We start from the raw sequence: 72,089 nt of genomic DNA on the forward strand, positions 1-72,089 counted from the left end.
CAGATTACAGGCCTGGCAGCAGCAATGGGAGGCCCGTAATCTGCCAGCACCCTATGACAAAAAATTCAACACACCAGCAGTGTGTGAGGAGACCTGAAAGTGGCACATGGCAGAGTGTGGCGATGGAGACAGCAGCAATGGGAGGCCGTACAGGGACCCATGACAGACTCTGGACTTGGCAGCAGCATGAGGAGGCGGTATATAGGGGCCCATGGCAGATTAGGGGCCTGGCAGCAGCTATGGGAGGCCCGTAATCTGCCAGCACCCTATGTCAAAAAATTCAACACACCAGCAGTGTGTGAGGAGACCTGAAAGTGGCACATGGCAGAGTGTGGCGATGGAGACAGCAGCAATGGGAGGCCGTACAGGGACCCATGAGAGACTCTGGACCTGGCAGCAGCATGAGGAGGCGGTATATAGGGGCCTATGGCAGATTAGGGGCCTGGCAGCAGCTATAGGAGGCCCGTAATCTGCCAGCACCCTATGTCAAAAAATTCAACACACCAGCAGTGTGAGGAGACCTGAAAGTGGCACATGTTTGGGGCATGATTCATGGCGGATTTAGTCAGTTGTGTCAGGAACTGGTGGTTTGAAATCCAGACTAATCCACGCCTGATTCATTTTCACAAACGTGAGTCTCTCCACACTTTGGGTGGACAGTCGTGTCCTCCGCGGAGTTGCAATACCTCCTGCCGCACTAAACACGCGCTCCGATGCCACGCTACTGGCCGGGCATGACAGCCTTTCAAGGACAAATTCATCTAGTTGGGGCCAAAGGTCAAGTTTCGTTGCCCAGTAGTCAAGGGGATTGTCTACCTCGGTTGGCAGGGTGCTGTCCAAGTAGGCCTAAGCCTGTTGTTTGAGGTCCTGCTCCAGGTCCACCTGATGCTGCTGCTGCTGCTGCTGCTGCGGCTGGTTATTAGTTTCCTCACTGCGCTGGTGAAGAAAGCTACTCATCATCGACTGCAGACTGAGGCAGCTGCTGCTGGTGGAGCTGCCACTGCTCCTACCACCCCACCCCTCCCCTGCTGCCATGGCAGCGTAACGCGAGCGCACAGGGCCCACAGTGTCTGAGGATGGACGTTGGCGCAGACAGGCAGAGACCAGCTGACTACATAGGTGGTTTTTATAGTACGTTATTTTGGCCTCCCTCTCAGCAGGTGTGAAAAAGGCCACCATTTTGGAACGGTAGCGAGGGTCCAACAAGGTGGACAGCCAAAAGTCATCCCTCTGTCTGATGGTTATTATTCGGCTGTCGGTACGCAAGCAAGCGAGCATGCTATGGGCCATTTGTGCCAAGGAATGCGAGGGACTCCCTGCCTCCATCTCCACAGCATACTGCCACGGTGCGTCTGGGTCCTCTGTCTCCTCTTCCTCCTCCTCTACCAGATGCTCCTGCTCCTCCACTCCTGTCCGCTGAGTGGAAAAACCACCCATTTCACTCAATAATTCCTGAGCACCAATGTCCTCCTCTACCTCCTCCTCTTCTTCTTGTCCTGCCCCCACAGGGGTCATGTGGCGTTGAGATCTGTGCGCCACGTCTACCGCACCCTGACCAGCCATTATTAACAGCATTTGTTCCAGGACGTGCAACAGAGGAATGACGTCGTTCATCCCATAGTCCTGCCGACTCACGAATAGCGTGGCCTCCTCAAAGGGCCTGAGCAAGCGCAGGTGTCACGCAGGAGCTGCCAATGGCTGACATCTAAGTTACACAGGGAGTACCTTTATCCGCTTTTAACATCAGGAAATCTGTGATGGCCTTTTGCTGTTCGTAAAGGCGGTCTAACATATGTAGGGTTGAATTACACCTTGTTGCAACGTCACAGCATGAGGAGTCGGTACGGGGGCCCATGGCAGATTACGGGCCTGGCAGCAGCAATGGGAGGCCCGTAATCTGCCAGCACCCTATGTCAAAAAATTCAACACACCAGCAGTGTGAGGAGACCTGAAAGTGGCACATGGCAGAGTGTGGCGATGGAGACAGCGGCAATGGGAGGCCGTACAGGGACCCATGACAGACTCTGGACTTGGCAGCAGCATGAGGAGACGGTATATAGGGGCCCATGGCAGATTAGGGGCCTGGCAGCAGCTATGGGAGGCCCGTAATCTGCCAGCACCCTATGTCAAAAAATTCAACACACCAGCAGTGTGAGGAGACCTGAAAGTGGCACATGGCAGAGTGTGGCGATGGAGACAGCAGCAATGGGAGGCCGTACAGGGACCCATGAGAGACTCTGGACCTGGCAGCAGCATGAGGAGGCGGTATATAGGGGCCTATGGCAGATTAGGGGCCTGGCAGCAGCTATAGGAGGCCCGTAATCTGCCAGCACCCTATGTCAAAAAATTCAACACACCAGCAGTGTGAGGAGACCTGAAAGTGGCACATGGCAGAGTGTGGCGATGGAGACAGCAGCAATGGGAGGCCGTACAGGGACCCATGACAGACTCTGGACTTGGCAGCAGCATGAGGAGGCGGTATATAGGGGCCCATGGCAGATTAGGGGCCTGGCAGCAGCTATGGGAGGCCCGTAATCTGCCAGCACCCTATGTCAAAAAATTCAACACACCAGCAGTGTGAGGAGACCTGAAAGTGGCACATGGCATGAGAGACTGTGGACCTGGCAGCAGCATGAGGAGGCGGTATATAGGGGCCCATGGCAGATTAGGGGCCTGGCAGCAGCTATGGGAGGCCCGTAATCTGCCAGCACCCTATGTCAAAAAATTCAACACACCAGCAGTGTGAGGAGACCTGAAAGTGGCACATGGCAGAGTGTGGCGATGGAGACAGCAGCAATGGGAGGCCGTACAGGGACCCATGAGAGACTCTGGACCTGGCAGCAGCATGAGGAGGCGGTATATAGGGGCCTATGGCAGATTAGGGGCCTGGCAGCAGCTATAGGAGGCCCGAAATCTGCCAGCACCCTATGTCAAAAAATTCAACACACCAGCAGTGTGAGGAGACCTGAAAGTGGCACATGGCAGAGTGTGGCGATGGAGACAGCAGCAATGGGAGGCCGTACAGGGACCCATGAGAGACTCTGGACCTGGCAGCAGCATGAGGAGGCGGTATATAGGGGCCTATGGCAGATTAGGGGCCTGGCAGCAGCTATAGGAGGCCCGTAATCTGCCAGCACCCTATGTCAAAAAATTCAACACACCAGCAGTGTGAGGAGACCTGAAAGTGGCACATGGCAGAGTGTGGCGATGGAGACAGCAGCAATGGGAGGCCGTACAGGGACCCATGACAGACTCTGGACTTGGCAGCAGCATGAGGAGGCGGTATATAGGGGCCCATGGCAGATTAGGGGCCTGGCAGCAGCTATGGGAGGCCCGTAATCTGCCAGCACCCTATGTCAAAAAATTCAACACACCAGCAGTGTGAGGAGACCTGAAAGTGGCACATGGCATGAGAGACTGTGGACCTGGCAGCAGCATGAGGAGGCGGTATAGGGGCCCATGGCAGATTAGGGGCCTGGCAGCAGCTATGGGAGGCCCGTAATCTGCCAGCACCCTATGTCAAAAAATTCAACACACCAGCAGTGTGAGGAGACCTGAAAGTGGCACATGGCAGAGTGTGGCGATGGAGACAGCAGCAATGGGAGGCCGTACAGGGATCCATGACAGACTCTGGACTTGGCAGCAGCATGAGGAGGCGGTATAGGGGCCCATGGCAGATTAGGGGCCTGGCAGCAGCTATGGGAGGCCCGTAATCTGCCAGCACCCTATGTCAAAAAATTCAACACACCAGCAGTGTGAGGAGACCTGAAAGTGGCACATGGCAGAGTGTGGCGATGGAGACAGCAGCAATGGGAGGCCGTACAGGGACCCATGAGAGACTCTGGACTTGGCAGCAGCATGAGGAGGCGGTATATAGGGGCCCATGGCAGATTAGGGGCCTGGCAGCAGCTATGGGAGGCCCGTAATCTGCCAGCACCCTATGTCAAAAAATTGAACACACCAGCAGTGTGAGGAGACCTGAAAGTGGCACATGGCATGAGAGACTGTGGACCTGGCAGCAGCATGAGGAGGCGGTATAGGGGCCCATGGCAGATTAGGGGCCTGGCAGCAGCTATGGGAGGCCCGTAATCTGCCAGCACCCTATGTCAAAAAATTCAACACACCAGCAGTGTGTGAGGAGACCTGAAAGTGGCACATGGCAGAGTGTGGCGATGGAGACAGCAGCAATGGGAGGCCGTACAGGGACCCATGACAGACTCTGGACCTGGCAGCAGCATGAGGAGGCGGTACAGGGGCCCATGGCAGATTAAGGCCTGGCAGCAGCAATGGGATGCCCGTAATCTGCCAGCACCCTATGACAAAATGGAACCCTGGGCTGGGGCAGGTAGAACCGCCGTATCTTTATCACGGTTTTCCCAGGCCACCGAATGGCGACGCTGCATATGCTGACGCAACGCTGTTGTCCCAACATGGGCCCCCTGGCCACGCTTGACTTTCTGGCCACATAGTCGACATACGGCTACGTTTACTTCCTCGGGCGGCTTGACGAAAAATTGCCACACCGCCGAGTAGGAAACTTTGCCCCCGCTACTCCTCACTGGCTGACTGCTACTTCCTCCGTGCACACCGGCACCACTACTGGCCGTGGTGGTAGGCTGCAGTGGAGCTGGTGCTCTACTCCGTGGCCGTTTGCCTCCACTGACACTGCTGCGACCCTGCTGCCTCCTGGCAGCAGCAATGGGAGGCAACAGGGACCCATGACACACTCTGGACCTGGCAGCAGCATGAAGAGGCGGTACAGGGGCCCATGGCAGATTACGGGCCTGGCAGCAGCAATGGGAGGCCCGTAATCTGCCAGCACCCTATGACAAAAAATGGAACACACCAGCAGTGTGAGGAGACCTGAAAGTGGCACATAGCAGAGTGTGGCGATGGAGACAGCAGCAATGGGAGGCCGTACAGGGACCCATGAGAGACTCTGGACCTGGCAGCAGCATGAGGAGGCGGTACGGGGGCCCATGGCAGATTAGGGGCCTGGCAGCAGCAATGGGAGGCCCGTAATCTGGCAGCAGCATGAGGAGGCGGTATATAGGGGCCTATGGCAGATTAGGGGCCTGGCAGCAGCTATAGGAGGCCCGTAATCTGCCAGCACCCTATGTCAAAAAATTGAACACACCAGCAGTGTGAGGAGACCTGAAAGTGGCACATGGCAGAGTGTGGCGATGGAGACAGCAGCAATGGGAGGCCGTACAGGGACCCATGACAGACTCTGGACTTGGCAGCAGCATGAGGAGGCGGTATAGGGGCCCATGGCAGATTAGGGGCCTGGCAGCAGCTATGGGAGGCCCGTAATCTTCCAGCACCCTATGTCAAAAAATTCAACACACCAGCAGTGTGAGGAGACCTGAAAGTGGCACATGGCAGAGTGTGGCGATGGAGACAGCAGCAATGGGAGACCGTACAGGGACCCATGACAGACTCTGGACTTGGCAGCAGCATGAGGAGGCGGTATATAGGGGCCCATGGCAGATTAGGGGCCTGGCAGCAGCTATGGGAGGCCCGTAATCTGCCAGCACCCTATGTCAAAAAATTCAACACACCAGCAGTGTGAGGAGACCTGAAAGTGGCACATGGCAGAGTGTGGCGATGGAGACAGCAGCAATGGGAGCCCGTACAGGGACCCATGACAGACTCTGGACTTGGCAGCAGCATGAGGAGGCGGTATATAGGGGCCCATGGCAGATTAGGGGCCTGGCAGCAGCTATGGGAGGCCCGTAATCTGCCAGCACCCTATGTCAAAAAATTGAACACACCAGCAGTGTGAGGAGACCTGAAAGTGGCACATGGCAGAGTGTGGCGATGGAGACAGCAGCAATGGGAGGCCGTACAGGGACCCATGACAGACTCTGGACTTGGCAGCAGCATGAGGAGGCGGTATATAGGGGCCCATGGCAGATTAGGGGCCTGGCAGCAGCTATGGGAGGCCCGTAATCTGCCAGCACCCTATGTCAAAAAATTCAACACACCAGCAGTGTGTGAGGTGACCTGAAAGTGGCACATGGCAGAGTGTGGAGATGGAGACAGCAGCAATGGGAGGCCGTACAGGGACCCATGAGAGACTCTGGACCTGGCAGCAGCATGAGGAGGCGGTATATAGGGGCCTATGGCAGATTAGGGGCCTTGCAGCAGCTATAGGAGGCCCGTAATCTGCCAGCACCCTATGTCAAAAAATTCAACACACCAGCAGTGTGAGGAGACCTGAAAGTGGCACATGTTTGGGGCATGATTCATGGCGGATTTAGTCAGTTGTGTCAGGAACTGGTGGTTTGAAATCCAGACTAATCCACGCCTGATTCATTTTCACAAACGTGAGTCTCTCCACACTTTGGGTGGACAGTCGTGTCCTCCGCGGAGTTACAATACCTCCTGCCGCACTAAACACGCGCTCCGATGTCACGCTACTGGCCGGGCATGGCAGCCTTTCAAGGGCAAATTCAGCTAGTTGGGGCCAAAGGTCAAGTTTCGTTGCCCAGTAGTCAAGGGGATTGTCTACCTCGGTTGGCAGGGTGCTGTCCAAGTAGGCCCAAGCCTGTATTTTGAGCTCCTGCTCCAGGTCCACCTGATGCTGCTGCGGCTGGTTAGTAGTTTCCTCACTGCGCTGGTGAAGAAAGCTACTCATCATCGACTGCAGACTGAGGCAGCCGCTGCTGGTGGAGCTGCCACTGCTCCTACCACCCCACCCCTCCCCTGCTGCCATGGCAGCGTAACGCGAGCGCACAGGGCCCACAGTGTCTGAGGATGGACGTTGGCGCAGAAAGGCAGAGACCAACTGACTACATAGGTGGTTTTTATAGTACGTTATTTTGGCCTCCCTCTCAGCAGGTGTGAAAAAGGACACCATTTTTGAACGGTAGCGAGGGTCCAACAAGGTGGACAGCCAAAAGTCATCCCTCTGTCTGATGGTTATTATTCGGCTGTCGGTACGCAAGCAAGCGAGCATGCTATGGGCCATTTGTGCCAAGGAATGCGAGGGACTCCCTGCCTCCATCTCCACAGCATACTGCCACGGTGCGTCTGGGTCCTCTGTCTCCTCCTCCTCCTCCTCTACCAGATGCTCCTGCTCCTCCACTCCTGTCCGCTGAGTGGAAAAACCACCCATTTCACTCAATAATTCCTGAGCACAAATGTCCTCCTCTACCTCCTGCTCTTCTTCCTGTCCTGCCCCCACAGGGGTCATGTGGCGTTGAGATCTGTGCGCCACGTCTACCGCACCCTGACCAGCCATTGTTAACAGCATTTGTTCCAGGACGTGCAACAGAGGAATGACGTCGTTCATCCCATAGTCCTGCCGACTCACGAATAGCGTGGCCTCCTCAAAGGGCCTGAGCAAGCGGCAGGTGTCACGCATGAGCTGCCAATGGCTGACATCGAAGTTACACAGGGGAGTACCTTTATCCGCTTGTAACATCAGGAAATCGGTGATGGCCTTTTGCTGTTCGTAAAGGCGGTCTAACATGTGTAGGGTTGAATTCCACCTTGTTGCAACGTCGCAGATCAGGCGATGCTGTGCAATTCCGTTCTGCCGCTGCAGCTCAAGGAGGGTGTGCTTTGCGGTGTAGGAATGGCTGAAATGCATGCAAAGTTTACGTGACATTTTAAGGATGTCTTGCAGTGGGATGGTGGATTTTAGGAACCGCTTGACAACCATATTGAACACGTGAGCCATGCATGGCGCATGGCACAACCTTACTTGACGCAGAGCAGACACCATGTTCTTTCCGTTGTCGGTCAACATGGTTCCGATTTTCAGTTTGCGCGGAGACAGCCATCTGTCGATTTCTCTGTTCATTACCCTGAGAAGTTCCTCCCCTGTGTGACTACGTTCCCCTGGACCTGGCAGCAGCATGAGGAGGCGGTATAGGGGCCCATGGCAGATTAGGGGCCTGGCAGCAGCTATAGGAGGCCCGTAATCTGCCAGCACCCTATGTCAAAAAATTCAACACACCAGCAGTGTGAGGAGACCTGAAAGTGTCACATGGTAGAGTGTGGCGATGGAGACAGCAGCAATGGGAGGCCGTACAAGTACCCATGACAGACTCTGGACTTGGCAGCAGCATGAGGAGGCGGTATATAGGGGCCCATGGCAGATTAGGGGCCTGGCAGCAGCTATGGGAGGCCCGTAATCTGCCAGCACCCTATGTCAAAAAATTCAACACACCAGCAGTGTGAGGAGACCTGAAAGTGGCACATGGCATGAGAGACTGTGGACCTGGCAGCAGCATGAGGAGGCGGTATAGGGGCCCATGGCAGATTAGGGGCCTGGCAGCAGCTATGGGAGGCCCGTAATCTGCCAGCACCCTATGTCAAAAAATTCAACACACCAGCAGTGTGTGAGGAGACCTGAAAGTGGCACATGGCAGAGTGTGGCGATGGAGACAGCAGCAATGGGAGGCCGTACAGGGACCCATGACAGACTCTGGACCTGGCAGCAGCATGAGGAGGCGGTATATAGGGGCCCATGGCAGATTAGGGGCCTGGCAGCAGCTATGGGAAGCCCGTAATCTGCCAGCACCCTATGTCAAAAAATTGAACACAACAGCAGTGTGTGAGGAGACCTGAAAGTGGCACATGGCAGAGTGTGGCGATGGAGACAGCAGCAATGGGAGGCCGTACAGGGACCCATGACAGACTCTGGACCTGGCAGCAGCATGAGGAGGCGGTATATAGGTGCCTATGGCAGATTAGGGGCCTGGCAGCAGCTATAGGAGGCCCGTAATCTGCCAGCACCCTATGTCAAAAAATTCAACACACCAGCAGTGTGAGGAGACCTGAAAGTGGCACATGGCAGAGTGTGGCGATGAAGACAGCAGCAATGGGAGGCCGTACAGGGACCCATGACAGACTCTGGACTTGGCAGCAGCATGAGGAGGCGGTATATAGGGGCCCATGGCAGATTAGGGGCCTGGCAGCAGCTATGGGAGGCCCGTAATCTGCCAGCACCCTATGTCAAAAAATTCAACACACCAGCAGTGTGAGGAGACCTGAAAGTGGCACATGGCATGAGAGACTGTGGACCTGGCAGCAGCATGAGGAGGCGGTATAGGGGCCCATGGCAGATTAGGGGCCTGGCAGCAGCTATGGGAGGCCCGTAATCTGCCAGCACCCTATGTCAAAAAATTCAACACACCAGCAGTGTGTGAGGAGACCTGAAAGTGGCACATGGCAGAGTGTGGCGATGGAGACAGCAGCAATGGGAGGCCGTACAGGGACCCATGACAGACTCTGGACCTGGCAGCAGCATGAGGAGGCGGTATATAGGGGCCCATGGCAGATTAGGGGCCTGGCAGCAGCTATGGGAGGCCCGTAATCTGCCAGCACCCTATGTCAAACAATTGAACACAACAGCAGTGTGTGAGGAGACCTGAAAGTGGCACATGGCAGAGTGTGGCGATGGAGACAGCAGCAATGGGAGGCCGTACAGGGACCCATGAGAGACTCTGGACTTGGCAGCAGCATGAGGAGGCGGTATATAGGGGCCTATGGCAGATTAGGGGCCTGGCAGCAGCTATAGGAGGCCCGTAATCTGCCAGCACCCTATGTCAAAAAATTCAACACACCAGCAGTGTGTGAGGAGACCTGAAAGTGGCACATGGCAGAGTGTGGCGATGGAGACAGCAGCAATGGGAGGCCGTACAGGGACCCATGAGAGACTCTGGACTTGGCAGCAGCATGAGGAGGCGGTATATAGGGGCCCATGGCAGATTAGGGGCCTGGCAGCAGCTTTGGGAGGCCCGTAATCTGCCAGCACCCTATGTCAAAAAATTGAACACACCAGCAGTGTGAGGAGACCTGAAAGTGGCACATGGCATGAGAGACTGTGGACCTGGCAGCAGCATGAGGAGGCGGTATAGGGGCCCATGGCAGATTAGGGGCCTGGCAGCAGCTATGGGAGGCCCGTAATCTGCCAGCACCCTATGTCAAAAAATTCAACACACCAGCAGTGTGTGAGGAGACCTGAAAGTGGCACATGGCAGATTGTGGCGATGGAGACAACCCACCGACTGTTTTGCTCGCTGCCAAGCTGCCACCCTCTTCTCCTGATGATGCAGAAGCAATAGCCTGATGACGACGAGGCTGCCAAGTGCGATCAGCCTCATCATCATCAATTAGGGTCTCCGCCTCACTACTAGCCCCCTCGGCTGCGTGTGGGTCAGGAGACAGACCTGTCTCTACACCGGCTACCGAGCCACTCTCCTCGCCACTACTTCTTCGCCTGGCTGCTGAAGAGGCGGATGTCTCCCCCCGTTCCTGACCGCCCTCTGTTAGCTCTTCCTCACTGTACTGGATGACACCGGGAGCACTAGCCTCTGGCTGCGAATAGTGCTGCCTCGACCCCTTCCTCTGCTGCCACGTCTGCTCGCTCCTAAAACATTGCCTCCTCTGCCACTCCTCTGCATGTTGTCTGACATACTCTTTAATTAAACGATTCTGTGTCCCTGAGTAACAATTCTGTGTCCCTGAGTAACGTTTCTGTGGCCCTAAGTAACAGTTCTGTGGCCCTAAGTAACAGTTCTGTGGCCCTCAGTAACAATTCTGTGTCTGTCCCTGAGTAACAATTCTGTGTCCCTCAGTAACAATTCTGTGTCCCTCAGTAACAATTCTGTGTCTGTCCCTGAGTAACAATTCTGTGTCCCTCAGTAACAATTCTGTGTCCCTCAGTAACAATTCTGTGTCCCTGAGTAACAATTCTGTGTCCCTGAGTAACGTTTCTGTGGCCCTAAGTAACAGTTCTGTGGCCCTAAGTAACAGTTCTGTGGCCCTCAGTAACAATTTTGTGTCTGTCCCTGAGTAACAATTCTGTGTCCCTCAGTAACAATTATGTGTCCCTCAGTAACAATTCTGTGTCCCTGAGTAACAATTCTGTGGCCCTCAGTAACAATTCTGTGTCCCTCAGTAACAATTCTGTGTCCCTGAGTAACAATTCTGTGTCTGTCCCTGAGTAATAATTCTGTGTCTGTCCCTGAGTAACGTTTCTGTGGCCCTAAGTAACGGTTCTGTGGCCCTCAGTAACAATTCTGTGTCCCTGAGTAACAATTCTGTGTCTGTCCCTGAGTAACAATTCTGTGTCCCTAAGTAACGGTTCTGTGGCCCTCAGTAACAATTCTGTGTCCCTCAGTAACAATTCTGTGTCTGTCCCTGAGTAACAATTCTGTGGCCCTAACTAACGTTTCTGTGGCCCTAAGTAACAGTTCTGTGGCCCTCAGTAACAATTCTGTGTCCCTGAGTAACGTTTCTGTGGCCCTAAGTAACAATTCTGTGGCCCTCAGTAACAATTCTGTGTCTGTCCCTGAGTAACAATTCTTTGGCCCTAAGTAACGGTTCTGTGGCCCTCAGTAACAATTCTGTGTCTCTGAGTAATGTTTCTGTGGCCCTCAGTAACAATTCTGTGGCCCTCAGTAACAATTCTGTGTCTGTCCCTGAGTAACAATTCTGTGGCCCTAAGTAACGGTTCTGTGGCCCTCAGTAACAATTCTGTGTCCCTCAGTAACAATTCTGTGGCCCTCAGTAACAATTCTGTGTCTGTCCCTGAGTAACAATTCTGTGGCCCTAAGTAACGGTTCTGTGGCCCTCAGTAACAATTCTGTGTCCCTCAGTAACAATTCTGTGGCCCTAAGTAACGGTTCTGTGGCCCTCAGTAACAATTCTGTGTCCCTGAGTAACAATTCTGTGGCCCTAAGTAACAGTTCTGTGTCCCTCAGTAACAATTCTGTGTCCCTCAGTAACAATTCTGTGTCTGTCCCTGAGTAACAATTCTGTGGCCCTAACTAACGTTTCTGTGGCCCTAAGTAACAGTTCTGTGGCCCTCAGTAACAATTCTGTGTCCCTGAATAACGTTTATGTTGCCCTAAGTAACGGTTCTGTGGCCCTCAGTAACAATTCTGTGTCCCTGATTAACGTTTCTGTGGCCCTAAGTAACGGTTCTGTGGCCCTCAGTAACAATTCTGTGTCCCTCAGTAACAATTCTGTGTCTGTCCCTGAGTAACAATTCTGTGGCCCTAAGTAACGGTTCTGTGGCCCTCAGTAACAAATCTGTGTCCCTGAGTAACGTTTCTGTGGCCCTAAGTAACGGTTCTGTGGCCCTCAGTAACAATTCTGTGTCCCTGAGTAACGTTTCTGTGGCCCTAAGTAACGGTTCTGTGGCCCTCAGTAACAATTCTGTGTCCCTGAGTAACGTTTCTGTGGCCCTAAGTAACGGTTCTGTGGCCCTCAGTAACAATTCTGTGTCCCTCAGTAACAATTCTGTGTCTGTCCCTGAGTAACAATTCTGTGGCCCTAAGTAACAGTTCTGTGGCCCTCTGTAACAATTCTGTGTCCCTGAGTAACGTTTCTGTGGCCCTAAGTAACAATTCTGCGGCCCTCAGTAACAATTCTGTGTCTGTCCCTGAGTAACAATTCTGTGTCCCTAACTAACGTTTCTGTGGCCCTAAGTAACAGTTATGTGGCCCTCAGTAACAATTCTGTGTCCCTGAGTAACGTTTCTGTGGCCCTAAGTAACAATTCTGTGTCCCTGAGTAACAATTCTGTGGCCCTAAGTAACGGTTCTGTGGCCCTCAGTAACAATTCTGTGTCCCTGAGTAACAATTCTGTGGCCCTAAGTAACGGTTCTGTGGCCCTCAGTAACAATTCTGTGTCCCTGAGTAACAATTCTGTGTCTGTCCCTGAGTAACAATTCTGTGGCCCTAAGTAACGGTTCTGTGGCCCTCAGTAACAATTCTGTGTCCCTGAGTAACAATTCTGTGGCCCTAAGTAACGGTTCTGTGGCCCTCAGTAACAATTCTGTGGCCCTCAGTAACAATTCTGTGTCTATCCGAGTAACAATTCTGTGGCCCTAACTAACGTTTCTGTGGCCCTAAGTAACAGTTCTGTGGCCCTCAGTAACAATTCTGTGTCCCTGAGTAACAATTCTGTGGCCCTAAGTAACAATTCTGTGGCCCTCAGTAACAATTCTGTGTCTGTCCCTGAGTAACAATTCTGTGGCCCTAACTAACGTTTCTGTGGCCCTAAGTAACAGTTCTGTGGCCCTCAGTAACAATTCTGTGTCTGTCCCTGAGTAACAATTCTGTGGCCCTAACTAACGTTTCTGTGGCCCTAAGTAACAATTCTCTGGCACTCAGTAACAATTCTGTCTGTCCCTGAGTAACAATTCTGTGGCCCTAACTAACGTTTCTGTGGCCCTAAGTAACAGTTCTGTTGCCCTCAGTAACAATTCTGTGTCTGTCCCTGAGTAACAATTCTGTGGCCCTAACTAACGTTTCTGTGGCCCTAAGTAACAATTCTCTGGCACTCAGTAACAATTCTGTCTGTCCCTGAGTAACAATTCTGTGGCCCTAATAACGTTTCTGTGGCCCTAAGTAACAGTTCTGTGGCCCTCAGTAACAATTCTGTGTCTGTCCCTGAGTAACAATTCTGTGGCCCTAACTAACGTTTCTGTGGCCCTAAGTAACAATTCTCTGGCACTCAGTAACAATTCTGTCTGTCCCTGAGTAACAATTCTGTGGCCCTAACTAGCATTTCTTTGGCCCTAAGTAACGATTCTGTGGCCCTCATTAACAATTCTGTGTCCCTGAGTAATGTTTCTCTGTCCCTGAGTAATGCTTCTCTGTCCCTAAGTAACGTTTCTCTGTCCCCAAGTAACGTTTCTGTGGCCCTAACTCTGTCCCTAATACAGAGCGGTCTGCCTCTCTTGAATGACTGGAGGCAAATGAAGAATTCTAAAATGGCCGCTATTTATAGCTCGACCATTACACAGTGCTGACTGGCTGGCTGATGATTGGCTAATGCAATCACATGTCATTAAAGAATGCATTATGGGTCAGCGCGCCTTGTCTGCGCGCCTTCCCAGACATCCCCGCTCCGTCGCCGCACATGTCCGCCGCCATTTTAGGAAAAATTTTGATTCGCGCGTCCGAAGTAGGCTATTTTTCGGATTCGACGCGAATCGAAAATTTTCCAATATTCGACTCGAATTCCACTTCGCCTACTTTGATTCGCTCATCTCTAAGTAGGATGTCTATCAGATATTCATTGTGAAGATTCAAGCTAACCTCTGTTCTGGTGTTATGTTTCTCCAGGGCCAGTACGAGAAAGTACGAGAAACCTCCCCAGTGGAGACCCAAAACAAGTATGCAGATCAGAAGTTCCACATTACTTTAAATGTATTTGCTGTGTGCTTGTTCACTGTTGGTAACTCATAAAATACTGTATATAAGCCAGAACAGCCAGTCACTTCAGGATTCCTAGAAGGATGTCTATGATAAAAGTTTTGAATGTTGTTGGTAGGAGATGCTGAATCCACCCTTAGTTCATTTTCAAAGTCTAGCATGGAGTCTATGCTGTAGAATGCAATAGCTCTTGTTAGGTAGTTTTTAAACATAAGGGCTTTAATAAGCACCACAGCCATGCTCCAGATGTTGGAAAAAATAATGATTTTAGAGTCTAGAAACATTTATTTTATAATAAAAACCCAAGGTAAGCAAACCAACTCACTTCTGGAGTTATAAACTATGTCCTTCATTAGGGCTTAAAGTGTTAGTTGGGATGAAAGTGGTGGTCTCAGTTTTGGTGGGTTCCAGTCTTAAATTGCTCCTTTATCTAAGACAGGCACTAGCAGCTGGCTATGCCCCCCAATAACCAGCTGCTAAAACCTGCTGTAAACCTTGCCAAACACAGCCAAATAATGGCTAGCCTTCCTCCTCGATCTAATTTACTAAACAGTTACAATATTAGAAAGTTCATGACTATTACTAATAACACTAATAACCCGGCTACATCCCAACTCCTCCACTTAACCTCTTCTTTTGCGCTAGCACAGTGCATACAGTCCACTGCTCACTCCGACGGGAACACCCTGGATCTTGTTTTCTCTCATCTCTGCACTCCCCACAACCTCACTAACACCCCCTTTCTTCTCTCGGACCACAACCTTATTACCTTTTCCGTTTCCTTGTCCTCACACACCTATTCCCCCAAATGCAAACTATCACCAGCAGAAACCTCAGCAACTTGAACCCTGCCCCTTTCCACTCTGCAACTGACCAACTGTACGACAGTATCCTTCCCCTGTCCTGCCCTGACCGAGTCACTACTTTTTATAACAACTCGCTGTCAGCCGCTCTAGACTCGCTAGCGCCTCTAACCACAAGAAGCATTAGATTCCGACCGCTTCAACCCTGGCAGACTGACCATACCAAAAATCTCAAATGACGCAGTCGTGCGCAGGAGTGACTATGGCGCAAAACCAGATCCCAACAAACGTTCACCCGATATAAATCCACCTTCCTCACTTACACCTCCTCCCTCCAAGCTGCCAAGCAAGCCTACTTTGTGGCCCTCATCAATACCCTCTCCTCCAGTTCTCGCCGGCTCATCTCTACTTTTAACTCCCCCACCTCCACCCAGTACTTCACTCACCGCCCACGAGATTGCCAATCACTTCAAAAACAAGATCAACGCAATTCGTAGGGACATCGCCACTGCTCAGACGTCCATCCCTCACACGAAAACCCCCTCAACTCCCCTCTCCTTCAACCTCGCCACTATCCAGACCCCTACCCCCCCTAGCACTCCTCACACTAAAACCCCCTCAACACTCCACTCCTTCGACCTTACTACCACTGAAGAAGTCACTTAGGTCTTCTCTGAAGCCCGCCTCACCTCCTGCCCCCTTGACCCTGTCTCCTCACAACTCCTACGGACATCCTCCCCCTCCATCCTACACTCCCTCACTCACATCTTTAATCTCTCCCTCTCTGTTGGCGCCTTCCCCTCCCCTCTAAAGCACGCGCACATCACTCCCATACTTAAAAAACCCTCCCTGGATCCCACTGACCTGAACAACCTTAGACCCATCTCCCTGCTGCCATTTACATCCAAACTCCTTGAGTGCTTAGTCTATGACTGCTTGAGTTCCCACCTCACCGACAACAACCTCCTTGATCCCCTACAGTCTGGCTTCGATCCCCTACAGTCTGGCTTCCGTCCCCTACACTCCACCGAAACTGCCCTACTCAAACTCACCAACGACCTGCTAATTGCCAAAGCCAATGGACACTATTCAGTGCTCCTACTCCTCAACCTCTCCACGGCTTTCGACATGGTTGACCATCCCTCCTCCTCAAAAAACGACACTCTCTCGGCCTCAGAGACTCCGCTCTCTCCTGGCTCTCTTCCTATCTATCGCAGCGCTCCTTCAGTGTCACCTATAACGCTACCACCTCCCCCTCACTCCCCCTCTCTGTTGGGGTCCCTCAAGGTTCTGTTCTCAGGCCCCTTCTCTTCTCCATCTACACTTCCTCCCTTGGCCAACTGATACACTCTCACGGCTTCAACTACCATTTCTATGCCGATGACACCCAAATCTATTTCTCCACCCCTCGCCTCACCCTTGCAGTCTCTTCCCGAATCACTTGCCTACTGAACGACATATCAGATTGGATGTCACTCCACTTCCTCAAACTAAACCTTTCCAAAACCAAGCTCCTAGTTTTCCCCCCTCCTGACTTCTCCATCACGTCCAGCAATGCCACCATCAGTCCCACCCCGCAGGCCAGAGTACTAGGTGTCATCCTAGACTCCAACCTGTCTTTCCAACCCCAGGTCCAATCACTGACAAACTACGTCTGTTCCTAACCCCGGAAACTACTAAGCAACTCATCCACTCCCTTATCATATCACGACTTGACTACTGTAACTCCCTCCTCATCGGCTTACCTCATCGCAGGCTATCCCCGCTTCAGTCTATCCTGAATACTGCGGCCAGACTCATCCACCTTACTAACCGCTCCGTATCTGCCACCCCCCTCTGCCAATCCCTCCACTGGCTTCCGATTGCCCAATGGATTAAATTCAAAATGCTAACCTTGACGTACAAAGCTGTTCATAACACTGCCCCAAACTACATCACCGACCTGATATCCAAATACCACCCTAAACGTACTCTCCGCTCCTCACAAGACCTCCTACTCTCTAGTTCCCTGGTCTCCTCCTCCCATGCCCATCTCCAGGACTTCTCCAGGGCTTTCCCCATCCTCTGGAACTCCCTACCCCAATCCATCAGACTATTACCTACCCTCCTCTCCTTTAGACGCACCCTGAAGACCCATCTCTTCAGGGAAGCCTACCCCGCCCTCAGCTAATTGCCGATCTCCTCCACTCTTCCTACCACTCCATCCCCCACAGCTATCTCCTCCTGTACCACTATCCGCCCCCTCCTTGATTGTAAGCTCCAAGGAGCAGGGCCCTCGATCCTCTCCTGTATCGAATTGCATTGTTACTGTACTGTCTCGTGTACTGTCTCCCATTGTAGTGTACAGCGCTGAGCAAACCGTTGGCGCTATATAAATACTGTATAATAATATTAAATTGCCAATGACAGTTATTGCAGACATTGAAACCAATTTTTTTATTTATTTTTAGAAATGTGCAATACCTTTATTATTATTATTATTATTATACAGGATTTATATAGTGCCAACAGTTTGCTCAACACTTTACAATATAACGGGAGACAATACAGCAACAATACAGTTCAATACAAGAGGGATAGGAGGACCCTGCTCCTTGGAGCTTACAATCTAGGAGATAAGATTTGAAATTTGTGTTTTAGAAATCTGTGTGATGGAAATTTGTACAAGCTGATAAAGCACGTATACAAATATATATGATCATTTGTAGCATAGCTAAAATCCACTGTGGTTATATATAGGGGTCAAGCAGCCAAGTCATTGATAGATTTGGTTACATAGTACAACTAAAGGAAATGTTTTTAAATTTCAGAATAAGAGAGGCTTTTTTTCCATTTGTGTTCCATTGGGAAGGTTTCCCGTCACTTTCTGTCCCATAGCCAAAACAGAAAGTGAAAGGAAATCCCTTGTCCCTATTGGACTATTTCCCCTTTATTCCTGTATTGATGACCACTCAAAATTTGGATTTTTTTTTCTCAACTTTAACTTTTGGTGATATTGGGCACCAGGACAAATAGAAAAAGCTTATCTTACTAACGTGGATACACACAGCAATAACAAGGAGACATGTATTCTAATCCCTCTCCATTCAACCAAAAAACTATGAAAAAAAAAAACTATTTTCCAGTGGTTATTCTTTAATATACCCACTCTTGATATATCTGGAAAAGATTCTAGACCATGTGAGGAGACATAGATGACTGCTTGAATTAAAGGAATCAATCAGGTTCTGTACTTGGCATTGATATGTGATCAGCCAGAGGAGATTAGTCAGGCCTCCTGCACATGTGTGGACAGGGGGTGGTAAGAACAGATGGTTGAGTCACAGTTTTGCTGTCCACCCGCCTAAAATTGACATGCAACTAAAGAGGGATGTACACATGCCGCAGTTGCTATGCTTTGTGTCAGCAAAGAAAACGACTAGGCATTTCAAAGGAAAAAGGATCCTGAATGCCTGAAAGATGCTGCTTGGTTGCTTTCTGAAAACTGATCCACTGCAAATCACTTTTCATAGAAGGCTGTCGTGTGAACCTAGCCTCACAGTAGCATATAGGAGCCCAAATGATATGGGTCTCAAACAGGGGCGGACCGACAACTCATGGGGCCCCCGGGCAATAGTGGATCATGGGCCCTTGTGTCCTTGCCCAAACTCAAAAAAGCCTCTGAAAAAGGTACCAGGGGCATCTCATGGGGCCCCCTACTGACCCCAGGCCCTTGGCCAGTGCCTGAGTTTCCAAATGGTCAGTCCGCCCCTGGTCTCAAACCCAAAGGCCCTTTTTACTGCAAATATGGAATTTAATGACAGAAGAAACCTTTACTTTGTTTCTTTTTTTAATTTCTTTTTTTTTATCTTAAAGCAAAAAGGCAAATGGCAATATACAATTATACACATCACTGGCTAAAGAATGTCAGCTCAACCTTGTTAACATTTCGAAAAATTTGTACCTTCTTAACAGACAACACCACAAAACAACGAATTCACTCCCTGGTTATCTGCTGTCTTGACTATTTCAATTCCTTTCTCAATGGTCTACCTCTACACATGCTATCCCCACTTCAGTCTACCATGAATGCTGCTGCCAGACTCATCGACTTTACTATCTGACCCCCTCTGTGCCAATCCCTCTACTAGTTTCCACTAGCCCAATGTAAAAATATTAAAATACTAACTGCAACATACAGTACAAAGCCATCAACAGTTCTACCCTCAGCTACATCACCAACCTCATCTTGAAATTTCATCCAAACCATTCTCTCTGCACCTTCCAAGACCTACTGCTCTAGCTCCCTTGTCACCTCTTCCCATGCTTGCCTTCAGGACTTTTCCAGAGCCTCTCCCATCCTCTGAAACTCCCTACCCCAATCTGTCTGGTTATTGTAGATCTTTGAAATCCCATCTATTCAGAGAAGCCTACCCTGCCTTCATCTATAAACTGTACTTCGACCATTTCTATCTGTCTGTCCCCAGAAAATGTACATTTTGTTCCACTTCCCCCTTCCAAAAATAAATAAAAGTTTGCAGCTACAAAAACTGTAGCTGCTGACTTTTAAAATACAAACTCTCACCTGTACCTCAGTCCAGCGGTGTCCTCACCACGGCTGGTTTCTTCTCTCCCTGGCGCCAGTATCTTCAGTGACAGCAGCTGTGAGAGCTGCGCTTTGTGAATGGCCCCGTAGTCATCTGGGACCTGTCACATGTCCCAGAAGACTACGGGGAGGGAGGGGGGAGGACGTCTTCTGCTTCCGTTCACCTAGGCGATCGCAGTGGAAGTGGGAGCAGGTACCTGTCAAATTCGGGTACCTGCTCCCCAAAGGTGCCAATAGTTAATGGGAAGCAGGGGACAAAAAGGCTTAAAGCGGAACTTCCCCTTTTGGGTGGAGCTCCACTTTAAACTCCATGAGCAGGGCCCTCTTAATCGTCCTGTATGGAACTATATTGCAACTGTACTGTCTTTCTTTATATTGAGAAGTGTAGCACAAACTGATGGTGCTATATAAATCATCAATATAATAATAATAATTCAAAAGAAACATAAAATGTATTTGCCTTGATGCTTTGTATTCATCGACATTCGGCTTCTTTGAGGCTATGTTCGAAAAACATTTGCCTGCAGAGGTGGCCTCACTTAAATTCAGAGATTTATTGTCAGACTAAAAGACATTTTATATCTGCTCCAATTACCTACCATTCTATCATCTTTATCTCCAACTCCCACATTTACTCTGTAGTAATTTTTAACCAATATGTCAAAAATAATAAAATGCTCCCAGGTTTGGACATGTCTTAACTTGCCCATCATGTATTTGATGAAATACTCTTGGACCCTTGGAATCCATGGAATCATTTTCTAAATAACTGTTATTTGAAATAAAAAAACGAAACAAAAATGTATTACGGGAAGGAACGGGAACCATTGTATTGTGTCCGAAAGATAGACTGTGTTAAGCTAAGCAAATACACATTTGTTAGCCCTAACCTAAACTAATTATAATTTTTTTTCGGCTCAGCGAGATTCCCACTTTCGGCTTGTACAGTATGTTTTGTCTTTGTCATCATAAAGCCGGTCACAGATGATATACAAAAACAAGTCACAGTGCTATTTTTCTAACAGGAACAAGCTCCAACATGAAAACTGACTCTCCATCATTTCCGCCCTCCTCCCAAAACAAAACTTTATTTAGCTAAGGATCCACAGTCCCAATTGCTAAAAAGCCCATGTTTACCAAACACCTGGGGTGTTTGCTTACAAATGCAGGCAATCATTTGAGATGCTCCCCATGTTGTTTTAAATCCCCTCCTTTGTAACCCAGTGGGATTAAAATCCTGCAGAGAGCAAAAAAAGGAAGAAAGGAAGAAAAGAGACGACAGAAGGGGAAAGAAAAACTTCTCAGCATGGGTTCTCCAGTGCTATCATGTGCCATTGGTTTAACCTACTACAGTATGTATTGCCCAGGACAGGAATCTGTTATGTGTACGATTGCCTCAGAGTAGGAAATATTGGCTTTTAGTTACAGTTTAGTGAGCCTTAATCTTTTTTTTTCGTAATCAGGTTAACTAGTTTCTACAGGGAGCTCCTACAGTTCAATTCACAATTAAATAGTCTGAATCTGATTCATTATCCTTCGATAAATATGTTCAACAAACAATGTGGTGTCTGTCTAGCAAATGCTTTGAATTTAAACTGGCCATAAATTTGAAGATTTCTAAAAAGACTTTTATACAAACATTTGTATGAAAATTCTGATTAGTACATTCGATGACCTAAAGCCTAAAGTTTAGGTGAAACTTTTTTCTGGAACTGCTTCAGCACTATAGGACGTACCCGTATGTCCTCCAGTTGAAGAGGGGATACCGAGGCCATGATTGCAGCTGCATCCATGCTATCACAAGGGATGGTATTCATCCCTTACGATAGCAATAAAGTTAATTTTAAAAAAATGAAAGAGAAAGTGAAAAAAATGTTTTAAATAAAATAAATAATAATAATAAAAAATAAATTTAAAGCGACTCCTCCTCTCCGTGATTATGCACAAAGGCAAACACACATGTAGGATTCGCACACCTATGTAAATGGTGATCACATTACACAAGTGAGGCATTACTGCAAACGTTATAGCAAGAGCAATAATTCTAGCACCAAACCTCCTGTGTAACTCTAAACTGGTAACCTGTAAAGGCTTTGAAGTGTTGTCTATGGAGATTTTCAAAGTGGTTCTAAAGGTTGAAGGTTATTTACTTTCATGCATTCTATGCCTGAAGGTAAAAAAATCCTTTAGTATGCAACTGCCTCAACCCCCCCATAACCAACCTGAGCATGATCGCGATCCAGCCATGGCCACAAGAGCAGCTGCTCTCCCGAGTTTCTGCCTTCTCATTGGCTGAGAGACAGCAGCAAGAGCCATTGGCTCCTGCTGCTGTCAATCACAGCCAGTGAGGCAGGGAGTGGGGCTCAGGAATGAGCATGCACGAGTGCTCCTATAGCAAGCCACTTGCTAATTCAGAGAAGAGGAGGAGCCAGGAGCACCAGCAGGGGACCTGAGAAGAGGAGGATTGGGGCTGATCTGTGCAAAATCATTGCACAGAGCAGGTAAGTATAACATGTTTGTTATTTAAAAAAAAAAAATAACCTTTAGACCCGGTTCACACCGCATGTGATTTGTACAGGAATCACATCGCATTCCTGTGCAAATCAAATGCGATTCTGTGTGGTGTTATTTAAGCCATTCATTTTGCATGGCTCAAATCGTAGCGCATTTGCACCAAAATGGTTCCAGACCCTTTTTTTGGCCGCACCTGTACACCCATGCAATCTGATTTCGGTCAATCGCACTGCATTTGGGAGCTGTTTTGGGGTGTCTTTAACCTCCTCGGCGGTATGATTATTTCCGATTTTTTTGTGCTGAAAGCGGTACCATTGTTTTGCATGGAAATATGTAGTTTTTTATTGTAGGCTGTAATTTTTAGGAATAACTCACTGAAATCTGTCCGAACAAGAGTCTAGTAAGCATCCCGGGTATGATAAAATTTGAAACACGAAATCATAAATTATAATTTAATAAATAATCATAAAAAATAATAATATAATAATAATAAATTTAATTCAATAATATAATCAAACCAAAAACACTGAAATTTGAAATACAGAAGCAAATTCGCACATCGCTGAGCAAAGTCGCAAAATCGTTTTCAGTGTCTGATGACGAATTTCCCCACGAATCATCACTCAATTCTGCAAGTGGTTCTGATTTACTATCGCTGTTCTCTAGCTGGTCTAAAACCGCTTTTGACGTAAAGGGACACTTTTTGGACGCCATGGACTTTTCTAAGTTTCCAGGCAGAAAGAACAGTCAAAATGCAGGCAGGGCACAGGACAAAGCAGTAGGGACAAAATGTATGTGAAATGCATTGAAACAGCAATGTTTTACTATGTAATAATCATTTAAAAAAAAATGAAATTTTTTAAAAATTTCAAATTTGTCGCCGGTACCGGAGCCCGTACGTCCCAACGTCACAGGGACCGGAACACGGAAGCCGGATGCCGGCATCGGCCGGAGGAGATAGCCGGGGACGCTGCAGGGGACACATCGTGGGAGCGAAGGACAAGGTAAGTGCTGCAGGGACTCCCTGAGCAACGCCGTGTGGTAAGCCCGAGTGTAGCTGGGGGTTACCGCTCTTGGTACTCAAATTTTACCCCGAGCTACACTCGGGAATACCGCTAAGGAGGTTAATGTAGCATGGATCCCCGTACAACAGGGGTACTGAATTAAAATTCACGGAGGTCCAATTGGTAACATTTTCTTTCTGCAGAGGTCCGAATCTCATTTTTCTTCTATTACTCAGGTCTTTCATATCACAGCCCCTAATTAATGTCCTCAGTCCCCCCTTTCCCATCACAGCCCCCTGTACATCACAATTCCCTTTCACGTTAGAGCTCCCCCAACATTATAGCCCTGCTTACATCACATTTCCCCTTCACATCGCAGTCCCCCTTTCAATCACAAACCTCCACATCACAGTTTCCCCCCTCCTGACATCACAGACCCTTGATATCACAGCTCCCTCCTCTCACATCACAGCCCCCTAGTATTACAGCTCCCCCCTCTCGCATCACAACTCCCCCCATCACAGCCCCCCATTTCACAGCTTCCTCCACCCTCACTTCACAGCCCCCCATATCACCACTACCTCCTCTCACTTCACAGTCCCCCATATTACAACTCCACCCTCAAAGCCCCCCCACTTCACAGCACCCTCTCACTTCACAGCCCCCATATCACAGGTCCCCCTCTCACTTCACTACCCCCCATATCACAGCCCCCCCCTAACAGCCCCCCATATCACAGCTTTCCTCTTTCACAGCCCCCCACATTGCAGCTCCCCTACATCACAGCTCCCCCATATCACAGTTCTCCCTCTCACAGCCCCCCCAGATCACAGATCCCCCCTCTGACATCACAACCCCCTCCCCACCATAATCTTCCACCTACCTTAACTCAGCATTGTGGAAGGCGGGAGGAATGGCAGGGTGGACTCCTGTTCTGCATGTACCGACTTGCCGCATCGCCACCGCTGAAATCAGAGCAGGGAGGAGGGCAGGAGGCACAGAAGGTCTCCACTGAGGGTGGGAGCTGCACAACTCTTCTTGTTGAACGCAAGTGACCCACTTGTGAATATGAAAGGTTGACTCCCCTCCCCCACTCCCCCTGTAGACCTGCAGTGCCTCCCACGAGTTCAGTGATGGTGGCAGCAAGCCAGTACATTCAGAAGAGGAGTCCTTCCTTTCATTCCTCCTGCCCTCTTCCCTGCTGTGACTTCAATAGCAGCAGTGACTACATCGGTGGCAGGCAATTAAATACAGAATAGGAGTCCACCCTGCCATTCCTCCCAATTTCTAACAGCTGCAGTGGCAGGAGGAGAGGAGTCCACTCAGTCTGCTAAGCGATGTGGCTGCGGTCTGCACAGGACTGTCACTCGGTCCGTATTCAGTCCGTGGTTTACCATTTAGTGATACCTGCCATAGAAGATCGCATGAACGCTGTGCGATTTCACAGGATTCTGTTTGTTTCCCACATCGCATACTATATATGTGAACCTAGACTTAATATCACTTTAAGTAATGTAGTTTGTTGCTATTCCACGTGTAATTTTAAAGACTGACATGTTAGTTATCTATTTACTTGGCATAACATCATATTTCATATTTCACCAAAAATGGATATAATATTGTGTTATTGTGCATTAACATTCATTAAAGTATATTTTTTACAAACAAATGCGTTTGAAAAACCGCTGCACAAATACCATGTAACATTAACAATTGTAACAACCGCCATTTTATTCTCTAGGGCCTCTACTGGTGGTTTTAAATTTTCTAGCAAAAACATGCTGATTTTACATGAAAGAGAAAGGTGTCAGAATTGGCCTAGTAGGCAAGTGGGTAAATCAGCACAAGGGTCTTTACTTACATTTAATGCAAAGTGGCAGCTGTCATAATTTGTCTCAAATGAAAACTTTCTAACATTCATTACAGCCCAAATTTAGGTAAATATTTTTTTTCAAAAAATCAGCACAAGGGACAGTACTTACATTTAATGCAAAGTGTCCCTTGTGCTAGAGCCAGCAGATCATAGTGGGAATCCAAAGTATTCTGTCACCCTAATAATATACTGTAAGTACTGGACCTGTGGCAGGCACTAATCAAGAGTGCCTACTATGAAGGGCCCTTTCTGCTCCTCCTCCATCCATAAGCTGTACCATAGGTTTCATGAAAAGTGTTTTATGAATGGAGGATGGACAGATCAATGAAAAGTCCACCTCCTCCATTCATAGATTGGTTTTTATTGATGCAAACTTTAGCACAGCTTCTATGAATAGAAGAATAGTGAACAAAAAAGGGTGGGCTTAGTCGGCACTGCTAATGAGTGCCTGTTACAGGTCCGGTGCTCTTATTAACCCCCCAGCCATGGAAGATTACAGCTGTGAGGGTGTAGGAGGGGGCAGAGCACTTTGGATTTCCACTGTGACAGCCAGCATCAGCACAAGGGACAATTTCAGTAAAATTTAGGCACTGTCCGTAGTGCTGATTTAAAAAAAAAAAATCCACCTAAACTTGGGCTTTAACAAATGTTGATTGAAAGTATTTAAAAATGTGTTTGTTTTTATCATTTGATGAAGAAATGGACTTTCCCAAATGAAAACCACATACACTGTTAGAAATTTGTACGTCTGAGAAACATTTACAATCCCACTCCTTCTAATTTTCTTATCACTGCGATAGAAAATGAACATTGATTTGACCCAAATAACAATTTAAAAAAATGAAGGAACATTTTGAAAAGGATAGTTTTCTAGCAAAATTCTACCAGTACATAACCAGCTCTAAGATTATGGGGATCTGATCATTCACACGGCAGTCCTGCATGTTGTAAACCTTATGACAGAGAAATTTTCATGCAATTAGTTGTATTATGCAACAGGTTGGTAAACACGTTTTGTGATAGTCTCAAGCAATATAACCAAATCATTCAGGCATTGCTTTTAAGAATTAGAATGGCATGCAGCAAAACCAATCCTGAACCAAGGAGCAATTTTCATGCTACTATTTGTATTATGAAACCAATTTGTAAACCAGTCCTGAGCCAAGGATCTACACTTTTTTTCTTGTTCCATCTACCAAAACAAAATCATATTGCTAAGTTTTTGATCTCAGAGTGTGTGCAATTGTGACAGGGAACTTAGACTGTAAAGCTGGCCACACACGGATTGAATTTCATCCGTTGACTAATGAATAAGCAAAAATTCAATTCATGTTTGGTGTTGCCAACACCCTCTGGGTCTACAAACTTCAATCCAGAATTTCAAGTAGCCGGACAGAAAATTGTTGGCTCAACACTGCAGCCATTCAGATGCAGTTACTGTTCAGGCATACTGACAGCCTTGGCCTACAGCTATCAGAGTACAATAGCCAAGAAGGCTAGATTCACATCTATGCCATCAATTCACGCAGCGCTTTACACATATATTGTACATTCACATCAGTCCCTAACCCTCAAGGAGTGTACAATCTAAGGTCCTTAGCTCATACATACATATACATACTAAGGCCAATTTAGACAGGAGCCAATTAACCTACGAGCTTGTCGTTGGAGTGTGGGAGGAAATTGGAGTACCCAGAGGAAACCCACACAGGCACAGGGAGAACATGCAAACTTCAGGCAGGTAGTGCCAAGGTTGGGATTCGATCCGAGGACCCTAGTGCTGCCAGGTGGAAGTGCTAAGCACTTATAAAAACAAACAAAGAAACAGCGAGCGCTCAGGGATCCAATTAAATCAGCCGCAAAGGCACTAAAAAGGAACCCTAAACCTTACAGATAATACAAACAGAAACCAGTGCAGCGCTAAAAAATGACACAGTGTAAGACTGAAAAAATATTAAATAATAAATAATAATAATTAATGGTGATGATGATAATAAATCAATAATTGATAATAGTGATAGTAAATATAAGTGGATGAAGTGCTATGATTGGCGCAATAAAATATGTGCAACTGTGAAAGTCTTAAAGCAAAGAGTGTTCATAAGGTGATGAAGGAATGACACAATCCGGTCAGCATACAGTGTTGCAAATGAATCCTAATGCACAGGTGGTGTCAGATTTTTCCATGTGGCTTTATCCATGCGGGAGATTGATAAAAATGCGCACTCACCAGATGCGCATAATTAAAGCGCAATATGGTGAACGGTATATTAACCAAGAATCAGCAGGAAGCCCCCTTTAAATGGACCAGACAGACAGCGTGGGAAAAGGATCCCTCCTCTGGATATGAGACTCCTCTGCAACCACAATTCCACTGGGGTCCTCCAGCTCAATTTGAACACCGACTACACTGCGCCCTTCCGGTGCCAAGCTGTGAGTGGAATGTGCGACCACTTATAACCACCTATATAACTGTTCATTTATTATCAATGGCCCTTTATCCTGAACCAGTTATAATTACCGTAAGTCTTTATAGCTCTTCATGTTTCCTTCACACTAAGGTGTCCTTTTATCATTCAGAGGTAAACGACCACTGCTCAGTTCTCTGGCATTCACCATGAAATGGTGTAGATCACTTCTCCTAATGAGGAGAGAAGTGATCTACAAACGCTTTGAACTCTAGACAACAACTGCTGTTACTGTATTCTCATGAGATTACAGTAACAGATCAGTCAAACACACAGTTTACTAAGCAGTGGTAAATTACCGCTGCTTCGTTTGCGGCTCCCCCCCCCAACCTGCCCAACTTCCTTCAGTTGAAAAATTGAATGAGCCGGGAAGAAAATTTGTGGTCCGAACAGTGGCTGCGTCCAACTGACTAGTGATACGTCTATACTTTGATAGAGGTTCCAGTTAGGTAAATTCTACTTTTACAAATGTATATTAAATGAAAAAAATATCCAAACAGCAGCATTTATAGGCAATACTCTTTCCTTATGCAAATGCTTCACCTGCTTAAATTGTTTACAAAGTAATTAATTATTTACCAAGTATGATCCAATCAACATAATACTGATTAAAGCCTATTTATGAGAAATTCAATTAACAATTTGTAAACACATGGCCCTGTTTCCATTTCAAACAGAAAACTAACCCCTTGTATATTTCAAATGCAAATTTCACAACACTTGAATGAATGTCTGGCATGTGCTTGTAAAGCAGGCTTTAGATAGTGTGGTACCTAGACAGAAAATAAATTGGGGTTGATTTACTAAAAGAACAGAGACTGTTCACTTAGTGAAGTAAACATTTCCTTTTGAAAGTGTAAATCCACTTTTCAAAATAAATATTCACTAAGCTTAGGGAATAAATTAAAGCTGTGTTTACTTGAATCTTTAATCACATACAATCACAAATTTATATTTTTAATTTCCCTTGCACAAGATTGCTAATTCAAAGTGAACAAAACTTTAATTTTTTTTACTAAACTAAGTGAATATATTTTTTGATAAGTGACTAGTGTCTATGCCTTTAGTAAATTAACCTGAATAATGTTGGGGCTCCAAAGAAAATGGTATTTCTACACCTACAAATTTTTTTTTATTGCAATCTGCTGAAATATGCTGAAAGGGGACAAAAGAGTAATGATGGAGAGAAGTAGTAAAAGTGAACGAAGGAAGGTCTATGTTAAGGATTAAGATCAGAGATTAGGGTAGAATATATCTAAAGCTGTAACATTTTAAATACATTTTTAGATAGTGTAAATAATGGTTGAAACCCTCAAAAAAATAAGTGCCGTGCTAAATGAATGTATGATAAAAATAAATGTATGATAATAATAATAGTGATAATAATAATAAAAAAGTCCAAATAAATGAACATATGTTGAACTCCCGCTGAAAGCTGTAATAATCCATAAGTGACAATCTGTGCAGATATTGGTGCAATAGCAGCAATAATACTTCAGTGATGGTTCTCCAGAACAGTGGGGTAAGAATAAGCACTCACCAGATGCGTAATGTATATACGCATTAAATCAGACAGTGGAGGTCCCCTTTAGGAATCGGATGTAGCCAAGCCAAGGATAATACTCCCTCTGGATAATGGTGGTGTCTCAGGAGCTCTTGGGTAGTAAAGGATCCAGTCAGCCAGAGGTCCCCTTTAGGGATGAGTGGGTGTAGAAGCCTGTGGGACAGGGACTCCCTCCTCTGGATACTGCGGTGGATCAGGTGGGCTTTAAAAATTAATTGCTTGCTCAAGAAGTGGGATGCGGCTATGGCTGTCCATTCATTGTGACCGGAGCCGGCAGAGGAAATGCTGACATGCAGTGCAGGCTCAGTGGATGGGGACAGTGCAGTGTGTGATAATTGTGCGCACAGATATGGACAATGACAACCATAATTTGGATCATACTCTGCAAATGTCATTCTCACGCCAGATCTTTCTCTCCCCCTCCTTTTCTTTGAATGGAATGTGCTCTGTGTATGTGCTGAGTTCAGGAGTGCACAGGGCACAGCTGGATACGCTTCATGGTTATAAACCCAATTAGCTGGTTCCAGGATGTCTGTCAGGCTCTTGCCTTGACCTGGTCGTAAAGCTATAAATCCGTCAGTCACTGGACATGAAAGCATTCCAGCGTGGCAGTAAAACATACATCCCACTTGAAACCACTTTTTCATACAATTTCATAAATCCTGGCAGGAACAAGGTACAATAAAACAAAGCACATATTCAGATAGGTTATTTTAATACAAGTCACCTGATACCTTACAGCCCTGGGTGGCGTCTACAGGAGAGTAGAAAGCCATATAATTTTATCTGGAACGGTAAGATATGTCATTTGATGTCTGGACGTTCAGGATATCATTCTGCATATTAATCTGCCAGTGGCTGGGATACTATATGGACCTATAGAAGGTTATTGACCATGGTATAAACGTGGGAGGGATTTGGTCATAGCCGGGGTCCCCGCCTAAACACCCCTCCCCAAATGAGGCGATTAGTTCTCTGCTTTAAGGAGACACCCAGCTGAGTTCCTAGAAAAGAGGCTGTCATGCCTGGGGAGTAACATGAAGAGATTCTCTCTTTTAACATCAGGAATCAACTTCCGGAGAAAAGGTACCCTTTCGTTCAGGACACTTGAACTCTGCTTAAACCAGGACTTCTGCAAGTATTCTACCTTCTTAAACTTCTTCCTTTATCTCTCTGTTGTGTTATTGCTCTATTTATATATATATATATATGTATATATATATATTGGTTACATCTTTTCTGTAAATATTTTTATTGCACCATTTTGACCTTTTCAGTAGTAAATCATATTGTCTGAAAAATGTTGAACTGTTTCTAAAGCTCTTTAATGCAAACTAAGAATTCCTGTCTCTGAAGAGTGCTACTGTGTGTTTTAAAACCTCTGGATACATCTGTCTGCGGTGACAGTGTGTATACAGACGCTTATTTAAACATCATAGTGTTACTGCTAAGATTTGTGAGTTTCCTCCTTCTCTGTAAAAAGGTGGTGGTGGCAGTGTGAAGGATTAATTGCGTAATTAACCTGACCCAGTAACAATCGCTCTCAGGCTGTTGACACTTAGATTGGGGTCCAGTGAGCTGGAAAATCTTTGTGCAGGGTGTAGCTGAGAGTAACATTGTTACGCAAGTGACAGCACGGTTTTAGATTGACTAGTCCTTCGGTCACAAGTTGGTGAGAAGGACTGGGATCTGACACTGCGCCCGTCACACAGTGCACTTCCTGTATTGTATTGAAAGGAAACATTTCCAAAGTGAGGCAATTTTTTAGACAGCGATCACCAGAACATGTGTCCCTATTGCAAGATATCTCCTTTAATCCTGTTCTCACGACAACTCAAAATGTTGGATTTACATTAACTACATGTACTGGTGATAAGTGCCCCCAGAATAATTTAAGAGAGTGAATTTCCTTAGCAGGGACACAGACAGCAATAAAAAATTAAGCAAAAGAAAAAAAGATTAGATGCAAGTGTTAGGTTTACCATTTTTCTTCAGAGTTAAGTCAGAGGGGTTTGATTTGAAGGGGTAGGTTAAAGCACATCTAAACATAAAAGCAAAAAAATGTATATATTGCAGGTTACTAAGTTTAGATGTAGTGGTTTTGTGGTTTTTTTTTCAAGTAATTTTCCCTTTATTTTAGGGATGATCTTCAGGTTCTCCATGAGTTTGACAGAACCTAGCCTGTACTTCATGGCCGAATCCAGGAGGCTGCTGTAGTGGGCTGTACCCCCCCAGATTCCAGTTGTGCCCCCACAGGCTGGCCACCCCATGGGCATTCTGCCTGGCCACTGAGCTCCTTCCCCCCCATTCCCACACTCAGGACTGGGACAAGTTGGGGGAGTTTGGGGTATCCTGGCCCATACTCAGGGCTGGGACAAGATGGGGAGTTTGAGGCATCCTGGTGCAGGGAACTAAAGTGAAAAAAGAACAGACAGAAGTGACAGTGGCAGAGAAGAGAGAGTGGGCAGAAGGTTTAGGCTGTGCTCTCCCCCTCCTGTCATAATAACACTCCTCCATACAGCAGGTGACACAAAATCACTCTTACATTGGACTGTAAATATGTGATTTGATTACCCACCCCCTACCCACATTTCCTGCTGCTGAGAGATGAGCAGCCCATGGAAGAGACAGGGGGCTGGTAATCAAACTGTGTGTGTACAGCTCAATCTAAGAGCAATCCTGTGTCACCTACTGTATGGAGGAGCACTGTTATGACAGGAGAGGGATGCAACAGCACAGCCCGAACCTCCTCCCAGCTCTGTAGAGGTTTCCTGCCTGTAAGCTGGTGGTGGTGGTGGGGAATTTACAGACATTGTATACAATGAAGGGAGGGAACAATCATTTCTGCTTGGGATGCTTTGGTGTGTGCTTGGTTTGTGGAGGAGGGAGGATGGGGGTAGGGGATTTTTGTGCTGGGAAAGGTATTTGGAGATGTTCTAAGAGGGGGGATTTATGCTAGGAAAGGGTGGGGGGACTTTGGTAAAGAGGGGGAATGGGGGGGGGGGAGTTGACCCCTGTACCCTGCCCTGCTAACCCCTGTACACTGCCCAGCTTACCCCTATCCTCCATCTGGCTGATCTCTGTCCTCCATCCTGCTGACCCTCATCCTCCATCCTGCTGACCCTTGTACACTGTCCTTCTGACCCCCTGTCCTCTGCACTACTGATCCCTTTTCTCTGCCCTCACAACCCCTCTTCTCTGCCAAACTGACCCCTGTCCCCTGCTCTGCTGACCCCTGTCCTACACCATGATGACTCCTGTCCTCTGCTCTGCTGTCCCCTGCACACTGCCCTGTTAAACCCTGTACAGTTTTCTGATAACCCATTGTACATTTCCCTACAAACTACTGTCCTTTGTACACTGCCCTACGAACTGCTGACCCTATCCTCTTCCCTGCTGATCCCCTGTACACTTCCCTCCTGTCTCCTATATATGGCCTTGCATTATTTTCCCCCCTGACATTTTTCATTGCACCCCCACATCAGACAGGCTAGATCTGGCCGTGTAGTTCTGAGAAGGGGAAAACAAATTGGCCATATTTAGCCAGTTCACCCACCCAATTGAACCTCTATCTGTCTGTCATTTAACAGTGATATCACTACCAACCACTAAATGGCTTCTGTATGTGAATATCCTGGTGGGGATCCTGGGCAAAGTCATTGACTAAATATGGTCAATTTGTCATTTGTGACAGGAGTCGAAGATTGTTGGTTACATTGAGTCTATATTGTTGGGATTTGCTTTTTTAATCATGACTGACACGGGTCTACATCACTAAAAAAAAATATATTTATTTTTTAAACAAAGTACTTTTTCATTTGTGTTTTTATTTACTATTTACCTTTTTTGTAAATACGGTTAACCTGTTCTTATTCACACAGGGAAAAGGCCAGATATCTGGAGGTACCCTTGTTTTGAAGAGGGCTTCCAGATTCTGAAAGAGCCTCACATCCCTTTTGAAGGACAGGTTGTGGGGATGAGATTCTTTTCCCCATTACATGTATGTATGTTGACCTGAGGTTGCTTCTCCACTCCCATTCCTGGGCCAGAGGGTCTGCATGACTGGATAGGGATGTGGCATGCTGTCGGTTCCCAGATGCGGCTCCCTGCGGGGACTGGGGGATCCAAGATCGGCGCCCGCGGCTCCTGGTGCCTCCTCTGCCTCTCTTACGGCAGCACCTCTCCCTCAGAGGGAGAAGATGGGCTCCTCTTCCCACGCTGGTCCAGGGAGGACTGCAGCAGCATCATCAGCTGGGGTGAGTGACTCCCTGCAGCCCCCCCAGTCACCCTCCAGCCCTGTGCCACTAGAGTCCCAGGCTTCGGCCTGTTCATTGAGCCATGACTCCCCTGCATACTCGCCCTTGAGCAGTGAAATAGCTGCCATTTTTTCAGGCCAGCATAGCGGTCCAGAGCCCACGGATGATAGCCCGGCTTCCTCGCCAACGATTCCTCCTGACCCGCCTCTATACTCTGGTGATGCGACTTTGATAGCTCGGTTCGCAGATTTGCTGCAAAGTGAATTAGACAGAGCTACCTCAAAACTGGCGGCTGATCTTAAGCAGGATTTTCAGGCCTTGGGCCACCGTCTAGACAGTATTGAGGCTAAAGTTGATGCGACAGTCCAAAGTGTCTCCCAAAATTCTAACATGATCACCGACTTGCAAGATCGTCTGGAGGAGGCGTATTCTAAAATTGATGATCTGGAGCATCGGGCCAGGCGATACAATTGTCGCATTCGAGGTCTTCCTGAGTCGGTTAAGGAGCTTACTAGCTGTGCACACACCCTCATGCGGTCTGCTATGCCTGCTATTGATGACCTTCACCTTGAGATTGATCGCATTCACTGGGCACTGATCCCCCCCCGGCAAGGGGGGCCTCCTAGAGATATCATCGTCAAGCCTCATTTTTTCCAGGTTAAGGAAGCGGTTATGCAGTATGGCAGGGAGAATCCGGATATAGAGCTTGCAGGGCACAAGGTACAAATCTTTGCTGATGTCTCGTCAGCCACTATCCAGAGGCGGCGATCCCTCAAGCCACTTCTCTCTCACTTGGTTCAAAAGGGCATTAGATATCGTTGGGCCTACCCTTTTCGTCTACAGTTCACTCTTAATGGAAAGTCCTATGGGTTTGCTACATTCCAGGATGGCGAGGAGTTGCTGCTTCAGCTGGGTATTATATCTCGCAGTCCGACGTCCCATTCCCCTACGGGATCGGCTCCTCGACCTCCGCTGCATTGTGGACTACTCCATCATCTAAGAAGAAGGGGTCCCGGAATCCACCTGGGAGGATTTCTTGAACGTCCGTGTCCTTTTGGGGACTTTTCACTGGGATATGTTAGTTGGTGGCGGTCTCTCTGTGGCTCTTAAGAGCGTTGGCCGCTGCTGCTGTTTTGGCGTGGGGGGATGGGCTGGGGGTGGGACTTGGGGTGTTGATTGCATCTGTTTGCTGAATACCATTTCCAGTGGTTTTAATTGTTTTGTTTTTATGTTCAATGCACTGTGCTTTTGATTTATTGTTGATGGGTTATAATTGCTGTCGGTGCCGGAGAGTGTCTTTGCGCTCTCCCTGATTGGAAGACTCTTCCCTGGGATTGTCTCTCTGGGCAGATCTATTCCACCACAGGGCTATGTATGCTCTGTATGTATGTATGCTCTGTATTTCCTGGTACATTATTTTATTCATTTAATAGTACTGTTTCGTGTACCGCGGTTACTTGACATTTGGACTTTTGTGTTCCAAATGTTCTCTTTTCTTTTTTCTTTTTTTCTCCGATTTTTTTCTCTTTGTCTTTCTCTGATTTTTTGGGGGGTCAGCTGGCGACATTTAAGGACTTCTAGGGATCTTCCTACTCTTAAAGAACGAGGGGTCTTTATCATGCTTAGCACCATAATTATTTATCATGTCTTCCCTACGGTCGACTAGCGAAAAAATTTGTTTAATTTGTCACAATGTTCAGGGGCTTAATTCCCCATCCAAACGCATACAGGCCTTTAGCTCATACCACTCCCTTGGGGCAGATATAGTTGCCTTACAGGAGACTCATTTTCCCCCCTCCTTCTCTCCACGTTATATCCATAAAAATTACCCTCTCTGCTTTTTTGCTAATGCTACAGAGAAAAAGCGGGGGGTGGTCCTTTACCGAATCTAAAATTATCCGGGACAAGGAGGGGCGATATCTTTTGGTGAAAGGCCACTTGGGAGGAAACCTTATCACTTTTCTAATTTATTATACCCTCAATACCAATCAGGTTGAATTTTTCCAATCTCTGCTAAGCACTCTGGTCAGAGAAATTGAGGGTGACGTTATTCTAGCTGGTGACTCTAATCTAGCGTTGGACCAGACTCTGGATCGTTCCCAAACCGGCACGCTTCAGCCTCCTTCTAGACGGAGCCGTAAATTGGCTCAACTTTTATAGCGCTATGACTTTATTGATGCATGGAGGGAGGCTAATCCTACTTCTCGAGACTACTCCCACTACTCCAGGGCTCATAATAGTTATTCTTGCATTGATCATATATTTCTTCATACATATTCACTCCCCAAACTGGTTACTGCTAAAATCTTTTCCACGCCCTGGTCTGACCACGACCCAGTTTCTATCACCTTGTCGTCCGAGACTCCTGGTAAGACGGCTTTTCATTGGCGTCTTAATGACTCTATTTTGGGTAATCCCTCTCATTGTCGGGAAATCTCCTCACACCTACAAATATTTTTTGACTTTAATAAAGCAGAGGACACGAACCCGGCGATTAATTGGGCAGCTTATAAGGCCTCAGTCAGGGGATATATTATTCAACTTTCTTCTCATTTAAAAAAAGCCCGAAATGACCTACTTGCTACTAAAACTCAGTCGTACACTGACCTGGTTGCTCAACATAAGCAAAATCCCAGTTCTGATTTGCTACTTAAACTTGACCAGGCCCGACTGGAACTTAACTTGTGTCTTACTACCACTGCGGATAAACAACTTTGTTGGTCTAATCATACATTTTTTACTTGGAGGGACAGGCCTTGCACCCTGTTAGCACGCAAGCTGACTCCTAGACATTCCCAGACGGCCCTCCCCAAGCTCAGACTGGACAACGGTTCGTTATTCCAGGACCCTGGTAAGATCCTCCACAAATATCATTCTTTTTACTCTCAACTATTTCTCTCCCCCCCCTCCAGGAGGCCCATAGAGAGCTAATGGAATGACCTATCTCCTGTGAAGAAGTTGGGAATGCGGTGAAATCCCTTGCCTCTCATAAGGCTCCGGGATGGTCTTCCCAATAATTGCTATAAAGCTTTCCCTGACATTCTGACACCCCATATGGCCCTGTACTTTAATTATTTGCATTCATTAGTGTCATTCCCAAGCCTTTTAAGGATGCCGCTATGGTCTCCAATTACCGGCCTATTTCTTTAATTAATTGTGATTTAAAGATTCTTACTAAAATCCTGGCCCTACGGCTCCATAACTTCTTGGCCTTATATATTCATGATGACCAATCAGGATTCATAAGTGGTCGACAAACATCGGACCAAATTAGGCGGACTATAGCTTTGCTGTCAGCTGTGCAGTCCAATTGGGATAGACCGTCGCAGAGGGAAATTCTACTACTGTCACTGGATATTCACAGAGGGCATTCGACAGTCTATCCTGGGACTATTTGTTTAGAACGTTGGACAGGTTTGGCCCTTATTTTACGACGCTGTTGCGGGCCCTCTATTCTACTCCGTCAGCTCAAGTTTCCATTCGTGGACATAAATCAGTCCCTTTTTTCGATAGAACGAGGAACTAGACAGGGATGTCCTCTTTCTCCGTTGCTCTTTGCGTTGGCGATGGAACCTCTTGCGATTGCTATTCGCGCTGATTCCACTATCTCGGGTGTTACCTGTGGTCAATGGGTTCATAAATGCGCCCTATTTGCTGACGATGTTCTTATGTACATATCTAATCCTCAAACATCTCTACCTGGTTTCTTCCATCTGTTTCCATCTGTTTCATCGGTTTTCTGAGGCCTCCGGTCTTACGCTCAACTCATCTAAAACCGTTGCTTTAAATATCTCGTTACCTGATTCAGAGGTTCGCTACTGCCGGGAAAATTTTGATTTTCAGTGGGCCCCTGGTTCTCTCCCCTATCTGGGGATTCTCCTCACGAAATCTTTATCGACGTTATACAAGACCAACTATCTCCCGCTTTTCAAACGACTTAAAAATGACTTACTAGACTGGCAGAATCTTTCACTTTCCTGGTTCGGTAGAATTAATTCTATTAAAATGACCTTCCTACCAAGATTATTGTACTATTTCAGGACGTTACCAATTATGATCCCCAAATGAGAACTGGTCTTACTACAGGCAGCAATCTCCAGATTTGTGTGGAGGGGAAAGCGCCCTAGGCTGAACAAATCTACCTTATTTTCTTTGAAGAGGCATGGCGGTTTGGGACTCCCTAATCTTTTCGCATACTTTCAGGTGGCCCAAATAGCACAGCTATCTTGTACTACGGCCAGGGGATATGTTCCCCAATGGGTTGGGATTGAGGCTCTTCCGTGCCGTCCATATGCTATTGGTACTCTCATGTGGCTTTCCAGTAGATTGCGCCCTCCTATTTTGTGTCCTACTCTATCCTATTCATTGTCAGTGTGGGATAGATGGCGAGCTCGTAAACCTTTCTTCTCTCCGCATACCCCGTTGACCCCGGTGTTTGGTAATCCTGAGTTTGCCCCGGGTCTATCTTTTGCAAGGTTCCAATGGTGGATTAATAAGGGGTTGTTACATATTGGGGACTATTTGGATGGGGTTCACCCTCGGTCTCCTCATTATTTTGTGACTTCTTATAAGATGCCTCGCGGAGAAATATTCCGTTACCATCAACTTCGCTCTTTTATTGATAGCAAGCTTAGACTACTCACAGAACCTTGTGCGCTTACTTCTCTCGAGGTCTCCTGTGGGGCAAGTGGGATGATGCGAGGTCGCTTGTCCATTGTTTATGCTTCGTTGGTTGATCCCCTCACTAAATTATCTTACATGACTCTATGGGAACTTGATTTAAATAGTTCATTAGATTTAGATACCTGGCGGACTGCGGCCCATGCCCTATCGAAGATTTCGATTAACACTGATCTTGTTGAATCTAACTACAAAACGCTACTTCGATGGTATTTGGTTCCTGCTTGCCTTGCCATAATGTATCCTTCCGTTTCATCTGGCTGTTTCCGACGCTGTGGTCAAGAGGGTACCATGTTCCACGTCTGGTGGAAATGTCCAGTTGTGAGTAGGTTCTGGATCCGCATATTTAATTTTCTTTACTCAGTGACAGGAATTAGTATCCGTAGATCGCCAGAAGTGGCCTTGTTCAATATACTACCCTCTGATGTTCCCAAAAAATCGATTAAATTAATTTTATATATAATACTGGCGGCTCGCATTACCATAGCTAGAAGTTGGAAACAATCCTTGATCCCGCTGGATAGAGTGAAACAAAAACTTAACTGGATAATGGTTAATGATAAACTGACGAGAATTGTCACTGACGATGTGTCCAGATTTCAGAGGACTTGGGAGCCTTGGATTAATTATATTACTGTATCGTGAGTGTCTTATTTTTCTTTCTTTCACTTGGGAGTAATTTCCTTTTCATCTCTCTCTTCCTCTCTTTTTCTACTTTATTCGTTTAAATTTTTTTTTTATCTGTCACTTTTGGTTCATTTTGGTTTAATTTTTGTTTATTGATTTATGAAACCTGTGCGTCCTGATGGCTATGACACTTTGTGTGAATTATAATGCTATTGTCTGATAATCTTTTTATGTACCTATAAGTGTTATGATTCTGATTCTACATCTTGTTCCACCATGCGGGTGGGCCTTTTTTTTTTGTTTGCCATCTCATTTTATGCTTTAATATGCTTGCTTCTCAATAAAAAATATTGAAATATAAAGGGACAGTATACTTTTTAAAAACAATCTGCAACGTCTCTTGGGGAAAAATTACAAAATGCCCCAGTTAGCTGGGAAAGCTAATAACATTGTTTGAGATTTTAGTTCAGTGCACAGGTTACAAGCACATGAGGTTTCTGGATGAGCAGATCTCCTATACAGTGTGAAGGACAATAGAAATGGCTGTTTAAAAGTACATTCATATGCTAATATAGCTCTTCCACAATCACTTCTTCCATTCTGCTTGAATGATATCTGAAGAATGACTATTGGGTAAGAAAGTTGATAACAGCCAGTATGTACAGCAGCTCATAGAAAGCTCTAAAGTCTTCTTTACAGATAGACTATATGCATATGGGCATTTTAACACAGCATAAAACATTTTCAGTAATATCAGTACATTATGCATAACTCACCTTCCCTTGCTCTATAAGCCTACGTTTGTATACTGTTAGGGGTCTATGTATGAAAAATTTGCAAATATCTCAGCATTCACACAAGAGTCAAGAATAATACCCATAATGTTTGTAATATGTGTGAAATGTCAGTTTCCATTTTTGTCTTTTGCAGGGTGAATGTAACATTCTGTAACATTCGGTCCTAAGGCTAGATTCACATATGTGCAGGTGGTGCCGCTGAAGACCCGCACAAAAATCTGTGCAGCCGCACCACCCATGCAGAATAATGGTACGCTGCCCGCACTGGAAATCGCAACCGCACTGGGAGCGGAGGTTCCCGTGCAGGCTACGGTTTTCAAAGAAGTGCAGGGACTTCTTCCCTGCACGTCCCGGGGCATGGGAGTCCATTAAAATGAATGGGCTCTTGTACCCACGTAAAACGCGGCCCGCAGGAACGCGGATATGTGAACCAGGGGTAAGAGAAACAAGCTTTAGGAGCATTTGACCAACAGAGAAACAGGGATATTCACAAAGGATTTTTTTATAGATCGACCTCTATTGTCTACAGCAGTCGTCTCCAAACTGCTGCCCCGGGGCCAGATACGGCCTTTGCTTGCCTTTAACCGGCCCTTGGTGCACTGTTCCATTCAGTGATATGAGACACTATTCCTCCCACTGGCACCAACTATGGAGCACTATTCTTCCTACTGACACCAGTGATGGGGCACTATTCTTCCTAATGACACCAGTGATGGGGCACCGTTCTTCCTAGTGACACCAGTGATGGGGCACTATTCTTCCTAATAACACCAGTGATGGGGCACTATTCTTCCTAGTGACACCAGTGATGGGGCACTATTCTTCTTAGTGACACCAGTGATGGGGCACTTTTCTTCCTACTGACACCAGTGGTGGGGTACTATTCTTTCTACTGATACAAATGATGGGGTACTATTCCTTCCACTGGCAGCAATGATGGGACACTATTCTTTCTATTGACATCAATGATGGGACACTATACTTCCCACTGACACCAATGATGGGGTACTATTCTTCCTACTGACACCAATGATGGGGCACTATCCTTTCTACTGACACCAATGGTGAGATACTATTCCTTCCACTATCAATGACTGAGTACTATGTCTCCCACTGACACCAATGTGAGGTACAATTCCTCCCACTGACACCAATGATGGGGTACCATTCCTTCCAATGACACCAATAATGGGGTACTATTCTTCCTACTGATACCAATGATGGGGCACTTTTCCTTCTACCGATACCAATGATGGGGTATTATTCTTTCCACTGTCGCCAGCAATGGAGTACTATTCCTCCCACTACCAGTGACTCACTACTATTCCTCCCACTGACACCATGGATGGGGTACTATTCATCCTACTGACACCAACATCCAGCCCCCCTAAAGTCTGAAGGACACTAAAATGGCCCTTTGTTTAAAACATTTGGAGACCTCTGGTCTACAGTAAGGCTTATAGTTTCAGGCTCCAGTGACACATCACATGGATTGACAAACAATTGAAAAAGAAAGTCCTTTGAGCTTAATTTATTCCCTTCCTGCTGACAGTACGCATACTTTATATGGACTAGGCTTTTTTCCATGGGGCCACATACATGCGAACGCGCCCCAGCACAGAGACCGGGGTCTCACCTGGAGCCCTGGGTCCCGTACTAATGAACTCCCAGTTCCAGGTCACATGATCCCTGTGATAACCTCTGATTGCCTATCACAGTGTTCAGTCACTGTGAAGCCCACCCCTGTGTTCTCTCTCTCTCTCTCTGAATGGAGGAGAGAGATACATTATATCTCTCTCCTTGCAGAGAGAAAAAAAACATAGCTGTGTGTAAAAAAACAAACAAAAAAAACAAAACAAAAAATGTCTAAATCAAGATTTGATCTAGGTCAGTGCCAGGGTTAGTGTTTGGGTCAAGTAAGGGTCAAAGGTCATGGTCAGTATATTTTAAGCAGGATTTAAGTAAAAACATTTTTTTAACTTAGTGTCAGTATGTTTTAAGTAGGATGAAAAAGCAAAATGTGCACTATTGTTTCTGGGCTGTACTATGGGTACATACAACAACTAACATACACATATGTGGTATTGTTGCCATCGTCAGCAGCAGGAACATGTATTTTGAGTTGTTCTTTGGTGGTAGTAGCAAGTGTAGCACTACCCCCTTAGGAGTTGCTGAGTTCTGGGTCCCCCTACAGCTCTGCACAGCCAGGCAACACACATTATATTCACCACCTGCACATTGGAGACAGTAAACAATCCTAAAGCTTGGTTTTGTGATTTTATTAATGGGTTTTGAACTTGGATGGGGTTGAGGGGTGTATGGGATGCCCAAGGAGCTGTGAACTGTGAGGACAAACTCCTTAGCAACTATGTACACGCCCGTAGACAAAAAGTCTTTCCTTTAAAGAGCTCTCAAGCCCTCCTGGTATACCTCCTCAGACCCCAGATGAATCCTCCAGCTGCCTGAAGGTATTCCCTGGGCAAGGGGACCTAGAAACTACCAACTTTAGAAGCAATCCCAGATGAGAAGCTAGCTGGGTTTTCCACCTGACTGCCCCCTCCCCTTATCCGACTCAGGGGGTGTAAAGTTACTCACATTGTCCTTCCTGATAGCTCAATGGGTAAGTGGCTGTCTTCAGGCCTTTTGCTGGACTGGCTCCCTCCCTTCTGTTCAGGTCGTACGTACTGGAAGACAATGGTAAAGTGGAGACTCCCTTGTCCAGCACCGGCTTGTAGGTAGGCCCCATCCCTGGGCCCCCTCCCAGGCTCCACACTCCAGCCTTCATTCCATCTTCCACCCGTCACTTCTCCTGCTGATCAGGCTCTCTCATACTTAAGTCTCCTGCTTGGGTATTAGCCAAAATTCCTTAAGTATGCAGATCAGCCCCTCCTCTCCCCCACCCACTGCCTTCTAGAAACTTTGCAGCTTCTAGAGCAGAAGGAGATATCAGGGAACTGAAATGCAGTGCCCTAAACCCTGACCTACAATAAACTTGCTGACTCACACAGGCTAACTTATCCCAGGCTGCTTCTCAGCCTCTATCTAAAAAAACTAACTAGCTCCCACTAGCTAAACTTGAGGGGTGCTACACAAGAATATATATATATATCTAAATTTAAAAAAAATATATATTTTTTTACTATTCTGGGACAGTTTTCCTTTGACAATAAAATAAAATCAGGAGACATCCATTACCATATACCACCAAATGAAAGCCCAATTTGTCCTGAAAAAAAAAACAAGATATGATACACCTGGATGCACAAAGTAGTTGTGATGATATGTATGGTTTTACTAACAAATGTCAACGTTGCAAAATTGTGCTTACTCATGAACATTTGTTTCACCCTCAGGCGGGAAGGGGTTAAGAAACACAAATACCTATGATGTCAACAACCAATCAAAATTCAGCTTTTTATATTCTATTTTTTTCCTTTACAGGAAGATTTTCTGTATTTTTGACTATTCACACAAACCTTGGCATTCCAATATTCTGCATTATAAGGTGCACATAGCTACAGTATGTAAAGTAACTTGCAAGAGCATTTACATTTTACGGGGAACAGGTGTTTAATATTTAATTTTATCTGTAAAAGATAAACTGTTGAATGTTATTAGGTTGTATATAGAGAAGAGATAGTAAGGGCCATTAACCATCTGGCACAGCTTACTTTTCTGTTTCAGAACATGCTGTTTTAATTGAATAGCTAAGTGTAAAAGAGATGACAAAATAAAACGAGGTCCTAAAATGACACAATGTCACTAAATAAGTAGGCAAAAGAAGCTGTTAAAATGTACATGAACATGAACTGTTATATCTGCCTAGGGATCTGTAGTTCTGTGCAGCTAGTCTTCAGACTCACACCTCTGCCTCCCCAGCCAGAAGGGTGACATCAGTAATCCCTATTGAAGTTTCCCATATCTTCAGCTTTATTCATGAACTATGAATTAACATTGTGATGACAGTAATTTATCATTCAGTGAGGCAGCAGTTGACAATGGAAGCTGCAAATCTAAAACAGGAAATAATGGTGTCATCTACATGGCTTTGCAATATGCAGAGGTATGAAACAGGAGTGAATAAAAGGAGCAAATCATTTGGCAAGTAAAATCTACATGTGACTCAGTAAAAACATTATTGCTGAAAAGAGTATTTACAAAACATAAAAATTATATATATATATATATATATATATATATATATATATATATACATACCGTATATATATATATACACACGCGCACTGTCTGTGTATATATACAGTTGCAAGAAAAAGTATGTGAACCCCTTGGGATTACGTGGAGTTTTGCATGAATTGGGCATAAAATGTGCTCTGAACGTCATCTAAGTCACAACAATAGAAGAACACAGTCTGCTGAACACAATACTACACAAACATTAGATGTTGCCATGATTTAATTGCACATAACATGTAAACATTCACAGTGCAGGGAGGAAAAAGTATGTGAACCTTTGGACTTAATAACTGGTTGACCCTCCTTTGGCAGCAATAACCTCCACCAAACGTTTCCTGTAGTTGCAGATCAGACCTGCACAACGATCTGGAGTCATTTTGGACCACTCCTCTTCACAAAACTGTTTCAGTGTAGCAATATTCTTGGGATGTCTGGTGTGAATCGCTCTCTTAAGGTCATGCCACAGCATTTCAATCGGGTTGAGGTCAGGACTCTGACTGGGCCACTCCAGAAGGCTTATTCTGTGCTGTTGCAGCCATTGTTTTGTTGAATTACTTGTATGCTTTGGGTCATTGTCCTGTTGTATCACCCATCCTCTGCGGAGCTTCAGTTGGCGGACAGATGGTCGTACGTTTTCCTGCAAAATGTCTTGATAAACTCTGGAATTCATTTTCCCATCAATGACAACAATCCGTCCAGGCCCTGAGGCAGCAAATCAGCCCCAAACCATGATGCTCCCTCTGCCATGTTTTACAGTGGGGATGAGGTTTTGATGTTGGTGTGCTGTGCCTTTTTTTCTCCACACATAGTGTTGTGTGTTCTTCCCAAACAACTCAATCTTGGTTTCATCTGTCCACAGTATATTTTGCCAGTAGTGCTGTGGAACATCCAGGTGCTCTTTTGCAAACTTCAAACGTGCTGCAATATTCTTTTTGGACAGCAATGGCTTCCTCCGTGGTGTCCTCCCATGTACTCCATTCTTGTTTAATGCTTTCCTTATTGTAGATGTATCAACAAAAATGTTAGCATGTGCCAGAGATTTCTGTAGGTCTTTAGCTGACACTCTGGGATTCTTTTTTACCTCATGCAGCATTCTGCGCTGTGATCTTGCAGTCATTTTTACAGGACGACCGCGCCTAGAGAGAGTAGCAACAGTGCTAAACTTTCTCCATTTGTAGACAGTCTGTCTTACCGTGGACACATGAACATCAAGGCTTTTGGAGATACTTTGGTAACCCTTTCCAGCTTCATGCAAGTCAACAATTCTCGATCGTAGGTCTTCTGAGAGCTCTTTTCTGCGAGGCATGGTTCACATCAGACAGTGCTTCTTGAAACCAGTAAACCCAAAACAGGTGTGTGTTTTTTAAGGGCAAGACAGCTGTCAGCAACACATCCAATATCATCACACTGATTGGAGTCAAGGTTGGCTCACTCCTGGCTCCAATTAGCTCTGGGAGAAGTCATTAAGCTAGGGCCTCACATACTTTTTCCTCCCTGCACTGTGAATGTTTACATGTTATGTGCAATTAAACCATGGCAACATCTAATGTTTGTGTAGTATTATGTTCAGCAGACTGTGTTCTTCTATTGTTGTTACTTAGATGACGTTCAGAGCACATTTTATGCCCAATTCATGCAAAACTCCACGTAATCCCAAGGGGTTCACATACTTTTTCTTGCAACTGTATATATATATAAAAATGCAAAAACACTCCAAATCTGTCAGATTACGAGGGCACCTCCTGTGCACAGCCCTCTTCAGATCACCCCACAGATTTTCGAAAGGATTCAGGTCTGGGCTCTGGCTAGGCCATTCCAAAACTTTAATCTTCTTCTGGTGAAGCCATTCCTTTGTTCATTTGGTTGTTTGCTTTGGGACGTTGCCATGATGACAGATGAAGTTCCTCTTCATGTTCAGCTTTCCAGCAGAAGCCTGAAGGTTTTGTGCCAATATTGACTGGTTTTTGGAACTGTTCATAATTCCCTCTACCTTGTCTAAGGCCCCTGTTCCAGCTGAAGAAAAACAGCCCAATAGCATGATGCTGCCACCACCATGCTTCCCTGTGGGTATGGTGTTCTTTTGGTGATGTGCAGTGTTGTTTTTGCGCCAAACATATCTTTTGGAATTATGGCCAAAAAGTTCAGCCTTGGTTTCATCAGACCAGAACACATTTTCCCACATGCTTTTGGGAGAGTTCAGATGTGTTTTTGCTAAATTTAGCCCGGGCTTGGATGTTTTTCTTTGTAAGAAAATGCTTCTGTCTTGCCACTCTACCCCTAAGCCCAGACATGAAGAATGTGGGAGATTACGTGCCAGATATTCTTGCAGCTACTTTAATGTTACTCTAGACCTCTTTTCAGCCTCCCAGACCAGTTTTCTTCTCATCTTTTCATCAATTTTGCATGGACTTCCAGTTCTTGATAACGTCATTGTTGAACTATATTTTCTCCACTTGATGATGACTGTCTTCACTATGTTCCATGATATATCTAATGCCCTGGAAATTATTTTGTACCCTTCTCCTGACTGATACCTTTTAACAATGAGATCCCTCTGATGCTTTGGAAGCTCTCTACGGACCATGGTTTTTGCTGTAGGATGCGACTAAGAAAATGTCAGGAAAGACCTACTAGAACAGCTGAACTTTATTTGGGGTTAATCAGAGACACTTTAAATGATGGCAGGTGTGTACTGACTCCCATCTAACATGATTTTGAATGTGATTGCTTAATTCTGAACACAGCTACATCCCCAGTTATAGGAGGGTGTGCACACTTATGCAACCACATTATTTTAGTTTTTTATGTTTACTTCCCCCCTTAAAAGATTATAGTTTGTTTTTCAATTGAGTTGTACAGTTTATAGGTCACATTAAAGGTGAAAAAAGTTCTGAAATTATTTATCTTTGTCTCACCTTTTTACATCACAGAAACCTGACATTTTAACAGGGGTGTGTAGACTTTTTATATCCACTGTATGTGTGTGTGTATGTATATATATATATATATATATATATATATATATAGTTAGGTCCATATATATTTGGACACAGGCACAATTTTCATACTTTTGGCTTTGTATGCCACCAGAATAAATTAAAACGAAACAATCCAAATTAATCCAAATTAAGTGCAGACTTTCAGCTTTAATTCAAGGGGTTGAACATAAATATCAAGTACAAATTTTAGGAACTGCAGCCATTTTTACACACAGTCCCTCCATTTTCATGGGCTCAAATGTAATTGAACAAATTAATATAATCATAAATAAAATGTTCATTTTTAATATTTTGTTAGAGAATCCTTTACTGGCAATGACTGTCTGAAGTCTGGAACCCATAGACATTACCAAAGACTGGGTTTCCTCCTTTCTGATGCTTTGCCAGGCTCTAACAGCAGCCTATATCCATTATATAACTATAGCTTGAAAAGGTTTTGGTAAATACCTGAAAAAAGTAAAATTGTTCCTGTGTCCAAATATATATGGACCTAACTGTATATTTATATATATATACAGTATATATATATATATATATATATATATATATATATATATACACACTATATTGCTTAAAGTATTGGCATGCCTGCCTTTACACGCACATGAACTTCAGTGGCATCCTAGTTTTAGTCTGTAGGGTTCAATAGGGTGTTGGCCCACCCTTTGCAGCTATAAGAGCTTCAACTCTTCTTGGAAGGCTGTCCACAAGGTTTAGGAGTGTGTCTATGAGAAAGTTTGACCATCCTTCCAGAAGCGCATTTGTGAGGTCAGGCATTGATATCGGAGGAGAAGGCCTGGCTCGCAGTCTCCGCTCTAATTCCTCCCAAAGGTGTTCTATGGGGTTGAGGTCAGGACTCTGTGCAAGCCAGTCAAGCTCCTCCACCCCAAACTCGCTCATCCATGTCTTTATGGACCTCACTTTGTGCACTGGTGCGCAGTCATGTTGGAACAGAAAGAGGCCATCCCCAAACTGTTCCCACAATGTTGGGAGCATGACATTGTCCAAAATGTCTTGGTATGCTGATGCCTTAAGAGTTTCTTTCACTGGACTTAAGGGGCCAAGCTAAACCCCTGAATAACAACCCCACACCATTATCCTCCCTTCACCAAACTTTACACTTGGCACAAGGTAGTCAGGTAAGTACCATTCTCCTGGCAACCACCAAACCCAGAAATGTCCATCAAATTGCCAGACGAGAGAGAGAGGCGTGATTCTTCACTCCAGAGAACACGTCTCCACTGCTCTAGAGTCTAGTGGCAGTGTGCTTTACACCACTACATCGGATGCTTTGCATTGCACTTGGTGATGCAGCTGCTCGGCCATGGAAAACCCATTAAATTAAGCTCTGTACACACTGCTGTTGTGCTAATCTGAAGGCCACATGAAGTTTGGAGGTCTTTAGCTATTGACTCTGCAGACAGTTGCCAACTTCTGCGCACTGTGCGCTTCAGCATGCACTGACTCCGCTCTGTCATTTTACGTGGCCTACCACTTCGTGGCTGAGTTGCTATTGTTCCCAGTTGCTTCCACTTTGTTATAATACCACTAAGTGGAATATTTAGTAGCAAGAAAATTTCATGGATGGACTTATTTCACAGGTGGCAACCTATTGCCTGAATTCACTGAGCTCCTGAGAGCGACCCATTCCTTCACAAATACAGTTGCAAGAAAAAGTATGTGAACCCCTTGGGATTACGTGGAGTTTTGCATGAATTGGGCATAAAATGTGCTCTGAGCGTCATCTAAGTCACAACAATAGAAGAACACAGTCTGCTGAACATAATACTACACAAACATTAGATGTTGCCATGGTTTAATTGCACATAACATGTAAACATTCACAGTGCAGGGAGGAAAAAGTATGTGAACCTTTGGACTTAATAACTGGTTGACCCTCCTTTGGCAGCAATAACCTCAACCAAACGTTTCCTGTAGTTGCAGATCAGACCTGCACAATGATCTGGAGTAATTTTGGACCACTCCTCTTCACAAAACTGTTTCAGTGTAGCAATATTCTTGGGATATCCGGTGTGAATCGCTCTCTTAAGGTCATGCCACAGCATTTCAATCGGGTTGAGGTCAGGACTCTGACTGGGCCACTCCAGAAGGCGTATTCTGTGCTGTTGCAGCCATTGTTTTGTTGAATTACTTGTATGCTTTGGGTCATTGTCCTGTTCCATCACCCATCCTCTGCAGAGCTTCAGTTGGCGGATAGATGGTCGTACGTTTTCCTGAAAAATATCTTGATAAACTCTGGAATTCATTTTCCCATCAATGACAACAATCCGTCCAGGCCCTGAGGCAGCAAAGCAGCCCCAAACCATGATGCTCCCTCCACCATGTTTTACAGTGGGGATGAGGTTTTGATGTTGGTGTGCTGTGACTTTTTTTCTCCACACATAGTGTTGTGTGTTCTTCCCAAACAACTCAATCTTGGTTTCATCTGTCCACAGTATATTTTGCCAGTAGTGCTGTGGAACATCCAGGTGCTCTTTTGCAAACTTCAAACGTGCTGCAATATTCTTTTTGGACAGCAATGGCTTCCTCCGTGGTGTGCTTCCATGTACTCCATTCTTGTTTAATGTTTTCCTTATTTTAGATGTGTCAACAAAAATGTTAGCATGTGCCAGAGATTTTTGTAGGTCTTTAGCTGACACTCTGGGATTCTTCTTTACCTCATGCAGCATTCTGCGCTGTGCTCTTGCAGTCATTTTTACAGGACGAGCACACCTAGGGAGAGTAGCAACAGTGCTAAACTTTCTCCATTTGTAGACAGTCTGTCTGACCGTGGACACATGAACATCAAAGCTTTTGGAGATACTTTTGTAACCCTTTCCAGCTTCCTGCAAGTCAACAATTCTTGATCGTAGGTCTTCTGAGAGCTGTTTTCTGCGAGGCATGGTTCACATCAGACAGTGCTTCTTGAAACCAGTAAACCCAAAACAGGTGTGTGTTTTTTAAGGGCAGGACAGCTGTCAGCAGCACATCCAATATCATCACACTGATTGGAGTCAAGGTTGGCTCACTCCTGGCTCCAATTAGCTCTGGGAGAAGTCATTAAGCTAGGGCCTCACATACTTTTTCCTCCCTGCACTGTGAATGTTTACATGTTATGTGCAATTAAACCATGGCAATATCTAATGTTTGTGTAGTATTATGTTCAGCAGACTGTGTTCTTCTATTGTTGTGACTTAGATGACGTTCAGAGCACATTTTATACCCAATTCATGCAAAACTCCACGTAATCCCAAGGGGTTCACATACTTTTTCTTGCAACTGTATTTGTAGAAGCAGTCTGCATGCCTAGGTGCTTGATTTTATACACCTGTGCCCATGGAGGTGATTTGATCACCTGAATCCAATGATTTGGAGGGTTGTCTCAATATGTTTGGCAATATGGCATATACTATATATATATGCACATATTTTAAACTGTTAACCATTTGAAAATAATGTTTGCTCTTTTTTGCAGACTTGGGAGGGCAACAGAGATCTCATTATAATAAGTTATGAGATACAGAATAAACCTGAATAATGGTAACGGAAATTGTATTTATTGAAATAAAATAATTTCAGATGGTGTACTAAATTAAATGTTTTCTGCTGTTTGTAAGAACCAGAAAGAGTAGAATACTTTTCTCTTCTACTCCCAGAAGAATGTAGAGTACTAGGCAGAGAGCATTCTGTATTCTTCTGAGAGATCACTGTCCATCAACTACTCTGGTGACTATCATTCTACTCATCACTTCTTGAAGTAACTCCCACAGTGGTCCCCAGAAGTTTGATGATGCACAGGCTGTACTTCATAGGACAGTGTCAACAAACTTTTGTTCACTTTAAGAGGGTTTTACAAATCTATATGAATGCAAAACCTGCATGAAGCAAGTCAAATGCAGATCAAAAGGAGGTCAACTGCACCTGTCTATGAATTCTAAATGTTCTTAGAAGCATCTGAAACTGACATCTAACTGATGCCTTTGACACAAGCTCCAAGTCCATCAGCACAGGATCTAAAGGAGGTGTGCCTATGACTAGAAAATGGTTGAGTGAGGCTGACCATCTTGAAAAAGCTGTTAAAGCATCTGTAAAGTCTTTCATTTTTCCATTAAAATAACCAAACCAGTTAATACTTATTTGCTCTGTGCAATGGAATTGTGCAATGGAATTGCACAGAGCAGCCACAATCCTCTTCTTCTCTGGTCCTCTGCCAAAAATCCTGTCTACTCCTCTTCTTGGTGTGCCCCCATGTGAATCTGCTTCCTATAATGGCACACCTGTGGGCTCGATTCCAAGCCTCGCGGTCTGCATCTATTGACACAGACAGCTAGGTTTTGCCCCACCCCGCTCCCTCCTTACAAGATTTGACTGACAGCAGGGGGAGCTGCCTCAGCAAAGCCTATAAGAGTGGGGAGAAGAGGAGAAAGCTGTTGCAGACTGGTACAGTGCAGGATTGAGATCAGGGAACTATAATGGCGGTGAGAGGGTAGTATACACACTAAACCTTTTTTTTTACGTTAATGCAGGGAGGTACAAATGTTTACGTTTTACAACCACTTTAACAAAATTAAAATATGGGATGGCTCATACACTCCAGCTTTCTGTCTTTTGTGTGTTACCTGTATTTGGGACAGGGCTTTTCCATTGTAACCCTTTTTAGAATTAAAGATGGTTTGCCAAGGTATGTGGGAATTTAAATTGCTTTGCAAGGGTGGATTTCTTCATTTTTCTGCAGTTGTGCCTTTAATTGCACCCATTGTTATTGCACTGTGTACTAAATCTGATCTAAATTATAATGATTTGCAGCTCTGACTTGATGATGCTAAATGCTTTAGTTAATAATAATATGAAAACATCTTGCCCAAGTCATTTAGTACTGTGCTTTCTGCTTTACATAAAAAAAATAGCATCTATAAAACTCTGAAACTCGTATATACCTCAGTCTGATACGTGATATAGTCAATTTTTTCTGAATTTAAAAAAAAAAAACACTGAAAAAAAATACACTTCAGTCTGATACCTGATAGTGATTGATCGCTGAATAAAATAAAAGTAACTATATTATTCTTAGTAAAATAACCTTTTGATATATTTGATGTAACTTTCATTTATTCAGAGAGCTGGCATATACTTATTTGTCTTCTGCTAATTTAAGCAGGTGTCTTGCTGAGGTTTCCTTATGGAAGAAAGTTGTAGCAGCCCAGTGACAGTACAGGTAATGGCAGTCTGGCAGTTATAGGCGTGTTAGGACAATGTTGATTAAAGGCTGTCTGAAGAATGTTGAACTACCACAAACTGCTGAGAATCAGTACTGAAGACGATTCCCAGCAAAGAGCACAGAATACAAGGTTTATTTTCCATTCCCTTTAGGGCTAATCTATATAGAGAATAAAACAAGCATGGCACATAAATAATATAGCCATAAAACCACAGCACAGTTCTTCTGAATGGTCCATAAGACAACTGGCTTAAAACCCATGCAGCAGTGACTGTCTTTTTACGTTGTAGAAATAACTGCCATTTTAGTATAACTAAATTGCTACTTTTTTTTTTGATAGAGTACTGAGAGGAGTGAGGAGTGAGAATCAATGTCAGGTTTTTATTCCTGTTCCCTCTCTCTAATTACTCTGAGTATCAATGTCTCCAGCAAGGAATGTAAGGGAACAGGAATAGCTATCCTCCCACTTTCTGTTATTTCTTCAGGAAGTGAGCGGAAATATCCCTAAAGAGACACAGATGTAAAAAAACACGACAGGTTTTAACCCTCCTCTACTCTATCCAAAATCAAAATAGAAAGTTTTGGCTTTAGATATACTTTATTGATGACAATAAAACATCATTATGTTATTGATAGCAAAATCTATATGTTATTGTTAAAGAAGATCTCTAGGAAGACATTCCAATCCAGCAGTGACATCCCCATATAGAAAAGAAGCAGCCCAATCCAACAAAGAGACATCCCCATATAGCAAAGAGGCTCCTCATAAAGCGAACATCCACTAAGTCTGCACAAAGTTTTCCATCTTTTGCAGACTGTATATGTGCTGTATAAAAAGTGCAGAGAAAATGAAGCACCCATACCTGAGACTAAGAGTTCCCATGCCATTCCGGCCCCTGTATCTGCTGACCCCTGGTCTCATTCATCCCCCCTCCCTTAACAGTTCAGCTGCGTTTATCTCTGTGCATGATCCCTGGCTGAGGCAGGATCCCACTGTGCTAGGGGCTGGAGGGAGAGTAGTGAAGGAATCAGCTAGGTAAAGGTGCAAGTGCTGGGCCTCTTGGGACACCCAAGCCCTTTGGGACGCCCAGGCCCCTTACATGTGTATGGGCTGTCCCTCGTGATGGCGGCCCTAATGACACAGAAGGAGTTAAATTTAATGAGGTGTATACCACCTCCTGGCACTCTTACAGTGGCTTGCATGCTTCTTTGAAAACACAGGAGGTTGCTCACTCAGCACAGGTGCCATTTAGAGAACACTCTGTTCTTTCTCAATTAATGCAAATCATTCTCTGATTAGAGTAGGTGGAGAGGTGGGGCAGTGATGTCATGATCTCCACTTTGCCCAATCAGCCACTTGGCTAGCACTAATCACTGTAGCAGGGGTGCCTACTACAGTGATCTCTAGCTTCCATGGGCAATCCCACATGTAAATATTGCCATACCTGTTCTAGATTGTTACAGGCGGGCTGGAGGTCAGTTGGCACCACATCACATATAATAAATACCAACCAAAATACAAAGAAAAATGGATTTTTAAGGTGCTCAAAAAAATCTCAAACATTTATGTTGTATTAAAATCATACAAAATTTTTTTGCAGTGTTATCATATATAAAAACCTACATCACATTTGCAGTTGTGAAGGTTTAAAAACCAATAAGGTGCTCCATGTGGCTCAGAGTTCCCAATGCAACAATTCCCACTCGATATGTTTAGCCAATTTTTGGCTTCTTCAGGAGATTTACAGATAATTGCATATAATTGCCACTAGGAGAGGATAAAAATAAAACAATTATCAAATCTGATTAACAATGATAGAAAAACAGTGCATAAATCATCAATACACATTAATCAATACCTAGATCATCAATACACATTAATCAATGCACTTACTGAATATTGGTTTTAGAGGGTTAACCTGCAAGGGCTGTTCTTACCAGGTGTGTTTTCACTCAAAAGAATGTAACAAAACAAGCATCCCCAGGAGGGTCCAAAATGAGCCAAAACTGATCTCCCTGCTAACGATCACACTAACTCCTAAATACAATAAAATAATGGAATAAGATAAAAAAACAAACAAAAAAACAGAACAAAAAACAAAACCACATATAAGTATATATATAATAAGGTAGAAAATGCCCTTCACCTACCCCAAAAAGATGAGTAAAAATTCATAAACTCACAGGTGACCTCACTCGCCTCAAATGATCCAGGGCTTATATCGCCAACTAGCTACCCCGAGGGACACGGGAGGACAACACCAAACACTTATGTAAACCCTTGAATTCCAAATGAAAAAAATAATGATCAGCACCACAATGAATCTAAATATATATATATATATATATATATATATATATATATATATATACATTCAAAGGAAAAAGAGTTTAGTCATTAGTTAATACTAACCAGGTGCGGACACCCAAAATGGACGCACATGTGAACAGCTTGCTGGAAGTGACATCACGTGCCGAGGCATTTCGGGGCCATCTTGGATTATACACCGCTGCCCTCGCCAGAGTCCAAGCAGGGGCTCACTGGCACATCAGCAGGCCAAAGAGATTGACACCTTATGGCAGGCGGGACAAAACTATGCCCACCACCTCACAAAGGGGCTCACCCTCCCTGGATGGCACCCTCAGGTGTCCGATGGCCATAAATGCCTGTAATTCCACTAATGAGCCAGTCCAAATCATAAAGACATCATCAATAAACCTACGCCAAATTAACACTCTGCAGCAACTTTTGAAACTTTCTAGAAGAGAAATAAGTAAAAAGAGGTTTACTTCTTTTCTAATATTAGGAAAGCAGGGGGAACTCAGAAAAAAAGTTTCTTCTATTGACAGACTGCAACATATGTGTCATTTTTTATTTTGCCCATAGTTCCACTTTAATCATTTGTGAGATTTGAGATAATGTGCTAATGCATATACTGCCCACAGGCTTTTGCATAATTAATTTTCTTTAGGCACAAATCACAGATAACTTATTTTTAAAACTTAATTTCTTCAAAAAAGGTTACAATGACTGAGTTTTGATATTCATTTTATCTGACATACTTAGAGCCAAAGGCATTTTGACATATCTTTTCTGATTTTTGTGCATTTTTGCATACATAAAGATGTAAAATCATCCAGGAGCATACAGCATATTCTTAACAGAATAGCAGGATATCAAGATGTAAAAAATGCCCAATATTGCTTCCAAACTAGCTAATAAATCCCTAAAAAAAAGTATACAAAAATTAAAGGAACACTTTGAAAACACATCAAATCTCAATGGGGAAAAATATCATGCTGGATATCTATACTGATATGGACTGGGTAATGTGTTAGGAATGTAGGGATGTCTCACTATTTGGTGGAAATGAAAATTATCAATCTACAGGGGACTGAATTTAAAGACACCCCGAAAATCAAAGTGAAAAAATGGTGCAGCAGGCTAGTCCATTTTGCTGACATTTCATTGCAGCAACTCAAAATGGTAGTCAGCAGTTTGTAAGGTCCCCACGTGCTTGTATGCATGCCTGACAACGTCAGGGCATGCGCCCAATGAGACGACGGATGATGTCCTGGGGTATTCCCTCCCAGATCTGGAGCAGGGGATCACTGAGCTCCTGGATAGTCTGAGTTACAACCTGGCGGCCTCGGATGGACCGAAACATGATATCCCAGAGGTGTTCTATTGGATTTAGGTCAGGCGAGCGTGGGGGCCATTCAATGGTATCAGTTCCTTCATCCTCTGGGAACTGCTTGTGGACATGATATGGCAAAATCTCAACACCACTCACCAGTCACCTGAGTGACACTGACAGATGCCCGGCGGGCGGCTCTCCCACCTCCCCATCCAGTCCTCCGCTCCAGCGGAGTGGCACTGTCACTGACTGACTCCTGGCATCCGGGCTGCCAGGCTGCTCTACTGTGTCCCCCATCCACTCTGGCTCCTGGCTGTTGCTGTTCATAAAAAGGTGCCAAGTGGTGCCATGACGTCACCACATCCCCCCTTCTCACCTGAGCCCAGCCGAATTCAGCCGAGCTTGCCTGATCCGGCTTTGCTATTGCACAGTGGGAAAATAAGCCGAAGGCCATTTTTTTCACAGACAATCATTGTACATAAACAGACATTTACAGACATAAATAGTTAAAATTTACAGACTGTCCATAACTTTACCGATGGTTGGCAACCTTGAGCCCAATCCAGCTAAGAGACAGTCCAATCCAGCTAAGGGACAGTCCAATCCAGCTAAGGGACAGTCCAATCCAGCTAAGAGACAATCCAATCCAGCTAAGGGACAGTCCAAACCAGCTAAGAGACAGTACAATCCAGCTAAGAGATAGTACAATCCAGCTAAGAGATGGCCCAATCCAGCTAAAAGACAGCCCAGTTCAGCTAAGAGACAGTCCAATCCAGCTAAGAGACAGTCCAGTCCAGCTAAGGGACAGTCCAAACCAGCTAAGAAGAGCCCAATCCAGCTAAAAGACAGTCCAATCCAGCTAAGGGACAGTCCAATCCAGCTAAGAGACAGTCCAATCCAGCTAAGGGACAGTCCAAACCAGCTAAGAGACAGTCCAATCTAGCTAACACACAGTGCAATCCAGCTAAGAGACAGTCCAATCCAGCTAAGAAACAGCCCAATCCAGCTAAGAGACAGTCCAATCCAGCTAAGAAACAGCCCAATCCAGCTAAGAGACAGTACAATCCAGCTAAGAGACAGTACAATCCAGCTAAGAGACAGTCCAATCCAGCTAAGAAACAGCCCAATCCAGCTAAGAGACAGTACAATCCAGCTAAGAGACAGTACAATCCAGGTAAGAGACAGTCCAATCCAGCTAAGAAACAGCCCAATCCAGCTAAGAGACGGTCCAATCCAGCTAAGAAACAGCCCAATCCAGCTAAGAGACAGTCCAATCCAGCTAAGAAACAGCCCAATCCAGCTAAGAGACAGTCCAATCCAGCTAAGGGACAGTCCAATCCAGCTAAGAGACAGTCACAGAGAGACCCACATCCAAGCACTGTAACATTAATAGACAAGGCCAGCCTTCTGTCCTGCATCATTGCCAAATGCTAGTCAATATCAATCCGTAATTACCTTTACCAGGGCAAGGTGGTTGAGTCTGTACAATTTCTCTGGGCTGGCTCTGTTGTTTCCATTGTCAGACCACAGTGCAGCAAGTCAGTGACTGTCTGAGGCTGAGCAATATTGTCTACGGTGTCGCTCTTCCACTTCTACATAGGCTCGAGTGTGACTGCCTCCAACAAGGTAGGACACTTCCAGTTTACAGGGAGAAAGGCCAGTCCCAAAAAGTTAATTAGGCAAATTAGTTGGCTGCAAGGCCCCTGTAAGTGCGAGGCCTTAGTCAACCGCCTACTTTGTCTAATTATAGAGCCACCTCAGCATCTGCTCTTTTTTTTTTTATAATAAATAATGTTTTTATATATTTCGTGCAAATATCTCTTGTGGAGCTGCACAAAGCAATAAATTGTGATGCTCTGGTCTTAGTTTAGGTATAATGTTCCAGTCTACCTTGCTGTCTTCACCTATAGAAAAATCACTATCTAGGGAAATTGGTAGTCTTCCGCTCCAATTTTTCCCACAGGATTTGAAAGATACTACACCTGTGTAGATGGAGACCAGAGTACTTGACCAAGGCAACAGGGGCATAGCTAGGCAAGTCAGCGTCAGAGCCGAATCCTAGAACAGAGGTTGGTCAGGAGCAGGCTAGGGTCAAACTAAGAGAGCTTACAATCAAGCAACTAATTCAGAGGGTCAAATGAGAATATTGGCCTATGATCCCATTACAAGTAACATAATATTAACTACTTGCCAACCGCAGATAGCCGCATGACGGCTACACTGCGGCCGGCCAGTTCTGGGAGGGCGTCATATGATGTCCTCCCAGAACGAGCTCTCCTGTGCGCCCCTGGGGGCGCGCACCCGGTGATCTCCATGATCGCTGTGTCCTACGGACACAGCTGATCACGTGATGTGGTAAAAGGCCAATCACAGCGGCCTTTTACCACGTAATCAGCCGTATCCAATGACACGCTGATCACCGGGAAATGCAATTGCTGGTTCTCGGCTGCACTTTCCTCAAGCTGTCAGAGCGTGAGGAAAGTACTACTGAGAACCGGCAGTTGTCAGAGCAGTGCCCTGATGATCAGTGCCCAGCAGTGCCACCCACCAGTTCCGCCCACCTGTACCCAGCAGTGCGCCCACCTGTGTCCAGCAATGCCCCCACCTGTGCCCAGCAGTGCACCCACCTGTGCCACCCAGCAGTGCCACACACCTGTGCCCAGAAGTGCCACCTACCCGTGCCCAGCAGTGCCACCCACCTGTGCCTGCCCACCAGTGCCACCCACCTGTGCCCACCAGTGCCACCCACCTGTGCCCACCAGTGCAGCCCAGCAGTGCTGCCAGTCAGTGCTCAGCGGTTGTGCCAGTCAGTGCCCAGCAGTGCTGCCAGTCAGTGCCCAGCAGTGATGCCAGTCAGTGCACCTATCAGTGCTGTTTATCAGTGCCACCTATCAGTGCCGCCTATCCGTGACACCTCATTAGTGCTGCCTATCAGTGCCACCTATCCGTGCCACCTCATTAGTGCTGCCTATCAGTGCCGCCTATCAGTGCTGCCTATCAGTGCCCATCAGTGCTGCCTATCATGGCCCATCAGTGCCACCTATTAGTGCCCATCAGTGCTGCCTCATCAACGCACATCAGTGAAGGAGAAAAATGACCTGTTTGAAAAATTTTATAATAGAAACAAAGAAACTTTTTTCTTTTCAAATTTTTTTGCATTTTTTTTGTTTATAGCTCAAAAAGTAAAGTGCCCAGCGACGATTAAATACCACCAAAAGAAAGCTCTATTTGTGAGAAAAAACTGATAAAAATTTCATATGGGTACAATCTTGCATGACCGCACAATTGTCAATCAAAGTGCGACAGTGCTGAAAGCTGAAAATTGGCCTGGAAAAAAGAGGGGGTATAAGTGCCAGTAGGCAAGTGGTTAAAACAAATATAATTTATCCCATGCTTTTAGTTTTCATGTTCTTGATGTTACACCTCAGAGCATTTCAATTTGTGATAATTGTATTACTTTTAACCACTTTTATTTTTTCAGTCTAAATCTCTGTATATAACATCTTTTTATGCAACATAATCAATATTAATACAAATAGTGCATTTTTGGGCACATCACCATTTTCACATGAATAGGTATGTTTTGGCTTCTTTACGGAATTTTTCACATATTTAAATTGGGAATTTGCATTGACCTATATTGTATATTGTTTTCATATTTTTTTTTGTCAAATGTACGTAATTATTATTATTATACAGTATTTATATAGCCCCAACAGTTCACTCAGCGCTGTACATTACAATGTAATGTTTTGTGATTTGTAATACTATTTTCACTGATTATAATGTGTTTATAAGGTAGTTGTGATGTATTTTTCCAGTTGAGCTTTATTGGCGAATGAAATGGCACTCCTATTTTAGTTTAAAGCAGAGTTCCACTCAAAAACAGAAGCAATGTTTATTTACCTCCTCTTCTCCATTGCCATATTTGGCACCTTTTGGGGGGGGGTGGGGGTACACGGTTTTGACAGGTATCCACTCTCATAGTTTGCCGCGGCAAAGTGAGCTGGAAGTTCGGCCCCCTCCACAGTCTCCTGGGAACTTTTACAGGTCCGAGGAGACTGCCGGACCAATTAGGAGGCGCAGCATGACTCGCGCATGTGCAGTGGGCACCAAACTGTGAAGCCGCAAGCTGTCACAGCCTGGTGCCCACAGTTGAGATGCCGGTGCTGTGGAAGAAAGAAGGAGAGAAGGGATGGCGCGGGTGAGTACTCTGGGACAGGTAAGTGTGTGTTTATTAAAAGTCAGCAGCTACAGTTTTTGTAGCTGCTGACTTTTAATAAACACAAAAACGGCTTGAACTTCGCTTTCAGTTTTAGTTTAAACATTAATATTATTTATAATTTATTGTTGTATTTGAAGGTGTTGTATAGTGGAAGTGATTGCAGTTGAGGGAGCTATACTTAAGTTTCTGATGTCACCTGCTTTTTAATAGAAATAAATATGCATCCACATTTACTTTGTAGTTATTATATGGCTGTTAGGCACTCTTCCCTATTAACATTTTATGTGTTTGGAGGAGGTGTTTGAAGTCCTAATCAGGAGAGCAGCTTACGAACAACGCTGCTCCTCCATAGATATCATACAATGAATGAGTTTTGTCACCCTAGGGATGGAAAATGTGTTACTGGTAGGAACACCAAGGTACAATTAAAAAAAAAAACAAACAGAAAAATAAAAAATTGCAGCCATCACATCTGAGAACTGTTGAGCTACAAAATGTTACATTTTATTTGGGGTTTAGTTATGCTTTAAACTCTTGCCTGTTAAACTCTTTATCTTGTTTGAAATTTGCTGAATTCATCTCCTGTTACTTGAAATCAAGTTCACTGCAGACTTTTTTTCACAAGCAACTAGACTGAACTGACTGGCTGTGTAAATGGATGATATAGTGATTGCAGGCCGCTTGGTGAAACAATAAACACCCTTCTTGTCACGCTGATGGGCCACTTCCTACCCCAGCTGTTTCCTGTTTATCTTCTTTGGAAGCTCAAGGTTCATTTATATAAATCTAGCCTTTTCATAATGCTCAGTTTTCATAATTATCTCTTCAAAAGGATGTGAGATGATGAACAAATATAAAACAATTTACTGTACAGTTAACTTATCACCAGCCAGGGGAACTCAAACTCAGAATATCATGAAAAACTGAATAGACAGAGGATATTGACAGAAGATCCAGATATAGCTATCAATTATGGGCCAATTTTTATTTAAAGGTTTGTTTGACCCTTATCTTCCATGGATTCAGTGTGGCTCTAGATTGGTTCTCAGTGAATTAGCTAGAGTTTGGGGAAGCAGTGTTGTATTTGGTCACACTGAGCCAGATAAACTATTGCTGGAGCGCCAAAGCTGCTTTTTGTTTAGTTGCGTCAAGTATCAGTTCAATTTAAAGGGTTTGAAATTAAAGATGTGACTAGTGCAGCAGTTGTAATAAAAAATCCCAAATGCAATATTTTACATAAAAAAATAAAAATGGCAACTGGCCCAAATTATTAAGTAGCTTTTATGTTAAGGCGCACATGATAGGGCTTTGCACAAACAAAAAGTTTATTTTTCCAGCGCTCTTACCAGCTATCCAGCAAAAAAAGAGAAAAGAATTATACTGTCTAACAATTTTGTAAAAACTGGGGTTTTAGTTGCACAACATTTACAAATATATGTGTAAGCCGCACCACTTCGTCAAGGCCTCACCATATAGTGCGGTCATAGCTCTAATCTTTAAAGTTGATGTTTAGTATAAGGTAGGGGTGTCCAACCCTCTGACTTTCGTAGGCCACATTGGAAGAAAAGGAATTGTCTTGGGCCACACATAAAATACACTAACAATAAAGATAGCTAATGAGCAGAAAAAGTCAGGCAGATCACAGGTAAGGAACACTGATACAGATTATGTACCTATTTAACCACTTCCCGTCCGGCCATTGTATATAAACGGCCGGACGGTGGCACTGCAGGGTTGGGTGGCCGTCTATAAACGGCCTCCCCGCACCCTGCTTGTGCGCGCTCCCTGGGAGCGCGCAGCACCGCGATCCGGTGCCCGCTGTGTCCTCCGGACACAGTGAAACACCGATCGTCGGACGGGACCTCTGTACGAGGTCCCGATCATGTGATCACTGATTGGCCAATCAGTGATCACATGCAAAGTAGTAAGCAAGATGTCACTTGTGACATCATTGCTTACTACGTGTGAAATCTGTGAATGATCACAGAGGTCACATGGTACAGGGCTATTCACAACAGCCTTGTACCATGTGACAAGCTGTGACCAATCACAGCTCACTCTGTATTTCTCAATGAGTGCAGGAATGCACACAGAGAGAAAGAGAAATGATTGCTTTTACATCCTATATGGGTGTAAAAGCAATCAGTGTAAAAAAAATCTTCATCACCCCCCACAAGTAGTACAGTGTCACCATGGTGACACTGTACTGCTAGGGTGACCGTATGTAAAAAAAAAAATAAAAATAAAAAATAATAATATAAAAAAAAAAAATAAAAATTTAAAAAAAAATGTTTAAAAATTATAATTTTTGCTTATAAACTAATTTGGATTTTTTTTTTTACTAAAAAGATAACGGAATAAATTTTGGCTAAGATTTATGATGAAATATTATTTAATTGCAAAATTTTATAAAAAAAACACTTTTTTTCAAAATTTTTGGATATTTCATTTACATAGCAAAAAAAATACAAATCCCAGTGGTGAATAAATACCACCAAAATAAAGCTTTATCTGTCTCAAAAAAATGGTAAAAAATTCATTTGGGTACAGTGTTGCATGACCGCGCAATTGTCATTCAAAGTGTGATAGCGCTAAAAGCTGAAAATTGCCCTGGTTAGGAAGGGGGTAAAAGTGTCCGGACAGGAAGTGGTTAAGTAATAAAACTTTTTTTTAAAAATATTTTTATGATAAAAGTTAAAGAGGGCAATGTAAAACTAGTGCGATATTTGACACTATTTTTGATAAACAAACGCATCAATCTCTAGTTCAATGGATAGCAGCAATTCTCAATGTATTCTCAAGGTGCTCATCAGATATTTTGCTTCTAATATCGCCCTTTTTTGCTTCATCCTTGAAAATAGTTGCTCACAAATATAGGTGCTGACGAAAACTGATGACATGAATAAAGCATGATTGTGAGGAGTGGGATATTTAATACTGTTAAATTTTTCTTTGGCCACATATAGTCACTAAGTGTAAACACATTTTTACAAAAAAATAAAAAAAATTAACATTTTTAAGTAAGTTTATGATTTTGTGTTGGGCCACATTCATAGCTGTCTTGGGCCACATGTTGGACTCCCCTAGTATAAGTTTTAACGTTATCTCTGAACTCACTTGCTGGTCTTTGTAGTACCTATAGTTCCTTTTTATGGGAGAAGCCAGAACTACCACATCTGCCTTTACCCTAGATCTCCCAAACAGTGGACAGAATTATTTTAATTTTGGACATAGTGGTGAGTTTGGTTGTGGGTGTTTTCTGCATTTTTACTTCTTGCTCTGTTGCTGATTTTCCTTTGCTTCCTTTCCTGGAGACAACATTTTTTACTAGTGCCTTAATGTGGTGGCTACATTAAGTTTCTTTTCTCAGGCTGCAAGCACAGCAAATTAGAAAAATAGAAATCTAGATCTTGCCAGAAAAAAATAAACCAATGCAGCCACCACATCTAAGGATCACATTTTTGGTTTTGGTTTCATATATGCTTTAAGGTAAATATGGCCCTGGATAGCATTAAAATGAGATAATATTATATATTATTGCATGAGTCTTAGAACAATTTAAAATAATTTGTGCAAATGTTGTTTTTTTATTGTCTCTACGGTTTTGCCCCATTTTTTCAATCTTTTTTGGTTTCAGATATATGGGGGTGTCACAGGTATGAGATAATCAACACATCTGACTAAAAACAACCTCATCAGATGACTGTTATTTCATATCTAGGAATACCTTGAAGTGAATGTAAACCTATTTTGTTTTACAAACATATTATACCTGCCTGCGCAGTGCAACAGTTTTGCACAGAGCAGCCCTGATCCTCCTCTTCTTGGATCCCCCGGCAGAGCTTCTGGTTCTTCCCTCCACTGAGTGCTCCCATAGCAAGCACTCATGGGGGCACTCATGCTAGCTCGACCCCAAGCCATGCTCTGAGTGTCCATTGACACATAGAGCGCAGCTCAGCCTTGCCCCCCTGCTCCGTGCTCATTGGCTGTGATTGGCAGCAGCAGAAACCAATCACTCCTGCACCAATACACTATGGAGTCAGTAAAATGGGCATTGTCATTGTCCAATCTATCTAGGAAACATAAAAGTTTCTTGTTGAAGAGTCGGAGTTATAGTCTCCAACATAACTGCTTCTGGTACGACAATCAGTATTTCTATCAGATAACCGGTGTGGCGATGGGAGATAGTTTTGCACCCAGTGTGGCCAACATATTTATGGCCCACTGGGAAACAAGTAGTTTTCAATAACAAGCCAAGCCAATTGGTATGGTATAAAAGATATGTAGATGATCTGTTTATGATCTGGGAGGGTGATGAGGGGAGCCTTCGAGAATTCATGAACAGATTAGTTAGTAATATAGGAATATTTCTTTGTCTTGGCACTATGATAAAAGTAAAGTAGCGTTCTTTGGATTTGGAAATTTCAGTTAATAATGGTCAGTTAGTTAAAAAATTTTTTTTAAACCTACAGACCGTAATAGTTTTATACCTCTGGATAGCTGCCACTATAAATCGTGGTTGTTTAACATTACGAGAGGGCAGTTTGTTTATTTATGAAGAAATTGTACTATAGAAAGTGATTATTTACAACAATCTGAAATGTTAACAAAGTGGTTTATACAGAATGGATATTGTCAAGAAGATATACGGAGAGATGTAGATGAGGTAAGACGTCTTAACAGGAATGATTTAATTAAAGATAAGGATAAGATAATAGATAAGGATGATGAATTAAGGATAGTGTTGGATTATAATGTCAAAAGTAAAAAGATTGAGAACATCATAAAGAGACATTGGGATATATTGCAGAGAGGTAGGGAACTGGAGGGGATTCTAACTCCCCAGCCTAACGTTGTGTATAGGAAAGTGCCAACATTAAGGAAGAGGCTGGCGCCAGGGGTTTTAGATCCTCCCATTAATAATAATAATAATAATAATAATAATAATAAAAACCTCTTTCCAGCATTAAAAGGTTTTTATGCATGTGGTAGGTGTAAAGCATGTAAGACTAGCGTGCATAACAACAAAAGAAGAAAAGAATGTTTATCCACAGCTACAGGCAAAACCTATAGAATTAGAGATTTCATCACGTGTACAGCGAAAAGGGTTGTGTACATATTGGAATGCTCTTGTGGTATACAGTATGTTGGAAGGACTTCTAGGCCTCTTTATGTTAGAATTAGTGAGCACCTAATAATATAAAAAAGGGTAAAAAGGAACACAGTGTGTCTTAGCATTTTAGGCAAGTACATAATAAAGACCCCAAAGAGTTAAGTTTTTGGGGGATAGAAAAGGTGGTCAAACATTGGAGAGGTGGGGATTACATTAGGCAATGAGGTAAACGAGAATCTTTTTGGATTTATGAAACGAAGGTCCTTTCTCCATTGGGATTAAACGTGGAGTTTGATTTAAACTGTTTTATAAGTAATAGCGTACTATGTTATTAAGTCATATTTTGCATGAATTGTCCTTTTATTATTAATATGCTTTTTACAATGTAATATATTTTCTGGTGATATGATAAGCACTCGGAAGAGCAAGTGGCGATCATTGGAGTAATATATATTTTTTAATATATTTTCATATATTTTATATGTATTTTTTTCATTTTTTTTTAGTGTGTTCCCAGCTTTGAGGGTTTTCTTCACTTCCTGGTCCAGAGGTGTTTCAAGATGGCTGCTGTCATCACTTCCAGATTCAGAGGTGATCCAAGATGGGTGATGAAATCACTTCCGAGTTCGGAGGTGATCCAAGATGGCCGATGACATAACTTCATGGTGGCCAGGAAGTGATGTCATTTTTGGGGTTAGGGAGAAGGGATATATGGGTTATTTTAGGGCTCCATATTTGCTGCCTACTGAAGAAGCTTGAATCTGAGGCATAACCAGTATAGGTGGAAGGAACTGAGCCCTAGATGTTTTGTACTGATGACCATCCAGGAGAGCGGGGTTGTGAGCCAAGTAACGAAATTATACATTATATGCTGGCTTATTTTTTTACATTTTGTAAGTGTTTTTATTCTGGGTGCTAATAAATTGTTTTATAAAGAGAGAGCACTATAGTTCTACTTTTCTGTTTTCTATAATACATATTGTGTGAGAGCGTCAGCTGGAGGAGTGTATACTTTGGCGGTGCCGGGAGAGAAGCTGGAGGAAGACCACAGAGGGTGTACACAAGTCTTTCCACATGTTGAGCACATAATGACCTATTGATGAGGTCATACAGTGAGGTGAGCAGGTTTTTCACCTAATGGTGGTGGCACAGTTGGCACTGAAACAGAGAGAAGATTTATCTTATACACATTGCACAGTGGTGTTATAAGAGACTTTTTTTTATGGAACTTTAATTACTGTTTACTATTTATTTTTATTTGCAGATACATGATTAAATTGTAAGCTACTCCCTGGGTTGAAGTCTCTGCATAGGATAGTAACCTAACAGATGTTCAAATCCTTCCCCATTTTAATCAAATGTTTTTTTACAGTCTGAATCACTAAACCAAAAATCTTAGGTTATAGTTGGGCTTTAAACAAAAAGTATAAGAAGGAGATGCACCAGACTAGTGCCCAAAGGAATTAAGGTCAAGTGCATGTAACGATTCCCATCATACGTGTCCACCAAATAGGGTGCAGTTTTAATGGCAATGCCCTCTTCTCAGCTCTGAGGCCCACTATTTAGTGGACATTTGTCTGGTAGTGTGATGGGTATTGTTACATGCACTTGACCTTAATTCTTTTTTGACTATATTGGAATCTATATTATTTAAAAAGGAGTCCTACGATAATGCTCTAGGCTGGTGCTCCTCCATTTTATGCTTGTCTTATAGTACTGGATTTCCCTGAATTAAAGAAGGCAGCAAGACCATACAGTGCTTACGGTGGGGGTCATCAGTGGTGAAGACTTCCAGTTCATGTTACTAATAAGAATGAAGAGTTGCCTACTTTGAGCCTCATGAGGTCTTGATTGTCTGGAGGGTCTCTTTTACCTTTAGGGGTGACTTTTGTTCTGTTTCATTAACAAAAAGTATATTCAGCAAGCTGTGTTACAAACTACATGCATACCTGCTAGTTCAAGTAAATCAAGTGGAAATAATTGTAGTGGTATTTAGAGAACACTGTGACCTCAGCAACAATTAATTGATTTGTCAGCTTCAAGAAGTACTATATGCTAGCATATTTGTTGTTGTGAACTCACTATGCAAAGTACATGAGCAGCACTTATTTCATTGCAGCTGATTCAGAGCAGCCACTGTATTTATAGTCAGATTAACACATAATACTTGATGAAGTCCATTAACAGCCTTACGCCATCAACTAAACCACAAACATGTGAAACACAATATTTTAGACAGAAACGATAAGTATAATAACCAATAAAGGAAGTAAGTATGCTTCCAATGAAGGAGCCAAGTGTCTTATATTAAGTTTTACATAATAGTCACATTGCAGAGAATAATGGGCTCAAGTGATTGCTGATTTAGGCAACATACTTTGATCTCTGTTGATTCGGTAAATTTTATTCATTCTGTTTAACAACTATGAACAGTTTAACAATTATGTACAGCCTGCAATAGTAATGAATTAAATAAGGGCAAGTGAAGCTTTCAAGCATCCAATCATAACATATGCTATAGCTTAGCATTTTTCATATAGGGTTTCATGTGTCAAGGTTCTTTACCCAAACATCAGATTCAAATTGATCTCAGACCTCAAATATCAAAGCAGTATTGCATCATCTCCACACCCCAAGTGCTTCAGGACTGGATCAGCAGATGAAAAGGTCTTGAATGTACAGTAAGCATATATGAGCTAGCAAACCATTCTACTTTCATTTCTGGACTACCAAAATCAGAGATTTCATGTGTTTTAGAATCAGTTGGCACAAGTTACTTTTACTGTTGACCCTAGAGCACTGAACTGTCTTGTCCATACTTTGCCACTGCATAAAGCCTGTCAGGTTAAATATTTGAGACATTGAGTACAACTTGCTGTTTCAACGTTTATTGAGTAAATTCAATTCTTTAATTACATATTACAAACAAAGTGTCATATTAAAATCCTTAAAATGATTTACTTAAATTGCTATATGTAACATTGAATACCTGGTGCTTGATTTCCTTATCCCTTTCGGACTTGGACTTGACCAGATTTTCGATTAGACCCTTATACTTACTAAAAGCTGAGTTGATTTGATGTTTCCTATGCTTCACAAGGAGTTTAAGATATTGCAGCATCTTACAGCATGCTTACCTTCCCTTTGTTCCTCCATCACTCCATTTACCACAGGGAGCAAGGTGAAGAAGTTCTGTATAGGCTTCAAGTCAATGCCAGCTGGCTCTTACAAAGAGATAAGTACTCTCTCCCCACTCCCATGTGACAATATTGGTGCTTGAGTTGCCAATTGCTGGCCAGGTACCAGTGCTCTGTCATATGGGTGGAAAGAGAGTGAATCACATGATCCATGTATTCTTCTCTCTGCTGCCAGTAGAGAACAGATTTACAGATGACCAAAGGAAAAGTGAGTATATGTAGAAAGGGGGTTCAGCATTGGGATGAACCTGTTGCTTTTCCCTTCATATTCTCACAGACAACAACAAAAATAACCATAAACCTAAAACCATAAAAATAGGCTGGATTTATGTAGGATATTACAAACAAGGATTACAGTAAAAATTTACACAAATAGCCATTCACAACCCCACAATACACATAGTGCCACCATCAGCATCAATAATTTGCACTCATACAGTGGGGTTGAGTCTCTTTTTACTTGTTTCGCAGTCCACTGGGATCTGCTTCATCAAGAGTTGTGGTAAGTTTACTGGCCCATTGCCATTCTATGTAACATTCTGTTTGGCTGCCTCTACATACGAGCAGCCTGGTGGAAGGGTATAACCTTATTGGAGACATTGGCATGGACTTAACCGGAAGGCAATAACAATTCCTTTAATAGAAAACTTTATGCTTTTTGACTCTAGGAGTAAAGTGATGTGATCAATAAAACATGTTTGTACCTAGTTTTTAAATTCATTTTCAAATATTCAGTGAACACAGACCAAAGTCATGCAGTTTATTGAATTCTGTTCTGGAATAGCTTCAAAGCTTTCTCCAGATGTAAATAACCCCTTGTATGTCTACTGCAATATGTAGACAAAGACATAATCTTCCCTAATTATGAGCATTATAGGTTATAGTTTTACAAAAAAAAAGCCAAAAATGTTGTTTCTGGTTTCTGGCAATTGGTTGTAGATCATAAAACATATGACATAGGTGCTGGTTAATGGATCCAATGCTCTTTTCTATCTCATTCTTTTATAGCTGTGTTTTTTCTGCTCTTCTTAGCTATTTCCTTTCCAGGGCCTAACACAATCACGGCAGGATTGGTTAAAGATAAACCTGTCTATAGTTACATAGTTAGTCTGGCTGAAAAAAGACAAAAGTCCTTCCAGTTCAACCATTTAAAAAAAAAAAAAAAAAAAGTTATAATTTTATACACACAGTTGATCCAGAGGAAGGCAAAAAACCCCCCCAGCCAAGCATGATCCAATTTGCTCCTGCAGGGAAACAAAATTCCTTCCTGATCCCCCGAGAGGCAATCGGATATTCCCTGGATCAACTTTACCTATAAATGGTAACCATTTATATTCTGGATTGTAGGGACCTGCAAATATCAGCAGGCACCAAAGAAAAAAACTATTATTACTTTATTTATTTATTTCAGGTACTTATATAGCGCCATCAATTTATGCAGCACTTTACATATATATTGTACATTCACATCAATCCCTAACTCCCATTCATGCATACACATACTAGGGCCAATTTAGGCAGGAGCCAATTAACCTACCAGCATGTCTTTGGAGTGTGGGAGGAAACCAGAGTACCTGGAGGAAACCCACGCTTGCACAGGGAGAACATGCAAACTCCAGGCAGGTGGTGCCGTGGCTGGGATTTGAACCAACGACTCTAGTACTGCCAGGCGGAAATGCTAACCATTTAGCCACTGTGCTGCCCATATTAGCTCCAGTTTTAAGTACAGGATGTAGGCCTGATGTTAAACACACATAAACATTTTAATGTGATATATGGTTAATGTCAGTCAAGACGTTGCTTCAGTGACTTTAGTATCTTCAGCAGAAATCATTGTCCAAATACTTGTTCCAGATCAATAACGTAATGTAAAGTAAAATGGTAAATTTGACATTAGAGCAACTAGTATACTGCAAGGATAACTTTTTATTAATCCTTGAGTTTAGCTTTAATGAAGAAGTAGGGCCACAGCTCTTTTGGCTCTATATCTCCTGTGGGTCACAGTAGTGCTTTAGTTCTGCACTCCTGTGACAAGTATTCAGCCGAGAGAGGGCTAAAGTTTAGATGTTTGTTTTTTTTCATTCCCAAATGTCTCTTTTAATGCAAACCTGAACTTTGCACATACAGTTATTACCAGCAGGTTTACTTTAATTGGGGCTCAACCTGCAGCAGATAATTTTCTTTCCTATTTCTCTGTTGTTGTAAGTGAAGAAAAATACCCAGTACTTCCGTGTATGAGGAAGCATGTGACCCATTCCTCTTCCTCTCGTGTTACTGCACTGATGCAGGGATTACTCAGCCCTGTATGTGATCTGTAACTTACACCATCTTTGCTTCTGTTGTCCAAACAAATTGTTCTTAAGGCCAAATCTGAAAGTACTTCATGTGTAAGGGACCATTCAATATGGTGATTGAATATTACATGATTTAACCATCAACCATGAGAAGTCAGTAACTGCATCTAAAACACAAACCAAAAAAAAGTTTTGGTTTGTGTTTATTATCTCATATTGTTCAGATGTATATGTGAGCTGTCAGCGGCTTTTGAATACATCAAGCACTGTGTCCAAGTTGGTTACTCACCTATACGCCTGGTCTTGGACTTGGACTGTTTTAACCGCAACTAAATTCTATTCCTTATGACAGGTTTCTCTTAAGTTTTAAGGTGGCTAGATAAAATAGGATATTTTATTCTTTCTGTAACTATTACCCACATGGAAGAAAAATATATTTGAAATATATTTTAAAAATATTCTTCCCAAAATCTAAAGACTATATTTAAAAAAAATATATTTTTAAAAATATATATTTTTTAAATGTAGTTTTCAGATTTTTTTTACATATAAAAAAGTAATTTTATCATATATTTTTACATATATTTGTAAATGCATTCCAAAAATGTAGATTTGTATTTTTAACAGGTTCCTGCCCGACCTATAGCCAGATGGCTGCCTGAAAAACCCCTCGTCCCTCCGGGTGGACGCCATATGGCAGGCATGTCCAAAGTCCGGCCCGCGGGCCATTTACGGCCCGGGGGTCGGTTTAATACGGCCCTCCAACAGCCCTCCCTGCTCTGTGTAATGTGGCCCTCCCATGGCCCTCCCTTCTATGGCAGACAGTCTTCTGCTTGAGAGCAGAGGGCATTACGCATGCCTGACTGCGGTGCGTTCTCCCTGGTCTGTGTAAATGCGGCTGTCGCATGGCCCTCCCTTCTGTGGCAGACAGTCTTCTGCTTGAGAGCAGTGTGCATGCGTGACTGCGCCGCGCTGGGAGCGACAGAGGGCGGTGATGTCAGGGCCGGGCTTCCAGCGTGAAGTGTGTTTCTCTTCCCCTCCCGGCTGCCGAGCAGAGACTTCAGCTCCAGCTACCTTTTTCACCCTTCACATTAGTGCAGGTAAGTTTTTTTAAAATTTATTTTCAATACATTGTGAAAACTCAGCTGTCAGTTGATCTTAATGTTATGAAATGAAAAGTAAGTCGTTTGCAATTAACTTGGCATAAAATAATTTATTTGCATTTAATTGTAATGGTTCAAAGAATGTTTGGAAAAATGTTCGGCCCTCCACCATGTTCACTTCATCCAATATGGCCCTCTTTGAAAAAAGTTTGGACACCCCTGCCATATGGCGTCCTTTTGGGCATGCGCAGTTTGCATGCCCGCAGAGCCACTCAGCGGCGCGATCTGTCACCGGCCGTGTACCTTGGACACGGCCGATGACAGATCTGAGTACCGACCCCGTTGCCGGTACCATGTGACCTGCTGTGACCAATCACAGCAGGTCACATGACAGTTGTATACAATGGATGTCTTCATTCATGCCATCCATTGTATACTAGTGTGTCTAGCTGTGAATGGTCACAACGCTCACATGCACAAGCTGGGCCAATCACAGCCCAGCTGTGTCATGTGATTGTCAGGGCAGGGGCCGAGGAACGGACAGGCAGGCCTAACAATGTAACGCACTGGCTGACGACAACCACTACCCACAGACCGAAGTCCCTCAGGGCGCGGAGTCTAAGTCCCAGGCTGCCCTTCACCAGGGCCCCTGATGGTGGGGATGGACTTGACGCAGCCAGGAATCAGGTCGCGGCCCCCGAGACACCTCAGTTGCGGTAATGGCCGCCGCCAATGGCGTGTAGCTGGTGGA

Source organism: Staurois parvus, unplaced genomic scaffold (assembly GCF_062004578.1).
Source record: "Staurois parvus isolate SC_StPar_1 unplaced genomic scaffold, SC_StPar_1.0 ptg000086l, whole genome shotgun sequence".
Classification (NCBI taxonomy): domain Eukaryota; kingdom Metazoa; phylum Chordata; class Amphibia; order Anura; family Ranidae; genus Staurois; species Staurois parvus.